General features: G+C 33.4%; 4 protein-coding genes across 4 annotated transcripts; 3 read left to right on the top strand and 1 right to left on the bottom strand.

Annotated features, from left to right (window-relative positions):
• Positions 1-5,742: 5,742 nt before the first annotated feature.
• On the top strand, positions 5,743-9,684 carry LOC114381613 (receptor-like protein EIX1). The gene is made up of 4 exons (XM_028340872.1): positions 5,743-5,818; positions 5,907-6,022; positions 6,258-8,331; positions 9,200-9,684. Exons 1-4 carry the CDS (start codon positions 5,743-5,745, stop codon positions 9,682-9,684), a joined length of 2,751 nt encoding a protein of 916 aa, XP_028196673.1.
• Positions 9,685-27,621: 17,937 nt separating this feature from the next.
• On the top strand, positions 27,622-31,515 carry LOC114381941 (transcription factor MYB83-like). The gene is made up of 2 exons (XM_028341173.1): positions 27,622-28,085; positions 29,967-31,515. Exons 1-2 carry the CDS (start codon positions 27,799-27,801, stop codon positions 30,703-30,705), a joined length of 1,026 nt encoding a protein of 341 aa, XP_028196974.1. The 5' UTR covers positions 27,622-27,798; the 3' UTR covers positions 30,706-31,515.
• Positions 31,516-55,960: 24,445 nt separating this feature from the next.
• LOC114380795 (zinc finger protein CONSTANS-LIKE 2-like) lies at positions 55,961-58,203 on the bottom strand. The gene is made up of 2 exons (XM_028339845.1): positions 57,199-58,203; positions 55,961-56,536 (listed from the first exon to the last, which is right to left on the bottom strand). The coding sequence occupies exons 1-2, from the start codon at positions 57,928-57,930 to the stop codon at positions 56,183-56,185; spliced, it is 1,086 nt and encodes a 361-aa protein (XP_028195646.1). The 5' UTR covers positions 57,931-58,203; the 3' UTR covers positions 55,961-56,182.
• A 10,157-nt stretch (positions 58,204-68,360) lies between these two features.
• LOC114381612 (E3 ubiquitin-protein ligase ATL6-like) lies at positions 68,361-68,756 on the top strand. Its single transcript, XM_028340871.1, has one exon. It carries the CDS (start codon positions 68,361-68,363, stop codon positions 68,754-68,756), a length of 396 nt encoding a protein of 131 aa, XP_028196672.1.
• The last annotated feature ends 3,333 nt before the right edge of the window (positions 68,757-72,089 follow it).

Raw genomic sequence — 72,089 nt, 5'->3', positions numbered from 1 at the left:
AATTTTGTGCTTATTATTTTTCTAATTATTTAAATATGAATGTCATTGCCTTACGATGATATACTATAAACTTTTTTGTAACTTCTTGACCGAAGACTTTTCCAAGTCTCCCCTAAAATGTCACTAGTCTGCACTTGATATATATCGTTTAGAATGCTACATTATTTTCTAAGTCTTTTTTTAATTAGTTAGATATTAAGTTGAAAAAAAAATTGTGTTGTTATGTAGCTTTTGTCCTTACTCATAAGAAAATATATATACTACATTTAGTATCTTTAAACTGAAAATTATTAAGTTGAAATGCATAACAAAATTACGGGTCAAGTAATTAGTGCAAAAAATGTTGCTCGATCATAGTGTTTGCCACCATAGATTTAGGTTGTGTTTAGGATGATTAATTAAAATATTGTTAATTGATAGTTGAAACTTTAGATAAAATTAAAAAGTTTGAAAGTTGAATAGTTATAAATGAAAGCTGAAAATAAAAAAGTTATACTACTAAAAAAACACTTTTTTACAACGCACTTTCTACGCCAGTTACAACAAAACCGTCTTAAAAAATGAATCGGTGACATTTTTGTAATTATCAAATTGAAAAAAGTCTTGTACGACACACATTCTAATATGGTTGGTGAAACCCGCCTTAGAATGTGTGTTGGTCATAAAAATTACGACAGATTTTATTAAAACATTATCGTTATCTCACGGTCTTATCCACACGTTGTGGTGTCCCTTGGCATTCACAGTCTTATCCACACGCACAACCCCATGACCTCGAACAATGAGCATAAACACCGATGAAACTGCGGTGACTGAAGAAGACCAAGGGTCGCGGGTTTCGCCAGGACACTGATGCCAACCGCAACAGTCGCCTCTCCGGCACCAACTTCGACTCTCTCACCGTCGAGGGCGGCCCTAGCCCTCAAAGATGTTAGTAATCCCTTTTCCCTCCTTCCTCTCAGGGTTACGGTTTTGCCTCTTTTTTTCCCTCCTCCTACTGCGCTTCCAAGCGCATGATCCTGGATCTCAACGATGACTGATCGTCCAAGATGGTCCTACTGGGCCCAATGCCCAGCGCAGAGTAGAGATCTTGGTGAAAGAGAGGTCGAAGTTGAGGAGGAGGGCCCTGGCCCATGAGTTGTTGCTGGTTCCATAACTCAAACCCACACCACCTCGATGGTAAGAGGAAACCTTATCATTAGCTAATGGATTCAATTTAAAGTATTTAATAGTATCAACTAATAAAAGTTGCTCCTAACTTCTCTTTTAAATATATACCGATTTTATTAGTTAGTATTAGTAAAAAATAATATCAACTAATAAAATTAGTACATATTTAAAAGAGAACTTAGGGACAAATTTTATTTTAATATTAAAATAAAAATTAACTGGCATTTGGATGAAAATTTTTGTCCAAAAGTTTCCTTTGAATTGTTTTTTAAAAATAATTGTTGTAGGAGCAAGCAGAACCACAAAAGTCATGATTATTATTTAAACGTCTATGCTCCAAATCTGTTCAGCAAATTAATACCAAGTTTTTTTTATATAAAAATACCCCTTCCTTCTCCTTTTTTATTTATTTGTACGAATTAAAAATAATATAAAAAAATTAAAATAATTCACACATTTTTTTTCCAACAAAGTGAGCCAAATCTCCTTAACTATCCAAATCTCTTTAACTTTTAAATAACAAAATAAAAATTACACGCACTTTTATATTCCATCATTACATTTTTACCATTATTCATAGTTTTAGTTACTTGTTTATATTAGAAACGTCCTAATACTTACGTCTGTTGCTTTTATATTTATAACATAAATATATAGAATATAACATGTTTAATACAAATAATATAAAAAGAGCTGATAAAAAATAAAAATAAAAATAAATAACCGGAAAGAAATAATTATAAAATCAATATAACTGATCAAACTATTTGGATCAAGAGAAATTATATGAATATATCTTACATACTTACGTAATATTTATATTAGTAAATTTAGACGTAATACAAAATTCTTTTAACTAATTTCATAAATTTTCTTGAATAGTTTGTTATATTTGATTTGTATATTACAACATTTTAAAAATTAAATATCCTAAAAATGATTTTTTTTGTCTTATTTGTAAGTATGAATATCTAAAACTTTTGATTTGACTGTTATTTATTAAAAATAAAAAAAAATAATCTTAACGTAATTATTATTATTTATTCTTGTTTCATTCTTTAAATTGACCTTTCTCTTTAATCTTAATTAATATGACCCATCTCTTCTTAGATAAATGAAACACACAATAAATTGTATTTTGAATCTTTCTTCGCACATAAAGAAAAAGAGCCCCACAAGACACTTACGAGTAGAATATGATGGCTTTTCCCAATTTTTAAAATTTTGAATATCATTACCCTTTAAGTATGAAATTATATTAACTATATTTGTTAATCATAAATTAATTTCATGACTAGTTGATTATATATTTTTATAAGTTCTTCCTCGAAAGTATCATTACATTAATTTTTTTATTATATTAAGTAGTACACATTTTGGTTAATATATGAGAAATATAAAGTTGATATTAAATATTATTATATGAATATTGAATTAAGAAATTTATTTTATATTTGATATGTGATATATTGATATATATAGGAACAATGAAATTATAGTCAATTTAAAATATTAAAAATTAAAAATGTAAGAAAAATAAAAGAATTTAATGCTATGATGTGTGTGTTTAAATTTGATAGCCCCTTCAAGCATGGTATACATTTTTAAACCCAATTTTTTATTCTTAATTAAGAATATGATCACTTTTGTCAACCAAATTCAATTTGAATGTATTTTAATGTCAATAACATATAATTTGAAGTCCTCCACTTGTTTAGGATGATTTGAAAGGAAATAAATTGAGAAAAAATGTGGTTTTGATAAGATGGAAATGAAAATGAAGTAAAATAAATTTAGCGGAGTCCAAAAAAAAAATGATTCCTCGAAAACAGTTGTAAAATGGAATGATTTTGTGTGAAGCAATGGTAATTTTATAGGAGGATTGCTAAAAAAATTCATTCAGTTTTTTATTATTTGTATTTATCCAAACAATATAAATTTTCCATCTAGTTTCTCTTTTATTTCTCTCTCTCTCTCCTCTTCTTCTTTCTTTCATTTTTCTCTATTTCATCTCTATTCCAAACAAAGTGCAAAAGTTACGGATGAGTTATACTTTTAATTTTTTTAATTCAAAGTGCAGTCTTTTGTTTTAAAAAATTGAAAATTTTGTGCTTATTACTTTTCTAATTATTTTAAATACGAATGTCATTACCCTACGAAGATATATTATAAACTTTTTTGTAACTTCTTGACTAAATACTTTTCCAAGTCTCCCCTAAAATGTCATTAGTCTGCACTTGATATATATTGTTTAGAATGCTACATTATTTTCTAAGTCTTATTTTTTATATAATTGGTTAGATCTTAAATTGAAAAAAAAAAGTTGTGTTGTTGTGCATTTTTTGTCACTTAGAATGCTACATTATTTTTTAAAGTGACAAAAAAAGTTACATTGTTGTGCTAAAAAAAAAAAGTTATTTTCTAAGTTATTTTTAGCTTATATTACTTAGTTACTTTTGTCACTTATTTTTTATATAATTGGTTAGATCTTATATTGTTTTGAATGCTACATTATTTTCTAAGTCTTATTTAAAAGTGACAAAAACTGCACAACAACACAACTTTTTTTTTTTCAATTTAAGATCTAACCAATTATATAAAAAATAAGACTTAGAAAATAATGTAGCATTCTAAACAATATATATCAAGTGCAGACTAGTGACATTTTAGGGGAGACTTGGAAAAGTATTTGGTCAAGAAGTTACAAAAAAGTTTATAATATATCTTCGTAGGGTAATGACATTCATATTTAAAATAATTAGAAAAATAATAAGCACAAAATTTTCAATTTTTTAAAACAAAAGACTGCACTTTGAATTAAAAAAATTAAAAGTGTAACTCATCCGTAACTTTTGCACTTTGTTTGGATTAGAGATGAAATAGAGAAAAATGAAAAAAAAAAAAAAGAGGAGAGAGAGAGAGAAATAAAAGAGAAACTAGATGGAAAATTTATATTGTTTGGATAAATACAAATAATAAAAAACTGAATGAATTTTTTTTTAGCAATGGTATTAGGATGAAAGTTTTCGTTCGAAATTTTCCTTTGAAATTATTTTTTTTAAAAAATAATTGTGGTAGAAGCAAGCAGAACTACAAAAGTTATAATTATCATTTAGACGTGTGGTAATACCAATGGGTGATCTGATTGGAAATTAGCTGTGTGCCGAACCCATCTCATAACTTGGCATTGTATATGCTCCAGATCTACTCAGCATATTAAATACCAAGTTTTTTTTATCCAAATCCTCCCTTCCTTCTCCCTTTTATTAGTACGATAATATCAAAAAAAAAATTAATAATCTATATATTTTTTAACTAACTGAACCAAATCCTTTGATTATCCAAATCCCTTAACTAATTTCATAAATTTTCTTGAATAGTTTTTTATATTTGATTCTTATATTAAAACATTTTAAAAATTAAATATCTTAAAAATGATTTTTTTGTCTAATTTAAGTATGAATATCTAAAACTTTTATTTTGACTGTTATTTATTAAAAGTAAAAAATATATTTTTAATCTTAATGCAATACTTATTATTATTTGTTTTCATTTCAGCCTTCAAATTGACCTTTCTCTTGCTGTCTTAATAAATATGACTCATCTCCCCCTTAGATAAATGAAACGTCCAATAAATTTTATTTTGAATCTTTCTCCACACAAAAAAAGAACCCACGCAAGACAGTGTAGAATGTGATAGCTTTTTCCAATTTTTAAATTGTTTAATGTCATTATCCTTTAAGTATGAAAACTCTATTAACTATATTTGTCAATTATACATTATTTTCATGATAAGTTGATTACATATTTTTTCAAGTCCTCCCTTAAAAGTATCATTATATTAATTTTTATTATTATATTAAGAAGTACGAATTTTGGTTAATATGAGAAATATAAAATTGATATTAAACATTTATTATATGAATATTGAATTAAGAAATTTATTCTATATTTGATATGTGATATATTCATACATAGGAATAATGAAATTATAGACAATTTAAAATATCAAAAATTAAAAATGAGAGAAAATAAAAGAATTTAATGTTGCGAAGTATGTATGTTTAAATCTGATAGCCCATTCAAGCATGATATACATTTTTAAATCCAATGTTTTCTTCTTAATTAAGAGTATGGTCATTTTCTTCAACCAAATTCAATTTGAATGTCACTTAAAATACGACAGTATTTTAATGACAATAAGATATAATTTGAAGTCGTCCACTTGTTTAGGATGATTTGAAAGGAAATAGATTGGGAAAAAATGAATGAAAATGAAACAAAAACGTTTAATTTTGATGGGATGGAAATGAAAATGAAGTAAAACAAATTTAGTGGAGAAAAAAAATGATTCCTCAAAAACAGTGATTAAATGAAAGGATTTTGTGTGAAGCAATGGTAATCTTATGTAACTAGGTTAAATATAAAAATGAATGAACAAAAAGAATACAAAATAATAAAACAAATAAATATAAATGCAATTAACACAGAAAGAAATTTAATATATAATAAAATTTGATCAAAAGTAAATTCATATAAATATAAAATTTAAATGACAAATAATCATTAGAAATGGTAAAAAGTAGCTCTAGAAGACTGTTGAGACTGATGAGGTACCGAAGAAGACTTGGATCAACTGTTGAGAAATGTATTCCATTAACCATCCCGATGTTATATATATGCATGCCTATTGGCATTGCTAAAGTCATCAGTATCATTCTAATTCTCATATTCAGTGGATTCATTTCATCAATCACTTTGCCTCTTTGTGATGATAACCACCAGAATGCCAAACATGAATCCAGTTCGTTTGAAATTCATGCAAGCCATAATAATATTTATGATGTTGCAGGTAACACGTTGTCTAACAGTAAATCTCAACCAAACGTTCGAAAACTTTTGGATATTATATAAGTGGCTATTGGCACTGCTAAAGTCATGAGTATCATTCTAATTCTCATATTCAGTGGATTCATTTCATCAATCACTTTGCCTTTCTGATCATAACCACCAAAATGCCAAACATGAATCCAGTTCGTTTGAAATTCATGCATGCCATAATAACATTTATGATGATGATGTTGCAGGTTGTTGTTTCTGCTCAAGACCAAATTATGTGCATTCAGAGGGAGAGGGAAGCACTCCTCGAATTCAAGGCTGCCCTTGTGGATCACCATGGAATGCTCTCATCTTGGACCACTGCTGATTGCTGCCAATGGGAAGGGATTCGCTGCAGCAACCTCACCGGCCATGTCCTAATGCTCGACCTTCACGCTGAGTATAATTATGCCTATGGAAATAACGTTCAGTATCTCTCAGGACGCTTTATCAGCGGGGAGATCCACAAGTCGTTGATGGAGTTGCAACAATTAAACTATTTAGACCTCAATTCGAATTCTTTTCCAGATAGAGGAATCCCAGAGTTTCTTGGTTCTCTGATAAACTTGAGATACCTTGATCTGTCATATTGTGATATTGAAGGAAAAATTCCAACTCAGTTTGGCTCTCTTTCTCATTTGAAATACTTAAATCTTGCTTGGAATCGTAATCTGGAGGGTTCCATCCCACGTCAACTTGGAAATCTCTCCCAGTTGCAGCATCTTTATCTCAGTGCCAATCGATTTGAAGGAAATATACCCTCTCAAATTGGAAATCTCTCCCAGTTGCAGCATCTTGATCTAAGTGACAATTCTTTAGAAGGAAATATACCCTCTCAAATTGGAAATCTCTCCCAGTTGCAGCATCTTGATCTTAGTGGCAATTATTTTGAAGGAAATATACCCTCACAAATTGGGAAGCTTTCGAATTTGCAGAAGCTTTATCTTGGCAGATATTCTGATGGTGGTGCTCTCAAAATTGACGACGGAGATCATTGGCCGTCTAATCTCATTTCCTTAACCCATCTTTCCTTGCTCTCCATATCTAATCTCAACACTTCTCATAGCTTCCTCCAAATGATTGCCAAGTTACCAAATCTTAGAGAACTAAGCTTATATGATTGTAGCCTTTCCGATCATTTTATCCTTTCATTGAAGCCCTCTAAATTCAATTTTTCTACTTCCCTTTCCATCTTTGATCTTTCCTGGAACAGCTTCACGTCATCAATGATACTCCAGTGGCTGTCCAACGTCACTTCCAACCTTGTTGAGCTTGACCTTAGTCATAACCTCTTGGAGGGTTCCACATCATCAAATCATTTTGGCATGGTCTTCAATTCACTTGAGCACCTTGACCTCTCCTTTAACAATTTCAACGGTGAGGTTTTCAAGTCCTTCATAAATGTATGCACCTTACATTCTTTATACATGAAAAACAACAATTTGAGTGAAGACCTTCCATCAATCCTTCATAATTTCTCTAGTGGTTGCGTTAGACACTCATTACAAGAATTGGATTTGGCATATAATCAAATCACCGGCTCTTTACCTGACCTTTCAGTGTTCTCATCTCTAAAATCATTGGTTCTTGATAGTAATCAATTAAGTGGAAAGATACCTGAAGGCATCGGCTTACCATTTCATTTGGAATCTGTGTCAATCCAATCAAACTCTTTAGAAGGTGGAATTCCAAAATCATTTGGGAATTCATGTGCTTTGAGCTCACTGGATATGTCTCGTAACAATTTGAATCAAGAGCTTTCAGTGATGATTCATCACTTGTCTGGATGTGCTAGATATTCATTGGAACAATTATATCTAGGCATGAATCAAATCAATGGCACACTACCCGACCTCTCAATATTCTCATCTTTAAAATTATTAAATCTCGATGAAAACAAGCTAAATGGAGAGATTCCTAAAGATATTAAATTTCCGCCTCAACTGGAGGAACTAGTTATGCAATCAAATTCCTTACAGGGCGTGCTCACTGACTATCATTTTGCTAATATGTCTAAGTTAGATTTCTTGGAGTTATCTGACAACTCTTTGTTGGCCTTGACATTTAGCCAAAATTGGGTCCCACCATTTCAGTTGAGCCACATAGGATTGCGATCTTGCAAGCTAGGTCCAGAATTTCCCAAATGGTTGCAGACACAAAATCAATTTGGGAATATTGACATTTCCAATGCAGGAATAGCAGATATGGTTCCAAAGTGGTTTTGGGCTAATTTAGCATTTCGAGAATGGATTTCAATGAATATTTCATACAATAATCTCCATGGTATAATTCCAAATTTTCCACTAAGGAATCTTTACCATTCCCTAATTCTTGGATCAAATCAATTTGATGGCCCTATTCCATCATTTCTGCGAGGTTCCTTGTTGCTTGATTTATCCACAAATAAGTTCTCTGATTCTCTTTCATTTTTATGTGTGAATGGTACAGTTGAAACTTTATACCAATTAGACCTTTCAAATAATCATTTTTCGGGAAAAATTCCGGATTGTTGGAGTCGTTTCAAGTCATTATCTTATTTGGACTTAAGCCACAATAACTTTTCAGGAAGGATACCTACATCCATGGGATCTCTTCTTGATCTTCAAGCATTGCTATTGAGAAACAACAACTTAACATATGAGATACCTTTCTCCTTGAGGAGTTGCACAAATCTAATCATGCTAGATGTTGCAGAAAACAGACTATCAGGGCTCATCCCTGTTTGGATTGGGAGCAAATTACAAGAGTTGCAATTTTTAAGTTTGGGAAGAAATAATTTCCATGGAACTTTACCATTGCAAATTTGCTACCTAAGTGGCATTCAACTCTTGGATCTGTCAATAAACAACATGTCTGGGAAAATTCCTAAATGCATAAAAAATTTTACTTCAATGACTCAAAAAGACATCTTCAGGAGATTATCAAGGTCATTCATATTATGTCACTAGCAGTTACTCATCAGGTGATCAAACATATGACTTGAATGCATTCTTGATGTGGAAAGGTTCAGAAAAAATGTTCAAAAATAATGGGTTACTACTTCTAAAAAGCATTGATCTCTCAAGCAATCACTTTTCTGGAGAAATTCCACTGGAAATAGAGAATTTATTTGGATTGGTTTCATTGAATTTATCAAGAAATAATTTGACAGGGAAAATTCCCTCAAAAATTGGGAAGCTAGCATCACTTGAATCTCTTGATTTGTCAAGAAACCAGTTGGTTGGTTCAATTCCTCTGAGTCTTACTCAAATTTATTGGCTCAGTGTATTAGATTTGTCACATAACCATCTAACTGGAAAAATTCCAACCAGCACACAGTTACAGAGTTTCAATGCCTCCAGTTATGAAGATAATCTTGATCTTTGTGGACCGCCACTTGAGAAATTTTGTATTGATGGGAGACCAACACAAAAACCAAATGTTGAAGTTCAAGAGGGTGAATATTCACTTTTCAGTCGTGAATTTTACATAAGTATGACATTTGGATTTGTTATAAGCTTTTGGGTAGTGTTTGGCTCAATCTTACTCAAACGTTCTTGGAGACATGCCTATTTCAAGTTCTTGAACAATCTATCAGACAATATTTATGTCAAGGTTGCAGTATTTGCTAATAAAATATCAAAGGTGCATGGCTGAAGCTTAATAGGTAATAATATTGTAGCCCTTCCATATATATAGTTTCTTTTGCTTTTCATATAGTTTATATACACAAAAGATATCATATATATTATAATTTTGAATTGTGTGACAGTAAGATTTCATAATTTTAACTATTTTTAATGTAAATAATTTTGAAGGGATATGAGATAATATAATCAAGTCAATAGCTACTTAACTAATTAAGTTTATTTGAGAGATGATATGAATATATTTATTGAAATTAAAACATGTGAAACATGCATGAGGTTGTAAACTGTCTAATATTATCTTTGATTTTTTTACATATAAACAAAACATATATGTGTTGAAGGAGATATCATTTTTGTGATACATTAGTTAAGTTGCTTTCATAAATTATAAAAGAAATATGAGATTTATTATCCACGAATAACTAAATGTGTAAATGTAGCATGCTAATTAATTAGGGTCACAATTTCTTGCTTGGTTAAATGGTTGGGTGATCTAGTGTTTATATATAATACTTTATTTTAATAAAATTAATTCCTATGGAACCTTTTTAAAAATTTGGATGGAAAGTTTGATGATAATAAAATAAAATAGAGATATAATTAGAGAAAATAAGTTATGTACTAGCAGTATAGAAATATTTTATACTATCATTTATTATATATTATGTAGATGATAAGTTTGTGGAGTTTTACAAAAAGTTATATTAAGATTAATTAACAGCATAAAATTATATTGTCATTGCATAATCATTAAACTCATAATTATTGATGTTCAATACTTAATCCTAAAATATTAATGATCTCCATTATTACCATAAAAGTTTTTCTTATAAACTATTGTGATTTGAATCTATCATTAACTTGATGTTATTATTCTGATTACTTCAATTTCTAGAAATTTCTTTTTATAGGTATAATAATTTTATTTATTCTCATTTACACATTTTGGAAACTAACATTTTGTTTTTCTTTTCTTTCTTTCTTTTTATTTTTTTTTTAAAATTCAGTCCCTTGAAGACACTAGCCCTCTTGGATGACTACAATGTCTAAGCTTGTTAATGCTTGGAAAAAGGCAATAAGTTAGAAATTATGATTGTTTTACATTTCTTCACTGTCAATTGGGATGCTTATATCATGTTCTGATGGTTTCAAGAAGACTAGCTTTATTAGCATTGTGCTTGTAATGAAATATATATTATCATGTATTATATCAATAATTTATGTGCATCTTTCTCATCATCAAAATTTCGGTTTGATAAAGACATTGTTGAGTTAAATTTTTTGATAAGGGCCTCATTTTCAATTTTTTAAGAATTAAAGAAATTAGAAAAATACATCCACAGATTTTGAATGAATGAATCTATCATCATCATTTTGTCATAATTACAACAAAATAATTTGACCCCATGTGTTCAAATTATATGAAGATCACTCAAATTTCCAAACTATACATGCCTTTTATTTTAAGAAAGAAATAATAATAATAATAATAATAATAATAATAATAATAATAATAATAATAATAATAATAATAATAATCTATGTTATTAATTATTAATCTATACTAATAATAAAGAAAGTATCCATGTTTGGTATCCACATTTCATTAGATAATTTTACCTTTAAATTACTTCTTAAATTTTGAAAATTTTCTTATCACCTAATGTAACTTTCTACTACTTCGATCTATATTGTTATTTTTTTTATATTCTAAATCACTTTTTTTTTATTAAATGTATTTAACTTCTTTTTTTTAATTGTTTTACTTATATTATTTAAAATTTACAGAGGCACGGTCTATCCTCTAGTCATTAATAAAATAAATACCCCTTTTAATGTTCAGAATTTTTAGTGCACTATTAATAACCAAGTTAAAAACATTTTGATGCAATCCAAATATGGCCCATTCATCAGTCTAACTATGGAACTTAGCGATTAAAAAGTTGGAACTAAGTATTGTATTTGACTCCTTTTCATCAATAAAAATATAAGCCAAAGAAAATGTTGAAGTTACATAGCCTGAGGATAGAATGCAGGATTTCTAACAAACTCATGACATGACTCGTTATGATCATTTTAAAGTGTTAAGAGCGGGGAGATGTCTGAACAAGTATAATTATGAAAAGCTAATATATATTCTGACTACTCATCTAATGTTAAGATAGATGTATCCATGACCTAATCATAGATGAAGGTATATCATTCAGAAACTAGGAACCTGAACTAATCTGTTAAATTATATAGGATGGGGAAATTTGAATTGACCAAACAGAAATTCTGAATATTATTAATTATGGATCTGTAAACTAGGTCATTTCATGCAACTTTATTCCTGACAGAATAACATATTCAATTAAAAATTTGAATCAGTGTTTAATGAAACTTAAAAATATGCATATGAAACTTTAGTTTGCCGAGGATGCTTTTCGTTAATTCAAATTCAATCAACCTTTACCATACGTTTTGTTAACAAAATATATATATATATATATATATATATATATATATATATATATATATATATATATATATATATATATATATATATATATATATATATATATATGAGAAAGAGATTAAATTACAGTATAATTCTAAGAGAGTTACATAAATCCTTATGTGTTGATCTAATTTTAATCTAATAATTCTAATTAAAATATTTTACTCATTCACGTGCCTCTGATTTCAGCCACCCTCATCCCCACCGTCCTAAAATTCTTTGTTCAAAACCTTGATTGGTTAACACGCATCTCTCTCTGTCGTTCTCAAGGTTCCAGTTCTGCATATTTTTTATTATTGGTTCTTTATAATTCATATATCTCTTTTTTTTTTATGATTCACAGTCGTCCACCTCTGTTTACCACTTATTTTGTCTTTTGGAGATTCGTCTCCTATCTTTCTTTTTTACAATTTGTGTCTGATTTGTTAAGAAAAAAGAGAGAAAGCAACAAATAATAAGTTTATTTTGTGAAAGGTATAAAGTTAGATACAGATACACACATTCACAAACCTTTTATTTATAACATAAAGTCTGTATTTTCCATATGTCTAAAACAAAAAAATAACTATCACTAATAGGAATTACTATTCTAACACTCCCCTTTAATTCCTATACAAACAACAACATTACAGTAAATATGCATCACACCTAACATATTTCTCAGCAACTTGAATCTATCAGCCTTCAACGCCTTTGTCATAATATCAACAAGTTCCAAATCTATCCCACAATGTTTCAACCTTATCCTCCCTTTGTTAACTTGATCCCTTAAGAAATGAAACTTAATTTCAATGTGCGTGCTACAGCCTTGGGACACATGATTCCTTGCTAAGTCAATAGCAGACTTATTGTCCACTTGTAGCTCCACAAAGTCATCAGTCTTCAGATTTAATTCAAAAATAAGGGATAGAATCCACAGTGGTTAACATACAACACTACAAGCTGAAATGTACTCAACTTCACAGGTAGACAAAACAACTACAGATTGCTTTTTTGAACTCCAGGAAATTGGGGTACCACAGTAGAAACACATAACCAGAAGTAGACCTTCTCTCCACTTTATCCCTAAAAGGGATAGAATCCACAGTGGTTAACATACAACACTACAAGCTGAAATGTACTCAACTTCACAGGTAGACAAAACAACTACAAATTGCTTTTTTGAACTCCAGGAAATTGGGGCACCACAAAGTAGAAACACATAACCAGAAGTAGACCCTCTCTCCACTTTATCCCTACACCAGTCTGAGTTAGAGTAAGCTATGAGGTATAACTCATCTTTTTCTTTCTGATGAGGAAACATTATGCCATAATTAAGTGTTCCTTCGAGATATCGCAAGATTCTTTTTGCTGTTGCCAAATGAGATTCTTTTGGATTACTCATAAATCTGCTGACAAGACCAACTCCATATGAGATTTATGGTCTACTGTGGCAGATGAATCTCAAGCATCCCACTAGCTGTCTAAGCAATGTGGCATCTACTGAAGCTTCATGATCGCCTGTATCTAGTTTCAGATTTCCTTCCACTAGAATATCTACCTTATTACATTGATCCATGTTGAACCTCTTCAATACTTCTTTAATGTACTTCTTCTAGTGCATCACTATTCCATCCTTAGTTTCGAAAAACTCAATACCAAGGAAGTATAATAGCAAGCCTAAATCCGACACCTCGAATTCAGATTTGAGATTGTCCTTCAACTTTTCTATCTCAGTTGGATTACTCCCTGTAATCAGCAAATAATCCACATAGAGGCATATTAGTAGGACTCCACCATCCTTAGTTGCCTTCACATATATACCATGCTCTACAGTACATTTCTTAAAGTCTTCACCATGTAGAAAGGAGTCTATTCTTCTATTCCAGACCCTTGGATCGCCTGTTTCAGTCCATACATAGTCTTTCTAAGTCTATACATCTTGTCTTCACTGCCTATGACTTCATATCCAGGGGGTTGTTAAATATAAACTTCTTCATCTAAAGGGCCATTAAGAAATGCAGATTTGACATCTAATTGCCAAATTTTCCAATTCTTCCAATTGGCCAAGCTTACTAGTAACCTTATAGTTTCAAATCTAGCCATTGGTGCAAATATTTATGAGTAATCCTCTCCTTCCTTTTGCATGAACCCTTTAACTACTAGCCTAGATTTGTGCTTGGCTATACTGCCATTAGGCTTCAGTTTGGTTTTATAAACCCACTTGACGGCTATATGAGTCTTCCCAATTGGTAAAGTGACTAAATCCCAGGTTTTATTCCTTTTTATGGCTCTTATTTCTTCATTCATGGCATCTAACCACACTTTCTCTTTAACGACATCCTGAAATTTTACTGGTTCTGTAGCAGCTATAAGGCTACATTCACAAACTCACCCTCATCTGTGATTGCACTGTCAGGGAACATGTGGTAATCTTTGAGTCTTGCAGGCATTCTCCTCATTCTTTTTGATCTTATTTGTTCTGTGATTTGTTCAGCATTACCTTCTCCATGTGGTATAGTTTCATCTTGATGTCTAACTAAATTCTCCATAGGCACATGCATGCTGACAGTTGCTTGCTTCTTCTGGTTGTGTTTATCCTCCCAATATTTTAATTCATCAAATTTTACATCTCTATTGTAGATTACTTTCTTTTTCTTGGGATTGTAGAGTTTGTATGAGCCTGTAGGGTGATAGCTGTTAGTCGTCATTTACGACTAACTTTTGTATTGAAAAGCTTTATAAATTTATGTCTTTTCCCCAATTTATGGTTTTTTTTTGAAGGTTTGTACATATTTTTATGTTAGTTTAATTAGTTTTTATTCAGTAGATATTCCCTTCATTGTGAATTAATGTGGTTCAACTTCAGTTTCAAGTGAAAAGATGAAGAATAAGAAGGTTGGACAGCTGGTGTCTCGCTAAGCGAGGCCTATGCGCTTAGCGAGCAATATCCGCTAAGCGAGGCACTCAGCTTGCTTAGCGAGTTAGGAGAATTTGGAAGAGAATTTGTCAAGCATGCACGCGCTCAGCGCGCCATTAGCTCACCCAGCGATAAGCGCGCCTGGCTCACTAAGCCAAAAGTCACTAACTCTCGCTTAGCGCGAAAATGGCGCTAAGCGAGCCTTCGAGAATAGAAAACCCTTAAAAGCTTAAGTTGGCAAAAAATAAGAGAGCTTTTGGAGAGTTCTGATAGTTTTTGTGAAGAGAGACACACTAGAGGAAAACAGGGCAAGGGAGAACCAAAAGCCTCAGCTTTCAAGAGTATTTTAGGTTTTTGAGTGATTTCTAGGTTCCTAGAGGTGGAGGAGACATCCCCACCACTGTGTAATCTAAATTTTGCTTCCAAAACCTCCTATTGTAACGAAAAGGTGATAACTTTCCATGAAAGGCTAAAGCTATTGTTGGGAATTTCTGCTGAGCTTTGATGTAAAACTCTTTACTATCTATTGGAAGGCTAATAATTTATCTTTCATATTAATTCAATATGTAAAATTAAATATTACAAATAATTTAAATTATTATTAACATGAGATTTTTTTTTAAATATATCAACAACTACTCATGAATGATTCTGAATTAATATAGTGATACAAAGTATAGAATATTCTCCTTCCTCAGTAATTTTGCTAACATGACAATGTGATGTTGAGAAACTCTAGTTCCTCCAAATGACTAATTTTACTGTGGTGACACAGCGTGATATTGGAAAACTCAACTTTTATTGTTTAAGGACAATGGAAGTATCAGCTTTGATATATCAAAGTGAACAGTGAATAAGCATCAACAAAGAACAAATAATATCGAAAGCAATTAAAAGAAGGCATAGGGGACGGTCCACACAAATCAATGTAAACAAGTTTTAAAGGTTTAGAATATGTACTGGTAGACAAAGGAGCATGTAATCTATGAGATTTTCCAATAGCACAAGCAAAACAAAATAAAGTAGTCTCTTTATTTGATATTGGTATATAACAATGATTCAATACACGTTTGAGTGTATTATCATATGGGTGTTCTAAGTGGACATGCCACATAAACCTAGAACTAGGAGAAACAACACTAGATACAGATTTTGTTTGTGAATCAGCATTGGAGTCACAACAATTTGCTGGAAAATGCAGCTTGGACTGAGGCTGAAAGTGGAGGTTTCGAAACTGGTACAAGCCATTAGGACCCACTGTGCCTCGAAGTAGAATTTCATTAGTTGACTAAGATTTCACAAGGCAATAGTCAACATGAAACTCAAAGAAAACTAAATTATCTTTAGCAAAGCAACTGACACTTATCGGATTTTTGGTGATTGAGGGAACATGAAGCAAATTATGCTACGGCGAAGAGACATTAGATTTGATAAGTGACTGAAAATAAGAGGATCCAGAGGAAGAAATGTGCAAACCTTGTCCATTACTAATGAATATTTGACGATGATCCTTCAAAAGAGCTGAGTTGGCAGATGTTATTATGATTTGCAGTGACATGATAGGAAGCTTCTGAGTCTGGGAACCAAGTGCTACTAGCTGTAGGACATGCACTAATATAAGTATTCCAGCATTAGTGATCATAACACTACGATTGTTGAGGCTGAGATTGCTGATTCTGCTGAGGAAATTGCAACTGCCTAGGCATGATTACCCATGGAGTGGAAAAATTAGGGAAACTGTTAGGTTGATAAACACCACAATTTTGTTGTGCTGCCATGAATTGAGTCCAAGGATTCGGCGAAGTCTGAAATCATTGAAAATTAGCAGGATTTTCAGGTTGATAATTCTGATCATAGTGATGATAACAATCCAAGGCTGGGTGACCATACTTGAAACAAACTTGACATTGCACATTAGCAAACTAGCCACCAGGACCACGACCATGACCACGACCAGCATCACGGTTGTTCTGGTCACCGCAACCTCGTCAAGAGCCGCAAAAACCAAAGTTCATGTTGTTGTGAATTTGAGGAAGAGGCTTCATTGAGGTTTAATGAAGTGGTTTTAGAGGCGAGCTTCTTCTGCGAATTTTCTAGTCGCATCTCATAGCTAGAAGGAGAGCTTCAACTTCTTCAATTTGCATCGGTTCAAATTTGCTTTCCTTAATCGAAATCACCTGAGTTGTAATCATAAGGTAGTCCTTTGTGAATAATATCAACATGTTGCTCCTATGTGATTTCATCTTCGACAGAAGCTAGCACATCATCAACCAAAGCTTTGATACGCAGAAGAAATTTTGAGACGGATTTGTTATTAAGAGTAGTACATCGCAACTCTGTGCGAAGTTGACGAGTTTTTGCTTTAGTTAACTTTTGAAAATGATCGTGAATTTTCTCCCACACTTGAAACGCATGAGCAGACTCTAGTAAGCGTGATAAAATTGATCTACAAAGAGATGATTGAAGCCATGTGAGGAGCATTTAATCCTGTATCTCCCTCGTAGTGTATGCAGGATTCACGGTGCCTGAATCCTGAACAGCTTCATTCGCATAGCTTAGGAATGTTCAGACACACTAGTTATCTGTGTAATTGATGCACTTTGATCACTGGTTCTACTTGATGCCTCTACAACAAGAAGTTTGAATCAGTGAGCTTCTCAGTGATTGAATGCGCAAAAGCAGAAGATGAAGAAAAGGAAGGAGGAGCAGAAGGATGAGGATTAGATTCAGCCATTGTAGGATCTTCAAGCTCCGTATACCATAATAGCAACAGAGAGAAAGAGAAAAAGAGAGAGAAACTAAAATTTGTGAAATTGTAAACTCTAATTTCATTCCCCAAAAATTTTTTGTTACATTGTAGCTTTTATACTAACTCGCAGAGTAAGTTTGTAAGACTTGCAGAGCAAGCTTCTACCAGTTAGTTGCTAGTTGTCACATGACAACTGGACTACTAACTTCCACACTCTAAACTCACTTAACCGAGTAAAATACTCATACACATATAGTTTTTTTTTCTTAAACATCTTTGAACCTAAAAAACATAGAAATTAACTGCAACAAATTTAAATTAAATTTCATGAAAATAGAGTTTCATTATATGAATATAAATATTAAAAAAATTGACAAAACAATTAGATATGTTAGCCAAGTATAAATAAAAAGCCAACTTCTTTTGCTCCACCCCCACTCAGACAGAAAACCAATCCCTGCCTCGGCTGTGCTACCGGAGGCTTTAGGGAAGTCGGAATAGGAGAGCATTCATCTTAGGATTGGTTTACTACTTAGATGCTTTCAACGGTTATCCACTCTGCACTTGGCTACCCAGCGTTTACCATGATGGGTATGATAACTGGCACCCCAGAGGAGCGTCCTTCCCGGCAAAAGGTGATTTAAAGAATAAAAGGCAACACGGTGATTTTTACGGTGCCCATTCGGATACAAACCAATGTTTGTGTAGGAAGCCCAAGGCCACTCTAGTGGCATATGGGTGTTCTCTTTTGTCCAGAACATTACCTTTGACTTAGTGGAGCAGAATAATCAAGCTCTCACGTTCACGCCTCAGATATAATTGAAGTGGACTTGTTCCGCAATCTATGCTTCTCCCAATCTTGCCAATAGGCTCCTTCCATGGGATAATTTGATGGCCATTCATCATAGAATTGTGGGTCCATGGTTGATGCTCGGTGATTTTAACGATATTCTAGCTTCTAATGAAGTTAGAGGGGGCTCTTTTTCCTTATCCAAAGCATCTCTCTTTGCAAATATGGTAGACTCTTGTAATATGATAGATATATATGGAGATGAAGAGGGGAATTTTACATAGAGAAAGAATATTCAGAATGGGATTCATGTTCGAAAGAAGTTAGACAGATGTTTGTCTAACTCGGATTGGCGCCTCTCCTTTCCTTATGCTCTAGTCGAGATTCTTCCTACTTACAACTCTAACTATAATCCTATTCTCATGAGCTATTTGAAGGCAAAATCTAAGAAGAATTTATTTCACTTCCAGAAAGCTTGGATCTCTCTTCCAGAATATAGTAACCTGGTGGATTCTACTTGGAAAGGTTCGGCTGGTAATATTTATCATAAACTTGATAAGATAAAATCAAACTCCAAGGATTTTAATGAGAAGGTTTTTGGTAACATTTTTTGTAAAAAAAGGCAACTTGAAGCGCGTTTGAAGGGGGCTCATAGGGAGCTGGATTTTGCTTATGATAGACAATTAGAGAATTTTGAGAAAGAGCATTAGATTCAGTATAATCAAGTTCTCGCCAAATTAAGAAGAAATGTTGTGGTACCAAAAGTCTGGGGAGAGCTGGGTTAGGTATGGAAACAAAAACACAACTTTCTCCATACTCAAACCATCATCATTTATTTTCGGAGGAATAAAGTTACTGGTCTTTCTATTGATGGGATTCGGTGCGTTGATGAAACAAGTTTTAACAAAAGAGGCTTTTGCTTTCTTTAAAAGGCTTTTTCAAACAAATGACCAATGCCTTCCTCATACTTTCTCTTTGACAAATATCCCTCAGATTAGTGGTGATTTACATGAAGGTTTATTATGGAAGATGTTAAACAAACTCTTTTCTCCATGAACCCTTACAAAGCTCCTAGATCAGGCGGCTTCTAACCCATCTTCAATTGCACTTATTGGGATATTATATCTTCTGATATTTGGGAATTAGTGGCGAATGCTTTTGCTTTAGGCTCCATCAATCCAAGTTTGGTTGAAACTCTTATTGTAACTATCCCCAAAGTGGATTGCCCTTCTTCCTTAAAAGAGTTTAGGCCCATCAGTTATGCAATGTCGATCTCAAAATTATCTCTGAAGTGCTTGTTAATCGCATTCGACCTCATTTTGATAGTCTTATTGGCCCTTTGCAAAGCATTTATATTCCTAATAGAGATCCATCTGATAATGCTATAATAGCTCAGGAGATTGCCCATCACATGCATAATAAAAAAGGGAATCTTAGGCTAAAAATTGACTTTGCAGAAAGTCTATGATAAAGTTGATTGGGGCTTCTTGAAATTGACGCTAAATGAATTTGTTTTTTCTCAAAAAAAATTTATTGATTTGATTATGAGTTGTACTATGCAAGCTTCTCTAGCTCTCAAATGGAATAGAGATTTTAGAGCACTTTAAAACTTTAAGGGGTCTTCGTTAAGGCAACCCTATGTCTCCTTACCTCTTTCTTTTGAGTATGGAGAAGCTAGCTCTGCTTATTCACCAAAAGGTTGATTTGAATTTATGGGAACTTGTATCTATTTTTTCTTCAAGGCCAAAAATTTCTCATATTTTCTTTGCTGATGACGACCTTCTATTCATAAAGGCAACATTCTCCCAAACTCAATTACCAAAAGAAATTCTCGATGCTTTTTTTTCTTCTTCTAGTTGTGGCTTCAAGATAAACATTCATAAATCAAAGTTTCTCTCGTCCATAAATGTTTCGAGGGAAAAAATTGATACACCAGAAGCTATTTTGGGTTTCTTTCATAGTTTAAATATTGGGAAGTACCTTGGTTTTCCCATTCTTACAGCTAGAATTCAAAAATCTAACTTTGCCTTCATCCTAAACAATATCTGGGGAGACTAGCAGGTTGGAAACAAAAGTTGCTACATAGAGTAGGGCGTACAACCTTAGTTAAATCGATCTCGAAAATCCTTACTTATGCGATGCAAAACTGTTGGTTGCCTGAGAGGGTATGTGATAATACTAATTAGCTGGTTAGAGGCTTCATTTGGGGAAAGCCTACTTCCCACTAGGTGAATTGGGAAACTTTCACTAAGCCAAGAAAGTTTGGGGGCTAGGGGTTCTTTCAGCTAGAGAAACTAATACATCTCTAATTGGAAAACACATTTGGAAATGTGATTCAAGAACCTGTCAAATTATTGGTCAAGATCATTAAGGGAAAATATTTGCATGCAAGAAAAAAAAATGTATTTCCGACGATCAAAATCCGTGGGAAACCCCAAAAAAAATGGTCATCATAGAAAGATATAACCTGTGACTTTTTTTCATGGTACATTTTTAGCTATTATGCATCATGTATATCAATAGAAATCCCAAATTCCAGCAGTGAAATAACTGTTCAATTTATCCTTCATTCTTGGAATGTCAAGATTTCAAGATCGGGGAATGATGACACCGAAAGTAACTACATCAAGATAGGAACGAACAAGCAAATTCTGAATAGTTGGTAGAGCTAGCAGTCCTCATTCACTGCCAGAAACGAATTACCAACATAGAATTATATCATTTTTAAATTTGACTAAAGCTTTGTTAGAACTTAGAATTCAATGTGTTTTTTCTTGTCCTTTCTATCTATTAATACTTACATCCATTCAATGCTTGAAACACCAAACTTTGTCAAAATACAGTTCTATTGCAACTTTCTAGATCAATCTAAGCAGAATCTCCTATAAATTCATACGAAGCTATAACTTCAGCTTTGTTCAACACAATCATGATAAGTGTAATGTTAACAAACTGATAAGTGTACCAATTTTATCTCAAGTAGTAAAGATTAAAACGGAGAATCGAGTATCAAGTCCATAGGGACTTTGTTTGTACTTGTGTTGGTAAATACCCAATTTGTAAGAAAGAGAAGAAGGAGTAAAATAGAAATAAGAAGAAAAAAAAAGAAATTAAATTTAAAAAGGAAAAAATAATAAAATAAATAAGAGAACAAAAGATGATTTCATAATGCAATTATGTTGGGGCCTAGCATGTCTAACTACCCTTGATGCAATATTAATGTTTTTCTCTATTAACTGCTTTCTCAATTTTCACCCACATCTACTAATATGCTCAACCCTGATCCCTCATGATGAAGAGCCTAATTTATGTATTCTCTCTCCCAAATCCCTTTGCAAAGATTGAATCATAAACAACATTAAGTATAAAGAAGTATGTAGAGGCACAACAATGTCACTCTATCCCTAGTAATGTAATATTGAGATGTCATTTCCCAGTTCTTTAGACATTATCATTTCCCAATGAATAACCCCTAAAAATAGATGCATGAATGGTCAAACCACATAATAAAAATGAAAAGCAAAAAAGAATAATAGAAATTGAAATTGCATTAATAGATAAGAAGAACAACTACATTACAAGGGTTTTGGCTGCTAGGCTCCAACAGAGGGGGTTTAGCCTCTCATAGCCATGAGAGACTTTACACTTTAGAGACTAATAGAAGAAAGGGACGGATGACTATTAGCAAGAAAAAAAGGGAATGACTAAGAAAAAGGGTTTCCCCTAAGGGATAGACTCAAGCTTTGGATAGCTCTGAGACTCAGTGTATTTTTCCCTTTTGCTTCCTCCTTCTTATATAGGCACTAGGTAGCGTAATTTTCATGCTAACTTCACGCTTAGCACGGACTTTCGCACTAAGCACGCTTTTGGGCTTTGTTGTGGGCTTTTCTGCGCGCTAAGCCTGGGTGGCGCGCTAAGCGAGCTGTGCACTTCTTCAATTTTTCTTCAAGGATTTTTCTTCCACTTTTTGACTGAAAACTTATTCAGTCGCTATATTTGACTCCAATTCGGTCGCTATGATACTTTTGTATGTAGATACATAGCGATCGAAATAGAGACCAAACGTTTCAAGGACCCTTCACGTTGGTCGCTAATTTGGTCGCTGACACAAGTTAGCGACCACAGTAAAATTCAGTCGCAATTAGAGACAAAAGCTACTCGGTCTCTATTTCGGTCTCTAATAGCGACCTAAGCTTTTGTTCTCTAGTTTCGGTTGCTAAATTGGATTTTTCTAGTAGTGAAACATAACTATGAATGATTTACGACATCGGTTTTCAAATAACCAATGTTAAAATGTATACATGACATTGGTTTTAAAATCAATATTGAATTTCAGTGTTCATAGATACAACATCAGTTCAAAACCAATGTTAACAGGCTTTTGCAATCGATGTTGAATGTCTTTTTTTTAGTAGTGACAACTTCAACCTTGTCTATAAGGTTGCAATCATTGTTGTTTTTTTAGATCTTAGAATGGATGGGTGATTGTAGTTATTTCAGATCTAAGAAAGGATTGTTGAAAATTTTGAAATCTTTGAAAACATTGCTATTTTTTGCATATCTGAGATAGGGAGGGGAGGTGGATTCCAATTGTTAGACCTACAACAAGAATGAACTGATAAAGAATCAAAAGAATTATCATTTTGATGATTTTCCCTCCCACTGAAATTCTCTACGTTGAGGGCTTCTGTGAGTTCTCGACAGAGATAAGAATCCTAAGCACATGCCCTAATACAAAGATTGCAAATGTATTTTTTAAATTTTTATTTCAATTTAATTTTTATATAATTCAATTTATTTGATGGTGATGTTTGTAATTTAATTTGGGATCTAGTGAAAAAAATTGGTTTATTCAAGATGGATGAAATGAAGGAAACATATAGTACCAGTGGGAATAGAAGCAAAGCAACACATGAAAAAAGAGAGGAACACTTTTTAACACACCGATCTCGAGAAAAACACATTCTACGGCTTATAAAACTTCGCACTGTGGGAGACATTTGAGCCTCTTCCTTGATGGATAGATACTACTTTCGTTAGTTAATGCTTCTCCAAGTGTAGATGTTTGGGCTAAATAGAACATAAAATTTAATTTAAAATACATTGATAATATATATTTTACACTACCATAAATTACTTTATATATTAGTGAAATTGTTGATTTTATATAATTATTTAAAACCTTCTGTTACCTATCTTTGATTTTTGTGAATTTTTATTTATTTATAAAACTATTTTAATTTTTTTTATTTAAGGTAATTTCTAATTAATTAATACTCCAGAAATCTTTACATTATAATGCAAGAAAATTAATTTGTAGAACATATCAATACCTAGAATGGCAGTAAAAAAAGCTTAAATATAATTTTGTCCCCTTTATTTTAAAATAGAGACATCTAGTCCTCATTTTTTTTAAAACTATAATTTTAGTCCCCTTTTTAAAAATAGAGACATTTAATCCTCAAATTATATAAAATATATAATTTTGATCATTCCATCAAATCCAAAAGCATTGTTAGATAATAAATTAACTTGATATCACCAAAATTTAGTGAAAAAATTATTTATTTAATCTCCATTATAATCAACATTAATCCCTTAACTATCAAGGCTTTCAGTTTAACATAAAGATTAAAATCGCAAATTTTATAAAAGTGGGGAACCAAATGTCTCTATTAAAAAATAAGATGATTAAAATTATAGATTTTGAAAATTAGGAGGATTAAATGTTTCTATTTTAAAATAAGAGTACAAAAAATTCCAAATTTTAAAAAATAGAAAGATTAAAATTGCATTTAAGAAAAAAAATCAATACCTAAAATATAAATTTTGGACTGTGTAGTGCTTCGATTTCAATAAAGCAATGAGAACAAGACAAAAAAAGGGGGTCAACGAAAAAATAATTTTTAGCTAATAGCGTTACGTTTCAACAAGAAAGTACATTAACAGGGGAAAAAAACAAACGTTGCAGAACTTGTGTTTATAGAAAAAGGAAACAGCCAAAAACCCTTTAGGTGCACTTAAGCCAGGGAAAATGGAACAAGAGAATAAGGATTTAGGAATTTAGAAACATTTTATTATCGTAAAAATATGGAGATTGTAAAAACAAAAAAAAAAACAAAATCAGAGCCTGCCACAGCTTTTTGGAACTTAACGACTTTAAACCTTGAGGATTGAACTATAAAAATTAATTAAAAGCCTTTTAACTATAAAGGTTTAGTTTAAAAATTGATGAAATTATATATATATATATATATATATATATATATATATATATATATATATAAAAGATCTTACAGATCGATTAATTTAGTCACGAATCACTTTCTTCATGAGCATTTGTTTTATAAAAGAGAAAAATATTTTTAGTCCTTAAAATATCTTGAAACTCAGTTTTAATCTTTATAAAAATTTATTTAGTTTTAAATAATCCTTATATTTATAAAACAAAATGATATGATATTAGTTTCCAAACTTAAAACATGTATTTCTACTTCAATATAAGGACAAAAAATATTAAATTCATATAGCAAATTAGCAATTGAATTTCAAGGTATTTTATCCAGGTATAAAATAGGGCATTTAAATTTTGTATCTTGGCTTTCTTTTGGCATTAAAAGTGGTGACCTTCGACCTTGTACTTCAATATTTATTTCATATTATTCTCACTTTTTAGCTGATGATTTTTCGTTTTGAAGTTCGACTACTTTTCGGCCTCAACATATTCTAGTAACAGATTCTTATTATGTAGTACAAGGTGTAATAGAAAATCTCCACATGAGTTGTATTTTCTTGTCTTCGTAACAAAGTAGAATGTTGCTTGGGACACCCTCATAACACAAGCATTAAGAGGATTTTAGTTTATATATTGGTTTTTCTCTCTCTTCAATTCCCTAGACAGCTGTAGATAGATATGATGCTTTTGAAACATTTGAGTAGATTGAGAGAGGTTTCAGCTTCACTTTTTCTCATAAGATGTGCAAGTCTATCAGAAGATTTGGGAGAGTCAATAACCATATTGCCCTTGCAATATGTAGGAATTGACAAAGACTCCCCCATGTGTATATATCTTTGAATTGGACAGTGACTCATTATATTTTAGCTAGGTTCATGCAATTTTTTTTTTAAATAATTGGCTTGTCTCAAAGGTAATTAGGTAATGGAAAGGGAATCTCACTCAGGGAAATGTAATTTGAAAGCCAGGGAGAAAAGGATGGATCATAGAATGTATCCATATTTTTATCCACATAGTTGAAAAAATCTTGTGACATGGATCTTGCTAATTATTATGATTTTTAGCTTAAGCTTCAGGTTATTAGATTAGAATTTTCATTTGTTAAAAACAAGGTCCATTTTCTTGAAAGCTGTACGAGATATACTTTCTTAGAAGAGAGGTCCTAGCATGTTGTACCATATGCCAAAACGTTCTCACTGTTTTATAAGGCATATTAAGTATACTAACACAAATCTATTTAAACTTAATTACTAGAAAAAGAAATCAAATTAATTTGAAATAAAATAAGAGTTTTTATTTTATTTTATGCAATGTCAGTATAAAGATTCTTCCACTATCAATCAAATAAAAAATCATGTCTAGTATATGTATGTTCAAGACAGTAATATAAAAATGAACATAACACATATAGCAATTAATGTTATCAATATTTTTAAATTAAATTCACAAAATATTGGATAGAAAAAAGAGATGTAGTAAGGTAGTTACTATGGATAAGAAATACACGTATAGTTCTTGAATGAGAAGCCGAAGTCCTTGTCAAAGATGGAACATGAAGTAAAACAATCAAAAATTTTCCATACAATTAAGTTATCTTAACATTGCATAGGAACTCTGGACCCATCTTTTACCTTTTCGTGTTCTTCTAACTGATGTAATTAATCCTCAGTCAGTCATAGTATCTTTAAAGCTGCAACCAACTTTTAACAAGAACTACTGATTAATAACAGTCTTCAAAGTACTGCAACTTAATAGCAATTATCATCATTGAGCACTAACTTCCGCGGGTTGAAAGTGAATTAAAGAAGATTAAAAAGTTAATGTTTTTGTACATAGCATCTCAAAGTCATTAAATCAAGTATTTAAAGTTGAAAAGAATGTATGAACTATTATAAATTTTTAATATGATTCTTATGGATAAAAAAATTAAATATCATTTTATTAATACATAATCTGAAATTAATTATTTTTTTGAGATACCAATATTTATTTAAAGAACTAATATCTTTTAACAAATATTATTATATACACTTGAATCGTGAGAATAACTTCTTATCATATATATGTTTAAGAGACATAATTGTGTGCCAACCATGTCATACCACACCATTTGTTATGTTTGACAGAATGAGTTGTAATCTCCAATGTAATGCCATGAAAAGAAAAGAAAATTTTAAAAAGGCCATTGCTTTGTTGGGAGGTGTACAATGTTTGCTTCAGAAGTATGCCAATAAGTGGTTAGGCTCCCTAATGAAACTCATGCAAAGAATGTAAGTTACACACTATTATCAAAAACAATTTGAAAATTAACAAACATTTTTGTCAAGCGTGCCACCCTTTTGCCATTACATTAAAATCACTGTATAGGTAGCATAGTTTCTCTCTCTCTCTCTAGTCTCAACACACGTGAATTTGAAGTTTAAAAACCAATAGAGAAAGAGAGAGAGTATTATGTGAAGTGGAAGCAAAATTGTTTCTATTCCATACAATAAAAGACTATGATTACCTTGTGAGTGAAGTAAAATGTATCGAAAAAGACAAGAATTGAGTCAAAGAAAAGAAGGCCAACCATCTTTTCTCTCCCTCTCTCTTATCACTCTCTCTTTCTCTAGGAGGTCCCCCTCCAATCCCTTTTCCACTCTACCTATCAACCAACAAATAAACACAATCCCAAAATATATTTCTTTCTCTCTCTCTCCTCCCTCTCTCTCTCTATACCCTCATATTCATATTTTAAGCAAACCCCACAAACCATCATCATCATTATTTACGATTCCCACCCCATGAAGCCTTCTCTTTGTCCCTCAAAACCATCATTCACCTATATAGCTTTCTCATAGATCTCTATCACATTCACAACCCACTTCATAAGATAAGAAACTCAAGGCCTCAAGGGCTTCATATTTCATATAGCTCTCACTCCCCATTACCACCTGGCTTTGTGGCAAATGAGGAAACCTTATATGATGGGAAAAGACAAAATGAACAACAACATTAAGAGCAAGCTAAGGAAGGGATTGTGGTCACCTGAGGAAGATGAAAAACTCCTAAGGTACATGATCACTAAGGGACAAGGGTGTTGGAGTGACATTGCTAGGAATGCTGGCCTTCAAAGGTACGGCAAGAGTTGCCGGCTTCGTTGGATTAACTACTTGAGACCTGATCTCAAACGTGGTGCATTTTCACCCCAAGAGGAAGAACTCATCATTCATTTGCACTCTATTCTTGGCAACAGGTACCTTCTCGATCTTAATTAATATTCATTTCCTTCCTTGCATTTGCTAGTTTCTTATATACATCAAAGTTCATTCCCTTCCTCGCATTTCTATATATACTTTCTTACCTTAAAGTTCTTTAATTTCCTTCCTTGCATTGCTTTACTTTCTTAACTCAAAGTTCATTTCCTTATATGCTTGCTTTGCTATAGTTCATACAACATCAAGGCCAACCTACTACTGACTACTAACATATATAAGACCTACTATAATAATCAATAAGAGCGCCTTAAAGATTGTATAATAATGTGAAATGGGATTTAAAAACTTCAACATATTATTTCTTCAACTATACAATATTTAAGAATTTAAAATGACAATTCTTATATATAAAAACCGTTAAGCAACCATTCTTAACGATTCTTGAGATTGTGAAACAAATTAAACAATTATAAAAATCATTTTAAATTCTTAAATATCATATCATAAAACTTTTTAAAAGTTTTGAATTTTACGTGACACTATATATAAAATTTACTAAAAATGAGTAGCAACTCTTATCACGATTCACAAATGTTATTAAACTTTCCTATCAAAATAAAAAATGGATATACAAAAATGTCTTTGATAAAGAAGACAAACAAAATTGATGGAATGTCATTGAAGATTAATTTAACTTGTAAAGGCTATAGGGAAACTCCCAATCATGTCATGAGGTTTTTTTTAAAAAAAAAATTAAAAAAGAAAAAAATGATCACTGAATATAGGGTTTAGAAAAGCTTGGAGCATATATAACTACATATATATATAAAAAAAATGACGTATCCTTAAAGCATGTCAGGGGTTTTGCCTTAACTATCATGGTCTAGCTTTCTGATTAAGGATGAGCCTGACCCATAATACATTTGACTATTCACTAGCTAGTAATCTTTTAAAATCTTTGCTAAATCATCAATTATTAAATATTAGAGCCCTGTCTTCCATCAAGTTGGTCTGTTATCACATATAAATTGTTAACAATTAATACTTTTTCAACACAACTTTTATTTACTAAAATTTATTGAAGCTCCTGAGATGACGTAGATATTACTCTTTATTTAATAAGTCTTATGCACTCTGAAGCACGAATACATCATTTTGTGACTAGTACTGTAATGGATTTATTTAGGTACCTATAAAAATAGGCATTTATTTTTTAAAAAAGTAACTAATAAGATTTCAATTAAACTTAGTGTAACGTGAGCTATGATTAGGTTCACCATATTTACTAGTTAAATATTTTGTTTTCCAAAAGAATGATAGTTTTTTTTAGTTGAAAATAGATAATTTTTCCCTTTTCGTTTTTCTCATTTTTGTTTCCTTACTTAATCAAACTTATTCATATTCTTACATGTGAGATGTGATACGTGAGTTTATTAATTTCTTTTACAAGTTTAATTTTTATATACTATTTACGTAAAGATTTTTACAATGTCAATTAATTAAAATTCACTTTAGATATTATTTTTAAATTATTAATTAAAAAAATTAATAATCTTACCCTATATGATAATTGTGATGGAATAATAATATTGTTTTTACATTATCCGTATGTTTAAATTAAAATTTTCTTCTACAGTAAATATTTTTTCAAATTAAACTTATGTGCTTTAAAAATTATATTAACGTACTAGGGTCTTTAATTTTTAAAATTCGGCATATTCTGTAGCCGTATTTGTATCTGACATTGATGTCATACCTGTATCCGTGTAACGTATATAAGTTACACATAATTTTTTCATGAATATTGATAGATTTCAACTAATTAATAAAGAACCATGATACAAGGTATATGTATTGAAATATGTGTTGTTTCCATTTGTTTTCTCTTCTTTTAACCATTTCCAAGTTGTAAATCTCAGATGGTCTCAGATTGCGGCACGTCTCCCTGGTCGCACAGACAATGAGATCAAGAATTTCTGGAACTCCACTCTGAAGAAAAGGTTGAAAATGAACAACAATATTAACGCCACTTCATCACCAAACAACAGCTACTCATCATCAGAGCCTAGAGATGTCAATGTCATGGGTGGGATCATGCCCATGAACGAGCATGACCTCATGACCATGTGCATGGACTCCTCCTCATCAACATCATCATCATGCATGCAATCCATGCATACAACCAACATGGTACTAACTGACCAATTTGATCCCTTTCCCTTGTTGTCCAACAACCGTTACGACATGACCGGCGCAACCGATTTCCTTGACAACATGGCTGCATGCTTAACCCAAGTTGGCATGGTAGATCATGATCATGGGGTTTTTCATGATGGTTATGGGACATTGGAGCCTAACAAAACGGGTTTAGAAAGTGACTTTTCCCTTCCTCCACTAGAAAGTAGAAGCATTGACGACAATAGTAGTACCCCAATTGATCATGTGAAAAGCCATAACAACAACAACCACTTCAAGAATAGTTGCTTCAATAACACTGATCATCACCATCATATCCAATGCTCCAACAACGTAGTTGTAGAGGATTTGTTTGGGTTTGGAAATCATGGACATGGAGAAAGCTTTAGAATGGAAGAATGGGACTTTGAGGGTTTGATTCAAGATATTCCCTATTTTTCTTCCCTTGATTTCCAAGTTTAAGTATGTGTTTGGATCACGTTATCGCAATCGATAAACGCTACAATTTGTAGCTTCTGCATTGACATGACGCGTTGATACAGTTTCAAACACACTTTAAATGTTGGCCATTCTTTTGAATCCTTATTCTTTCACCTCTCTTCGCTCTCTTCGCTCTCTCTCCCTCCTTTCAATTTTCAATTCCTTCAAAAGAATTGTGCAAACGAGTGCATCAAGGATACTGGTTAAAGAATCAACAAATAAAAATTTTCATTTAAAATTATGATATAAACGCATTAAAAATTATGTAAAAGTGGACTGATAACAATTTGTTTTTCACAAATATTTCTAATGTAATTTTTTAAACAGTACCTTAGAAATACTTGTTTGCAGTCTCCCTCCAAAATATAAGCAAACACAAAGTCAATACCTCTTGTTTCTTTATCTTCTTGTTACTCATTGTTTCGTCTTTTCTTGCTTTACAAAAATTGTAACCTAATTGTCAATTGTGCAACTAAAATTGCAGTGTTCACGTGTATAGGGTGGGCATGGGATATTTCTTGCGTTGTTTGTGCCCTGCCTGTTTCCTTGTGAAGTATTTCATGTCATTTTTTCGGGAATATAGGTTGGTGTAATAATGTCAAAGAGAAATGTGAATAGTCATCATTTAGAATGTCGAGCAAAATAAAGCTCAGTTGAAATATTATGTAGCATTGTGTATAACACACAAGGAATAAATGTGGAGTTGCAAGTTGTTATTTAGTGCTAGATATTATAGATCTAGCATACAAGATGTAAAACACACTAATAAGTATCGACTTTGAAATTCATTCACCTCTCTCTCTCTCACAGACACATCATGTGTGGTTATTATTCTTGTCTTTTCTAGATAAATTAAGGGTAATGTCAATTAAGAAAAATCAACTGTTGACAATATATTAAATTTAAAATGTGACTTAACTATAGTGTTGATATACCTAAGTTATTGTGTCATCATACTTTGTGTCATATATATCACCCAGTTTTACCTATATGTCACCTTAAGGTGTTAATTATCTTATCAATTTTCCAAATTTTAGTCTTTTTTATTATGGATGAAACACATTCATGCAAATTGGATATAAGACTAAAATTTGTTCAAAATAGTTGAATGTTGAAAATTATTTTTCTTTGAGCGATATGCAATGTTAGTCAGTATTTGTTGAAATATCAAAAGAATTTAAATTAATTTTAATATAAAAGTATTAAAATAATATATAAAAAAGCAGTTTTTTTCCACAAAGGATCCCCTACTAATTGATAATCAGAGACTAGATATATACCGGTGTGTTGTGCAGATGTTAATCTTCTTTTTTTTTTAGTTAGTAAATTATATTAAGAATGATAAAGAAACATGTAAAAAATAGTGTTAATTACAAGTAACATGGGAGATGACTTTTGCGAATGAAATGCATGTTTTGTTGAAAATTATGTGGTTTAGCTTTAATACAGGACTAAAGTAAGAATTTGATTCTGTGGGAGCCTGGTGTTGTCAATGCTAGCTTTGGCTATATAAATCATTTTGAGCATATGTATTTTCAATTTATTACCTTTACCCTTAATTTTGGTAACATTTTAAGCATATTATAGCTATTGAATGTATTTTTACTGTTTTCAGCATCAATGTGAACCATGACTAAAGAATACAAATTTCAAAGAGCTAGATAAACAATATATAACATCAAATGTGAGCAACAAATGCTTGAATTTAGAGTATATGTAACAAAGCAACGAATGTTGGAGTATTGATGAAGGCCTATTCATATTTTCTACGGAAATTAAAGAAACCACTCTCCAAAAACTCAATTGTTCCTAAATTTTCAACTTAGAATCTACTAAAAGGAAACTTGTGAGAATAAAAGATAGTTAAAGGGAAGTTAAGATTTCAGACATGATATAATACCTTCAAAAGTGCACAATTTTGAAGATTTAAACATAACATTATAGGACAAAAAAAAAACAAATATAAAAAGAAGTAAATAAAGAATAATTGTGATGCATGTTTTTTTATTACAAAAACAAAGTAGATGTACATCTACCTAGATTCTTGAAACATATTAGTTAAATAAAACACAAAACATGTTAAAATGATGAAGTTCGTGGGATGGAACCAAATTAATGGACACCCCTAATGCTAACTTGATGTGTCTTTCCATTAAAAGATTCTAAAATATGTATACAATATGAACTGTCCTTCATTTGTTCAAATACATAATAAAAAAGCACACTTCATCTTGTACATATATTGGTAGACATTTGTTATTTTGTTTCTTAATGCACACTGCAGTTGGGGACGAGCTTCTCGATTAAATTTAAAGGATAAGTCACCATATAACCTATTATTAAGCAATTATGTTATAAGGCCTATGGATATATAAGAAATGAGACATACAAACGTTTTTTACCTTTATACTGTATACAGACACAAGAATTATACTCCACTGTGCTCAATTACCCAATGCATGTGCAGAACTTGATTATACACGCATAGCTACAGCAGCGGAAAATTAATAATTATTATTCACTAAATATTCACTTATTTATAAGTAGCCAGAAAATAGGGAAGTGATATTAGTATAAACGTGCACCACTAGGAATCCAAATTCACCCAAAGGTGAAAATGATTATCATTTAAATCTCCGGTTTAAAAGTAAAAAATAAAATAAAAAATCTTCATTGATGTACACAAAGATAATTTTGCACCTGCCTTAACATATTTATTCAACGTACTATCAAATGGACAAATATGTAAAAAAAATTTAATTATCACACAGTTTTCACATCTATTGATGATAATTAAGTAATCACCCCTAACTTCAGGGGTAGAATTGTCTCAGAGTGAATGAATTTCTGAAGCTAAACAACTTTTGTTGACATCTATAGATACTGTATACTACCGTGGTTTAATTTGTACCATCCATCAAACAGCTGATTGACTCAACAAATAAAACACATAATGACTAACATGACTATGTGTTTGAACGGTTTGATTTCCCATCTCAGTGGTCCATACCTGCATAATGCATGTTGAAATTAGAAGCTATCATTTCAAGCTTCTACATTAAATCTGATTTTGGTTCAACACGACATAGCACAAAACACGCTATAAAACGCGTATTAATGATTGAAAAATGTTTGATAAATATCTTCTGTTATTTTACACCTAGAGAGAAACAAATAAAAAGTAAAATATATGTATAATAATATTTATGATCTGATAGAATGAGAAGTATAAAAAGTATTGAGGTATTGGTGAGGCGTTTAAAATGAAAAATAATTAATGCATCATTACTCTTAATGATTGAGTTATATATAAATGATTTTGATAAATAATTTGAAACTTTGTAATACAAAAATTACTGTTAGTGATGAAGTATGAACCTCTCTCTATCTGACGATCCATGCTAACGTGTTGGAGACTAAAAAGAATCTTCACCTCACATTATTGCCAAATTGAGTTTCCTTTTTTGTCATTTTTATATCCTTCATATGACTTATAAACACACAAATTATGTGCTTTGTTCAAAGGAGAAAATGGGAATTAGACAATACACTTCAACTGGGGAGACTTTGCATGAGAAAAGGAAGACCATCACGATCATGAGTAAAATATATAATAAATCAAATTACTAAAACCGTGATAAAATTAAACAGCTGACATAAGTAAACATTTTTTACGGAGTTGTGTAATGTTGTTAATTAGCTTTTTTAATTGCTCTCTATATATAAATGGTCATGGCCTTAACTAGATGTACTTCACTTCAGAATTCAGTATACACATCCTAGCTTGCATTCTTCAATTATAATATCCAAAATCATTTGCATACAAGTTAGTGTGGATCACCATGTTTAACTAAGTTCTGTTTGTTTTGTGTGGTGACCGTTTTATGCTTCTATTCATGCGTTGGAAATTACCATACAAAGAACAAGTTCTTCTCAAGTTAAAAGACGGTTTCATTCACGGAAGGCACATTCTATCTGCATGGAACCGTGAAGATTAATTGTTGTAAATGGAAAGGAATTTCATGCAATAATTTAACTGGTCATGTAACCAAATTGAATCTCCAATTTTCAGATTTTTCACCAGTAATAGGAGCTAAAGATTTAAATGATTATGCATTCGGGAACTACTGGGTATTTTTCAATACTTCTGCACCATTAAGAGGTAAGTTAGATTCTTCAATATGTGGACTTCAACATTTCACTTTCTTAGATCTCCGTGTTAATTACTTAGAAAGAGTGATTGATAATGACTGTCGAATCGTTCAAAACAAATAAAATTAGGAAATTCTATAACACATGATTAACTTAGGCTGAACTTAGAAATATGATTTAATTTAATTTCTACGTTCATTCACTTATAAACAGAAAGGGGAGAATTTTATTGAACAGTTTGTAAGTGACGATAAAGGAATGCAAAAAAATACAAAAACAGAGATGAAGAAACAAAACAGAACGAGAACAGAATACAAGTCAAGTTTAAACGCATCAATCCAATTCACCAAACCAATACAAATTGAATTATCATAGTTACTACAAATGATGTTCAGTGTGAAAATTCAATCAAATGCATTGAAAAAATTCAATCGAATCAATCTCGAAATTGTTTGAGATGACAAATTAGATTGGAAAATCATCTAAACAATCTGTGATTAAATTTCAAAATTAGGAAATGAATCCATAACCTAATTCGTTTTTAATCCTAAGCATAATCATAATCATGAAAATCGAAAATAGGATTAAAGAGAAAAATGAACATTCACAAAGATTAGGAATGCTAAATCATAACTCAAATTCAACCTTGCTTGGAGTGGATTCTTGGATTAATTATTTGTTTAGCCCTCCTTGATCATCACCAATGAAAAAAAACACGAAATTTACTGCAAGAAAATGGAAGAACAAAAGTGAAAAGAGGAAGAAGAATGAAAAACAATTGAGAGAAAAAGAGAAAAAAGAAAAGGCTTATACAACAAGTAACTAATTCTGTTTTTATACAAAATAAAGTAACTAACTAACTAACTTCCTCTAATATATAAAGTGACTATTCCATAGGAAGTGATGGTCCTTGATTAGACTCATCTAATCTACCTAATTAAACTAATTACACAAAACAAAGCCCAAACTCGCAGCCCAGTTATTCAATTTCAGAGGTTCTGACTTCCAAACTCAATTTGACCCTCGAAATAGCAGAATTGACCAAAGCTTATTTGTGACAAAATTGAAGGTATTTTTCTTAGCTTTTTAGGGACTACTCACATGTTCCATTTGGAGTTCTGTAATTTCCTTTAGGCCCTGCACAAGACAAATAAGTCAAGTAAACATAAAATCTAAAAATCAGCTACAATTCTCAATTAAGCTCAATCATTTGCCTTAGACCAAAACTGAGTTAAGGTAAGAAAATAAGGGTCAAAGAGATGTCAATTGAGCTAATAAAAATTTAAAAATATTAAACTACAAATATTCAATTAAATTCCCCCATACTTTATCTTTTGCACTCCTAAGAAAAACTAAAAGAAAGACTAAGAAAAAGAAATCAAACTAAAAATAACTACAACTAAAAGAAAAGGTATGAACAAGGCACACATATTGTTTAATGGATCCTAACAATGCACAAAAATGAGAGACATGGAAAATGGAAGAATGGTCTCAAGGTAACAAGCAATCCATGAACACATGATCACAAAATGCAAAGTGGACAAGTAGTCAAGTCAAAATTAAGAATGTACCATGGTGATTGAAATCTCTCAAGGAACAACACTCAACCTGTAACGACCTGCCTCGTCGTTACGATATCACCACTTTAGTATGCGATAATTTCAATTTTTAAATGAAAACTTCCCTTAATTTGCTTATGAAAATAAAAGTAAATTTTTTTTTATCTCAACAAACATTCACCAAACAACACGCATATATATATAGGAATAGAAACTCCATACACATCATACACATAATGGAAATTAAAATCTGTTCATACATATAATTAAAATCTGAAATTTACATCTTTAGTTCAACAAAAGGAATCATGAACCAACTATGGAGGAGTTGATTAACAAAACACAACTCTTTCCCAAAATAATCCCAACGTCATCACGTCAGCTTGGCGGCTCCTCAATAGAATCTCATTCCTGCACCCTATTGTTGTCATTCTGCTCCCACGAACAAGGTTTGCGATCATCACAGGTATCAACTGCACGATACAAAATTGCAAGGGTGAGTTCATTATAAAAAGAACCAATGCTAAATCCAAATAATCACAATTAGCAAGAAAACATAGGCAAACATCATGAGCTTACACAACATTCATTATTCAACACCCATATTCAACAATTATTCATCATCCATCCATGGATCCAATCAAAACTTCTTAGAATGATGCATGCACCTGACCTCAACTCTCAGATGCAATGTGGTACGTATCGTATCCAATATCAAGGAAATAGCTTAAGCGTGTCCACACAACACCTCACTTAGGAAACCATGCAGTATTTGTCGAGGCCACTCAGTCGTGCACCGTAACTCCCCCCCCCCTCGGTGATGACCACAAGGGAGTTCCCTACCAGGTGACACACCCCCTAGTATAAAGTACATACTACCACAGTTTATGCTATTTCCCGTGTCATATGAGGCATGAACCATGGGCGTCGTCAAGTACCTGACCATGGATGAATTAAAGTGCATAAGCATCCCCTCAGAAATGCTTAAATCCTTTAACCACTCTATTTTCCCCCACAAGGGACATCCGACAAGGTCAGCGCACCCCCCATGAACATACACAGCATATGACGTATGAACGTGGGCATCGTCAAGTACATGACCATGGATGAATTAAAGTGCCTAAGCATCCCCTAAGAAATGTTTAAATTCTATGACCACTCTAGTTTCCTATACAAGGGACATCCGACAAGGTCACTGCATCCCCCCGCGAACATACACAACATCCAACGTATGAAACATGGGCATCGTCAAGTACATGACTATGGATGAATTAAAGCGCCTAAGCATCCCCTCAGAAATGCTTAAATTCTTTAACCACTCTAGTTTCCCACACAAGGGACATCCGACAAGGTCACTGCACCCCCCCATGAACATACACAACATGCACATCTCAATGCATTTCCAACATCATCAACATTCTATTTCAATATAAACACCATCTCATCTCAATGACGTTATCAACAACAACAACAACCTCATTTCATATTCACATAATCATCAATAATAACATCAATTCATGTTGACATGATCTTCATTAGCAACGTCATCTCAAATTAATATCATCATAAATATCAACATCACCACATATCAATTAAAGTCATCAATAGCAACATCAATAGCAAGTCGCATTCCGCATGTACATATATCTTTCATGCCTGAGATTCACACTCCTTTGGACTCGTTAATCGTTGCATAATCGTGAAATTTGAACATCGGCTTTGAAGTTTTGTTTCTTAAATCTTCATCATTGGGATTTGCAAAATAATGTCTGTGAAGGGAAAAATGTTCATCAGACACAGACAATGCAATGAAGACTCTAATCTCTTTTCCTTCTCTCTAATGTTTGAAAATCCTAGCAGAGCAACCAGAGGAAAATGTTATGGAATTTTAGGAAACCACTAGAGATGCCACTATCACTACCGGACTACACATGTGAACCCGTTGAGAGGTAAGGGATGACTTTATCGCAATTAGGGTTAGAATAAACATGTGTAGGGATCCTTAGAGGATCAAATTGGAGTTTATTTTGAGATGTTTATTATATTGTAATTATTCCTATATTATTATGTGAAATTATTTGAGGGGTTTTACTCCCTATGTTTTGAGAAATATTTTCATATAACTAGCTTGTTTGTATTTTAGACAAGATTTACTTGATTAGTGTGATAAATTGTTATATTGAGATCATGAAATTGTGATTGAAATTGTGTGTAATGAATAAATTGAATATGTGTTGATTTGTGAGATACAAGTAAACGTGTGATGGTGAATTGTGACATTGTGATATGTTAAAATTGTGGACATGAAATTTGGTTGTAAATAAGTGTGTGGTTAATACTTGAGGTGATATTACTTCTGTTGTGAATTGTGAATTATACAATAACCTGACTGGTGTTTACCTTGAGAAAAATGTTTATGCGTGAGGTGTTAAAAGGAATGTGTAGGATTCCAAGTTAGGAACCCGAGGTGTTAAATTATAGCACAATGTGCAAGGTGTTAAAAAAAATGTAGGGTTCTAAGTTAAAAATCTGAGGTGTTAAATTGTAGCGCATTGTATTAAATGTGTTTGAAAATAAGTGTGAGGTCGTGGGTATTGTATAATTCATGAGCAATGCCTGCGTGCAAATGTTGTTTTAGGGATTGGACCTGAATCAGGAAGGTGAGGTCCTAACGAATTCTTCAGAATCTAGGCCTTGGGGGTAAATACACTTGGTTTGAGTGCTCCTTTAAGCCTATGTTGATCCCATATGGTTGAAGCATTCTTGCAAAATAGAATAACCCTGACTGGTCACCTTATATTTTACTTAGTGAGAGTGAACTGACATACCCATTGTGTGTCATGTCTTGTTATGTACTACTAAGCACCTTGATGTTATTTTTCACTGACATGGTACCACAATGCATTTAGGCTTGAGTCTTAGTATAATTGTTGCATAACATCTATGAATTGTTTATTATGAAATTGATGAGAGTTGTTACGTCTTGAATCGATTGTGTGATTCATGTGTAATATGATTGGTGATTGAAAAATGAGTTTTAAATGATAAAGTGGTGAAATGACGTGAATTGTAGTAAGTTGAGCTATGTGATGAATATTTTTATAATGTATTTTAATTTGCTTATGTATTTGTTTATTTGTATTTTAGTTAGGAATGCGATAGTTCACTCCCTGTGTGTTGTTTGTGTTTAGATCCTGTGGTGATCTCGAACTTTGTGTTCGTGGGAGTAGATGATTAAGTGAATAACTATGGAGAACCTCATGCTAGAGGATGTTGGAACACGATGCTCTGATAGGATGTGACATTGGAACATGAGTTTCTATATTATTTGCAAAATATTTTGAACATGTTACTTTATGTTATTTTTCTGCTTAACTTGTTTCCTTTTGTAAGAAAATTGGATGACCTTGTTTTGGGCCAAAGATGTTTTCATACCCTTATTTGATAAGTTTTTAATTTGGTGATTAGTGTAAATGTATGAATACAGGTTTTTGATGATGCCAAAAGTATAATCAAACAAGATTGCTTCAAGAAACATTCAAGGTTAAACAATCAGAGACTGCTTCAATATTAATTCAAGGTCAAGAAAAAGATAAGGCCTTAGTTCATTTGTTAAAAGAATCTCACTGGTTGATCAGCTTTGGCCTCAAACAGTTATTTGCCAACAAATCAAGGAACTGGTAATCGATTACCAGAATATAAGATTTCAAATGAGCTTTTCAAAAGGATTTTGAAATTTGAATTTTAAATCTTGTAATCGATTACCAAATGTTTGCGATCGATTACTAGTAACGACACTTCAGAAAACGCATTGAAAAGTCATGACCCTTGAAAATATAATTGTGTAATCGATTACCAAAAACTTGTAATCGATTACCAGTGAGAAAACTTTAGAAAAACTTTTTGAAAAGGCACATTTCTTCAAACCATTTTAAAAAGGCACGATGGGCCTATATATATGTGTGTCTGACTTCAAAAAGAAAGAGAGAGATGTTCTAAGAGAACTTAATTGTCAAATGCTCTCTAAACAACTCTTGGCCCAACACTTACAAATCTATTGAGAATTCATCTAGAATCTTCAATTTGTATCATCTACTCTATAAAAGAGAAATCTTTCTATTCATCTCTTGAACTCAGTTGTAATCAAGAGATTGTGTGTCTCTTGGAGTGTGAGAATCTTGAACACAAGGGTGAGGGATCCTAAGGTGTGTTCAAAGTCTGTAAAGGATTTACAGAAATAGTGGAAAATCTCAAGTGGGTTGCTTGAGGACTAGATGTAGGCACGAGAAGTGGCTGAACCAGTATAAATCGAGTTTACAATTCTCTCTTCCCTTATCTTATTTATTTTATGGCAATCAATTTTGTCTTGCACGTTTAAAAAACATTATTAAATTGATTGTTGTTTCTTCTCCTGCATTATGAGCATATCATTTAAAATGAGATTAAAAGTTTGTTAGTGGAAAATTTTGTAAGACTTAATTTACCCCTTCCCCCTCTTAAGTTATTGAAATCACTTGTCCAACAATTAGTGCGAACGTGAATCTTTTATCCATGTGAGTTCCTTGATGTTTATTGAATAAAATCATTCTAATTAATTCCGCATTTTCATGATATTATATAAATATGTATGTCGGGATAGAGAGTGTTACAGTTGTAATTATTATTTTTATGATATTAGGTTTTTTCCTATTTTATTAACACTCTTAATTTTTTTTAACAATCTCTACCTACCGGCCCCTCTCCCTATATACACACACACTTGTCTGCTACTAAATATAAAATAGAGAATTTATGTTTAACTTATTTTTGTGAAAAACCTACCAGACAAATTGTGTTACTTTATTCAAAACAAAATTTGTATGAGAATTTGCATAAAATAAAAAAAAATTCAATGAACTTTTAAACAAATTTTAAAAAATAATCATATTTTTGTCAGAATAATAGTAGAATTTGAAGAAAAGTTTGTAAAAAAAATAAAAAAGAATTTGCATAAAAAACCCTTTAAGAATAATTCACAAGCAAGAAAATTTTGCAAGTTTTTGTTGTATTGTATAAATTTTCCAATAAGAAATGAGAATATAAAAATCATAAAAATAAGTTTAAAAAATGAAAAAAGAATTATTTTATAAAAAGATAATTGACTAAAGGAATAGTTCATGTATGACAAAAAGAATTATACAATACTTAACGGGTCCAGAGAATACTTGAATGTGGAGACAACACATAAAAATATGAGATGGAAGGTTGAAGCACTCAGTTTGTCTCTCAAATACTTCGTTTGGAATTAAATCCAACTCAAAATATTCATTTCAATAACAAAAATCACTTCAGTTAGAAAACAAATTTTCATATTCAGCCTTTTGGAAACAAGTAAGCAAAGGGAAGATCAGGTCAAATAAGAGGCACTTAAACAAGACTCGCTGCATTAGAACAAGGAAAGATAATTCATGGCTACACCCTTATTTAACCTTTGATGGGGCAAAGTGTTTGATATGTATATTTCACTTTTACAAAGAAGACCAAATATTATAAAACAAGTTTACCCACTGTAAGAACACAGCTATAAATTACGGATCTATTAGATTTCTATCTCATGGTTGTCGACTATGCAGCTAAATATAAATCTGACAAAGGGGAAAAAAATTGATTGGAACTATTGGAAAATTCTTCATAAGCTATATATTTTGGCAATCAAGGTATTTTCAGGGATATCATAAGGTATGACAAATTTTATGAACACTGGATCAGGATGTGAATAAGCTATATAAACCAACCAGCTACAGGCAAAGATCAGTATATATCACTACTTGATTTTGTTACAACTCTTTCATCTTATTCCCTTGTATTAGCTCCCAGGACATTTAGATCAACAACATTACAACATCTCCAAAAATTAAAGTCACAAAGTGCAATATCACATTAACTTTTAAAAAAACCAGTAACTGTTTTTACCAAAACTAAAAAGGTCACCTATGAAACAATTAAACATGGTTTGAATCAGAAAACTATGTAAAAGAGCTAAGAGAAACGATAAACTACAAAACATAACAACATTAAGTAGAATAAAGATGAAGACACTAAGAATATGTTTGGATAGAGAATTTTAACTGAGGAAAGTAATTTATCAGAGAATTTGAATTTCTGTAATCTAGAATTAATTCATTATTTGGATGTTTTTTTGTGAAGAATTTAAAATTTTAAAATTTTAAAACAAAATTTTAAACAACTAAAAATCTGGAATTTCAATTTTCTTCTAAAAGGTGAGAAATTAAAATTCTCTTCTTACAGTCTTCTTCAAGAAACACCGTATGAGATTGTGGAACATCGATCGGATCTGAGCGTATAGGAACACGTATAACTAGCACATCAATCATATCTTTTCTTTTTTTTTCATTCATTTTTTTTCACCCTCATAATTTTAACTTTTTTTTATCCAAACACAAAATTTTGAAAATAAAATAATTTCAATTGAAGTATTTGAAATTCTTAGAATTTAAAATTTCTCAAAATTTTAAATTCCTCCATCTAAACACACTCTAAATGTAAAAAAAGAAAATCAGGATTTGTCAAGTCCCACTCTGAAACAGTTAAATTATAAAGTTTCGTTCATACTCCAACTTTACCAAAATAACCATTAAAACAAACACTAGTTATATACTAACAATAGATAACTTAAATGTCATATAGGGATACCCTGATTACTGTTGATAATCTTCGCTTGTTTCCGGCAATAACACGAGGTGACAGTAGACTCTCTGTATACATAACAGATTGTAGATTCTCACTGTAGAATCCATGACCTTCACTATCACCCATGAGTTGCTCAAACGGCTCTCCATTGAGATTACGTTTCTCTAATGTTTCACTGCTATTTGATCCAAAAAATACATCATCATTGGAGATGCATATTGGAGAAAAGCTATTAGAAGTAGGGATAACACTGCCACCAACATGTTCTATTACCTTGCATCGCTGTGACACTGGGGGACTTTTTCATTTTTAAAAATCAATGTTAATTACTTGATATTAACATCGGTTATTTAAATAATCGACGTTAACTATTTGATGTTAACATCGGTTATTTAAATAACCGATGTTAACCAGTTGATATTAACATCGGTTTTTAAAAAAACGATGTTAACTAACTCGACTTATTTATAAAAATGTCACCGTATTTTTCTTAACATCGGTTTTTTGAAAAATCGATGTTAATCGTGTGATGTTAAATCCATATTTTGTAGTAATGTATGTTTTGGAATCGGTTTCTATTATGGAATGATCATCCCATAAGACAGGTGTCTGACAGTAGGTGTATTTATGTCTGTTAGAGGCTTTTTGGAGGTGCAGGAAGAAAAAGAAGAGGTACATGAAGTATAAGTCCAAAAGGAAACGTAAGGGGATACAAACTTAGAATGCAAATGTCCAAAAGTTTTAGCAATATTAGACAAATGAACAACTCTAAGAAGGGGTTATTTCAAGATAGTTAGTGCAATGTTTTAATTGCACCAATCATTTACCGTGTATGAACGAGGTTGTTTAATTCTGTTTTTTTAAATCAGCAAAAGGAATACTAATATATATTATAGGACACAAAGGGTGCCCAAAAACCATTTACATAAATGTAAAAAAAAAAAAAAAAAAAACATATGAAGGTTGTTAGTCTCCCACGGTTACTCTATATTAACAAATATATGTAAATATAGTATAACCACAAGTGAGAACCTTCTGACTCAACCAAGCTTCCCAAAAGAATTACAACAATTGTATTTTTACTTGAGTAAGTAACTTTAGAAAATCCCAAATAATAATCCTACGAAACGAATATCGACCCACTTCCATAATTGGAGACGTACTTAAAACAAACTTGATGTATAGTTTCTTTTAAGTCGTGTGGTAAATAAACCTGTTTTACATAGATACTTCACACTTCTCATTGAATGATATTTTATCTATCTTTATCGTTTAAGGAAAAAAGGAATAGGCGGTAATATAAAGTGAATCAGTATACTTTTTTGTCGTTAGAATAAATTTTGGGTGTGTGCAAGTAACTGTCTGATGAAGGTCATGCATGACGAAGTTAGGGAAGCTTTCAGCGATATGCAAAGAAAGGTATCAATCCGACACTACTCCGCTACAAGTTCCCATATTAGTTCTTCTTCTTTATTATGCTTTGTTCCTTTCATTAAAGTAAAAAGTGCATTTGGTTCGGTCCACTACATGAATCATTACGTACACTTTGATCAATTATAGTACTTACTTGAACTAGTAAAGTATATCATATATATGTATGGAGAAAACACAAAAATTGAAATATGGTCAATGTCTAATATATATATGAGTTACATTAGTGATTTGTCTTTCAAAGTTTGAGAAATATTAGTCATTTGTCTTAATTCACCAGACATCAGAGAGTGTTATACATACTTTTAAAATCACTTATTATATATTGAACTATATGTTTATGCAATTTCTAATATAAGGACCTTGATGAAGAATATTCCAACCTCTGAACTATTTTCTGTGCATTTGCAGCCATAAAATGTGAATCACCTCTCTGTGTAGAGAATTGTGGCTCCTAATTAACAGTAGCATGTAACAAATGGCATTGCAGATATTGATAATTCTAATATTCGTAGATCGTGACACCCTGAAACTTAAAGTGAAAAAGTGCATGTAAATTTCTCTTTTTTTTTTTTTTATAATTCTTTTTGTATAGATAAAAGTAAGAACGAACAAGCATTTTTTTTACTTTTAAGGACCACTATGTTACTCAGTACGCTCCCTGATAAGAACGGACCTAGGCCCAGAAGAATATCCAGAAGACCCTCAGGATGGGAGGAGTTCATCCATTAGAGCCCTTCAAAAAGTTTCACAAAAACAGAATCACGAAAGGGAAGAAGGCTCACCACAGCAGGATTTCCCCCTCTTTAGAGTTTTCCTATTTTGTAATTTCGGCCGTTAGTGCCACGTAGCAGGGCCATGTGCCTTAGATCCTTCTCGAATATTGCTTGCATTCTCCGAATCTGTCTAGCGGATCTTCATTCCTGAGCTGGCAAGACCGTTAACATTTGTCATTATGTATGCAAGTTCTATATAAATACTACTATGAATAAAAGAGAGGGGCACCAGAAAATTCACCAAATTTCCTCTTCTTCTAAGTTCTAGGAGGCATTCCTGACCTCGAATTCAGGAGCATCATTTCCCTTCCCATCATTTGGTGCTTTCATTGCACCCTCCCATGGCCGACGGCACCCGTTCCCACTCCTTGACCCATTTGGAGGAAGCCATCGCCCTCCTTACGGCAACACAGAGCTCCCTTCATTCCCGTCTTGACGACATAGCCTCTCGCCTCCAAAACCTCGAATCCCCTTCTCCCTCTTTGTCCCCTCGCCCTTCCACACCCCGCATGCACCTTGACGTTCCCCGTTTTGATGGTTCCAATGCACCTGCGTGGGTATTTAAAATCAATCAATTTTTTTATTATCATCGCACCCCTGAGGATGAACGACTTTAGGTAGCTTCATTTTACCTGGATGGCGAGGCCCTGTGCTGGTTCCAATGGCTCTACCGGAATGACCAGCTTCCCTCCTGGTCGTCCTTCCTCCAAGCTTTGGAGATGCGATTTGCTCCTTCGATGTATGATGACCCCCGCGGCGCCCTTTGCAAGTTAACCCAGACCGGCACGGTTAACTCTTATCTTGCGGAGTTTGAGGCTTTAGCTAATAGGATCGTGGGTCTCCCTACCCCGTTCCTGCGTAGCTGCTTTATATCAGGACTCACTCCTGATATTTGCCGTGACATCCTCGCCCTCCAACCCCTTTCTCTGGTCCAAGCCGCGGCCCTTGCACGACTGCAAGAGGACAAACTGACGGATTCTCGCCGTCCCAACCGCACTCGACCCCCACCTCTTCCCCCACCAACAACCACCCACCCACCACCACTCCCTTCACCCCCTTTACCTCCCCTTCTTCCCGCACCACCCCGTACCACCTACAAGCGCCTTTCTCCAGCCGAAATGGCTAACCGCCGCGAGCGTGGCCTGTGCTATAACTGTGATGAACGTTATAGCCCCACTCATCGCTGCCGTGCAAAGTTCTTCCTCCTGGTTGCCACCGAGGACGACGACCCCGGCTTTTCACCTACCCTTCCTTCAACCCCAGACTCCCAAACACTTTCCACCACCACCCCAAGCCCTGACCCAACTCCCCTCGACCTCCCTACAGCACAGCTCAGCCTCCACGCCCTCTCCGGCCACCCCATCCCCTCCACACTCCGCGTTCGGGGTTCCATCCACAACCACGAGTTAGTGGTTCTTGTGGACGGGGGGAGCACTCATAATTTCATCCACCACCGCCTCCTCCACTTCCTCCGACTCACCCCCGAACCCATCCCCCGCCTCGCCGTCATGGTGGGCGACGGTACCGACATCGACTGCACTAGGGTTTGCCGCAATGTCACCCTCACAATCCAGGAGCACCAATTTATCGTGGACCTCCACGTCAAGGGGTTAGGTGGCGCTGATTTGATTCTCGGTGTGGCCTGGCTTACCCATCTAGGCCCAATTACCACCGACTATTCACACCTTACCATGCGGTTCTCTCACCAGGGCAAGCCCATTACCATTTACGGGGACGCTTCCCTTGGCCCATCTGAGATTAGCCACGGCCAAGTTAAACGCCTGGTCTCAACCTACCAAATAGCAGGCCTTTTTCATCTCCAGCTCCAGGCCACACACCCCATCACTGCCGACAACCATACCCCTCATTCCCCGATATGCACCCTCCTCTCTAAATACCCTCGTCTCTTCCAACCTCTCCATCACCTTCCCCCTTCACGATCCACAGACCACATTATTCACCTCGAACCTCATTCCAAGCCCGTTAATGTCCGTCCCTACAGATACCCATATTTCCAAAAAATCGAAATCGAGAAACAGGTTCAGGACATGTTACATCGCCAGTTGATCAGACCCAGTCGGAGTCCCTACTCATCGCCGGTGCTCCTTGTCAAAAAGAAAGACGGCACATGGAGGTTCTGTGTCGACTACAGAGCATTAAATTCCATCACCATTAAAGACCGGTTTCCCCTCCCCACCATTGATGAACTCCTTGATGACCTGGGCAATTCCTCCTGGTTCTCTAAGATGGATTTAGCTCAAGGCTTCCACCAAATTCGTATGTCTGATGCTGACATTTTCAAAACTGCCTTCCGTACTCACGAAGGACATTATGAATATGTTGTGATGCCTTTTGGGCTCTGCAACGCGCCGTCGACTTTCCAGGCTACTATGAACTCCCTCTTCCGGCCTTTCATTCGCAAGTTTGTTTTGGTCTTCTTCGATGACATTTTAGTATATAGCAGTGACCTCCAATCCCACCTCAACCATTTGGATTGCGTCCTGCGTACTCTGCAACAAGCTGATTTCCGTTTGAAAGCTTCCAAGTGTATCTTTGGTCAACGAAGGATTGAATACTTGGGCCATTTTGTTTCACGTCGAGGTGTCGAGCCCGATTCTTCTAAGATACAAGCTATGCTCCATTGGCCGCCTCCGACAACAACTAAGGCCCTACGCGGTTTCTTGGGCCTAACCGGGTTCTACCGCCGTTTCGTCAAAAATTATGCTCAGATAGCCGCTCCGTTGACTCATCTTTTAAAAAAGGACCAATTTGTGTGGACCCCTGAGACCCAACAAGCTTTTGAAGCCTTGAAGTCAGCTATGACCACTACCCCGGTCCTTGCCCTGCAGGACTTCAATATCCCATTTACCGTCGAGACCGACGCCTCTGGCTCCGGCATGGGTGCAGTCCTCATGCAGAGGGGACATCCCCTGGCTTTCTTCAGCAAGCAATTTTGCCCAAAATTGCTCCGTTCATCCACGTACATTCGAGAATTACATGCCATCACCACTGCCGTCAAGAAGTGGAGGCAATACCTCCTGGGTCACACCTTCATTATTCTGACGGACCACAAGAGTCTCAGGGAATTGATGACTCAGCCGGTGCAGACCCAAGAGCAACACGTGTATCTAGCCAAGCTCCTCGGCTACGATTACACTATACAATACAAAGCCGGCCACAATAACGCCGTGGCGGATGCCCTATCTCGTGTCCAGGAATCTCCTCTTCCGGCGGCAGAAGCTTTTTATATTTTGTCCATTCCCCATTTCAAGTTCCTCGAGGAACTAAAAAGGGAATTATCAGCATCTCTTGAATTTCAGACACTAGTGGCCGGAATCCGCAATGACCCCCAACAATATTCCGATTTTTCCTTCAGAGACAGCCTTCTCCTCCATAAGGAGCGCCTCTGGCTCAATCGCGGCAACTCGCTCATTCCATCCTTACTGGAAGAGTTCCACAAATCTCCGTTAGGCGGTCACATGGGACTATCCAAGACCCTTAGTCGTCTTCAACAGAACTTCTCTTGGGAAGGCATGCGCAAGGATACCCAGACCTTTATCCGACAATGCACTGATTGCATGCAAACCAAGTACATTACCCAGAAGCCGGCCGGACTCCTTCAACCCATTCCACCACCGACACGCCCCTGGGAAGACTTAGCAATCGATTTCATCATCGGACTACCCAATTTTAAGGGCCACACAGTAATCATGACCGTCGTGGACCGTTTTTCTAAGGGAGCCCATTTTGGTACCCTCCCTACGCAATTCACAGCTCACATGGCAGCCCAATTGTTCCTCGAGCTCGTCTGCAAGCTCCACGGCTTCCCCCGGAGTCTTATCTCGGACAGAGATCCCATTTTTATCAGCAAGTTTTGGCGCGAGCTGTTTAAACTCAGTGGCACCCAGCTAAGAATGAGTACCTCCTACCATCCTCAGAGCGATGGCCAGACGGAGGTCCTTAACCGCGTCCTTGAGCAGTACCTGCGAAGCTTCGTTCATGGCAAGCCTTCCCAATGGGGAAAATTTCTCAGCCTCGCAGAGTGGTGTTATAACACCACTTGTCACTCTTCTATGAACCTTTCCCCATTTGAGATTACTTACGGAAAACCCCCACCAGCGATTCTAGATTACCTCCCCGAAGCTTCTTCAGTGGAGGCCGTCGATTTCCTCCTATCCTCACGACAGGAGATGTTCGAAACTTTGCGCGGCAAATTAGAACGTGCCCAATGTAAGATGAAGAGGTATGCTGATTCCCATCGCCGCGACGTATCCTTCGAAGTTGGAGATTGGGTGTATGTCAGATTGCGTCCTCACCGTCAAACCTCCATTGCCGACAAATATCAGAAGCTCGGAAAGCGCTATTACGGACCATACCAAATCACAGAAGTCATCGGCAAGGTTGCGTATCGTTTGGCCCTTCCTCCTACCGCGAAGATTCACCCAGTATTCCATTGCTCCAAGCTCAAGCCCCACCATGGCCCTTTAACCACAGACCAGTCACTACCGCCCACTTCGTGGGACAACAATCCCTTGATTGAGCCGTTGACTATACTAGATCACAAGTGGGACGATCAAACTCCGCTGCGCCTATCGGTTTTGGTCCAGTGGACCGGGTTACCACCCGAAGACTCCACGTGGGAAGATTGGACACAACTTCAAAGCATTTACCACCTTGAGGACAAGGTGTTTTCCGATGTTGCAGGGGATGATAAGAACGGACCTAGGCCCAGAAGAATATCCAGAAGACCCTCAGGATGGGAGGAGTTCATCCATTAGAGCCCTTCAAACAAGTTTCACAAAAACAGAATCACGAAAGGGAAGAAGGCTCACCACAGCAGGATTTCCCCCTCTTTAGAGTTTTCCTATTTTGTAATTTCGGCCGTTAGTGCCACGTAGCAGGGCCATGTGCCTTAGATCCTTCTCGAATATTGCTTGCATTCTCCGAATCTGTCTAGCGAATCTTCATTCCTGAGCTGGCAAGACCGTTAACATTTGTCATTATGTATGCAAGTTCTATATAAATACTACTATGAATAAAAGAGAGGGGCACCAGAAAATTCACCAAATTTCCTCTTCTTCTAAGTTCTAGGAGGCATTCCTGACCTCGAATTCAGGAGCATCATTTCCCTTCCCATCACTCCCCCCACTCAGTAGTGTAGTTGAATAAAGATGTTTATGGAGAAAACATTGTTCGTTTATACAAGCTTATTTCTATTATATTTTCAAACTATAATATTTCATCTGATGACAGTGTATATACGTAGCCTGCTAATGTTTGACAGAAAAGCCCAATGATAACAAATTAATATTTCAAAAATTAACAAATAACTATTTGATTTTTATAAAGTGAAAATGTAAAAACGCATCTACTTTTTATTTGAAAAAATTATGTTTATAAAGTTTTTTATTTTAAATAAAGGAATAACATACCATTATAATTTAAATAAAGATCTTTAATTCATCACCATACAGTATATGGATCAACTGATATGAGATTAATCTAATTTAATTAGAAGTTTTGAATTCGAATCTTGAGTATACAATTACGTTAACTCGAACATGTGTATATATATATCACATTACACTATTTTTTATTTTGGAAGGGTGAAATAAAACAAATAATTACCAAAGTAATTAACCATATTCGTTTACATATATGTTGCATTAACACATGAGATTATGATTCATGGTTGATTACACAAGAAACTAGAGTCAAATCTTGTCATCTGCCTATGCCTACAGTGTGAACTGAGAAACGGGTGAAATATTGTATACATGGTCAAACACATGTTAGATACGCATTAACCATTTTCATTAACGTTAACAAAAAATTTGAAGGCCAATTTTATTTATTAATTGAGGGTACACACTCCAACCCGTAATACTCACAAATTAAGTGTGTTTAGTTTTCTGTTACTGCATATATCAATGAACGTGTTGAGGTCAATCCATGAGTTTTGTGTCGTTTGAGTGCAACTGAAATTAATGTGAGGCTTTAAATCAAACATGCCCTAATAAGTTTGATACATAAAAAAAAAAAAAAAAAAAGTAGGCTTGAAACCAAAATGCATTGATCCTTGGACCAGCCTCGACCAGGGAATTCTTAGCTTGGCTTCAACCATGACATCCTTGACCTGACCTCAATTAGGGTATTCTTGACCTATGTATCTTTGGTTAAGGTATCTTCGACTCAGCCTTAACTAGGGAATCCTTGACCCAATAAACCTTGGGTAGCTACAACAATCTTGCCCTGAGCATCTTTATCTTGGTCTAGACTAGGGCATCCTCAACCCAAACATTTTTGACCCAAAAATATTTGGCTCGATTCAACTAAGACATTTTTTATCCAACATGTCTACAAGGACTCTTTGACTCGGCGTTGACAAGAAAATACTTATATATAGTTTATCAAGAAAAGCTTGCATATGATTACTTAAAAAATAAAAAAAAGTATGTCAAATTGTTAAACTTTAAGAGGTCTATGGGCTAACTCTACTTCAAAGCCAAAGGGTTACATGGGCTTTTTACTTTTAACCCTACTAATTTTCTAACACGAACTTTTTTATTTTGTGGGTATTTTAAAGCTTAGCCTAAGTTAATTAAGATTAAATGGCTAGGAACATGTCATTTTGATTATTCTAATTTATGGCTATTGCATCTTGTATTCTCACTATTGTATATTATATCTCGTATTACATTTTGAAAAGTCCATTTCAAAATGTAAATTTATATTACAAAATATATTTTCCGGAATACAATGAGAAGTACGGGATATAATAGTGAAAGTACGGGGTGTAATAGTGAAAGTATCATAAACAAATGTTCTAATTTATATATGATTTGTTATTTATTAAAAGTAACAAAAGGATAAAGTGAGATCTTACACATTCTCATCTCTCAACCCTTTTGTCGGGCGTTTGCAATTCTTGACTTCTTGTGCAATTTCTTTTTAGCCAAGAACTTTGAATCTTCCTATGAGTGGGGGAAGAATTGTGACTTCTAGCTAGCACTACCAATTTAACAAATGTGGTTGCAGATATAGATCATTCCAATATTCCTAACCATAACAGCCTTAAATTTAAAGTAGAAAAGTGCAAGTAAACTTCTCGTTTTTCTTTCGCTCTTTCAGATTTCAGAATATTAGTAGTACCTTATCACATAATGGGAATAAAGCAATCTCGAAGTTGTTTGTTTTAATTGTATCTCGTGCCTTCCCTAAAGTTAAAAAGTGCAGACACTTTTCGAACCACAGCCAGCTGACTCAATGATTTTTTAACAAATAGTAGTGCCAATAGTTATTGTTATTGTTATTTTTGTTTTACATAGAAGTGCCAATAGTCTCAATATGACTAGATCATTTGCTACTTTGGGACATTTTTCTAAAACCTAAGTTGTTTTGTTAATGGTTATATAATTAATGCTCCATATACAAACTAGTTGTAAACCTGAATATATATATATATAATCAATGTGAAAGATATAATTATTATTGGAATACAAGAACACGTTTAGATATCATTATATTAATCATATTGAGACTCCTATTAATTAATGGAATGCAAAAACATGTATAAACTACTTGAATTTATAAGACGACTGTTTATAAAAGACACAAGTTAATTGGAATGATGATATGACTCTTCGTGAAAGACATAAATTTACTTTGAATAATCTAACTATTCATAGAATATATACCAATTGCTAGGATGACATGACTCTTTCATAGAATGTATTAACTGAAATGACATAGTTCTTACACAAGTTTTTATATATATGGACATCCTATTCACCAAGACAAAAAAACGGGGACATTCTCCATAAATAAAACTCACCGAATGTATTCAATATACTCGCGATATATTCATAATTTCATGTGTTTATCTATTAGTACATAAAATTAAATTTTAAAAACTATTATATTGCCTTCAGATTTTGGTAGTTCATGCAATACTCAATTTAAGTTCTTCATTATATCCTAAAGATAATTCATTACTAACTCTCAAATACACCTGAGGTTTAAAAATAGGCAGGGGAAAATTAAACCTACAGCAACATGAAAATGTTTCTCCATGTATTAAAGACATTATACACAACTTTCCTTTTATCTCTTTTTCTTCTATCTTCTACGATCCACTCTCCATTCTCTGAACACGAGAGTTGAATTTACAACAAAATAGTTACAATATGACACAATACGGACATCTTCTAATAACATTGAACTAAGGGCCTGTTTCTATTGTAAGTTGTTCGCTGCAATGGGGAAAATGCTCAAATATATTTTTTGTCCTTCAAAATATTATGTATTTAAGTTATATTACTCATTTCAATTTTATTTATTTTTATTCTTTATATTTTTTAAAAATAATGTGTTAATTTGTAGTCTCTTAATAAAGAGTAAATCCAAATAGTAATTTTTAAAGAATATAAATAATTAAAATTAAAATAGTTTAATTTTAAAAATGTCATTTTTTTAAGCAAACAAAAAAAAAATATTTAAATAAACACAACCCTAAATCAAAGATCATTTGACACTACAATAGGGTTACATTTCGTGAGGAGAAGAGAGAGATGGGAAGAAGAGAAAAAGAGAGTGACAAAACAATAACTGTAATGGCAAAAGGAAGAAAAATAGAGAAAGAAATCATTGCGAGAGGAATTTAAACTCGTGACTTTTTCTTATTCTTTCATCCTTAATTAAGTTCGATCTATTTTCCGACCATCGGATCAATCCTATATATCCTAGATAAAGAGTCAGCGTAAAAATGGGGATATGGAAATGCCATTTGCACTTTAATATAAAAGAGGGTCTAAGTATATTCTAACCACTGACTCAAACCCTTTCCAGTGCATCAGTACCTCTTAGTGTCACTGCTTTGCTTGCAGCCATTAAATGTGAATCTTCCTCTGTGTGGAGGAGAATGGCGAGTATACTAAAGGGAAAATGTAACCAATAGCATTGAAGATATAGATTATTCTAATATTCGCAGACCATGACAACCCAAAATTTATGCTTGTAAGTTTCTCTTTCAGATAACATTCTCATCAACACAATGGATATAAAGCATTATTGCCCTGGCAGACTTTTCCCATATTTCCATTTAACTCTTCTGCGTGTCTTGTTCTTTATGTGAAATATTCAGTTCCACGATGGCTAAAAGTGCAGCTAAACTTTTTCTTTTTGGCACTTTCATTCACACTATGTGGCATATACCATTTAGAAAGAGCGCAAAAGATTAACCATTATATGCGAGGGTCATATTGATACCCCTAGGCATCACATCATGTTGAAGCATTATTATTATTATTATTATTATTATTATTATTATTATTATTATTATTATTATTATATGTGTGTGATATTATTTGTGTTCAATTATATTTAATTTATATTTACTTTTCAACCTAGAAATTGATATGGGAATTGAAGCAGTAGTGTATCGTATTCATGTTTATATATTTTCTTCAAATCCAATTGTGTTGTTTTTTATCAACAGATATTATATTAGTTAAGTTGTTAGGTTTTTTTTTTTTTTTTTTGTTATTTGGAAAGGTTCCAATATTGTGCGTCTACCATAATACTTAAAATTAGGAATTTGACTACATTTGAAGATTTTAAAGTTTGTTTATACATTTTTTATGTAGATCCCATTAGGCCATTACGAATGAGAGACATTTATTTGGTAGAAAATGTCAATAAGCTTTTAGATCCATTCACAGTTAATATTCCAAATTGAACGGTGACGAATCTCAATGCATTCATGTCAGCATGCATGAAAGAAAATCATGAAAATAAAAAGAAAGTCAACCTAAGCATCGGAACAACATGTTTTGACTTATTTCGAAGAGTAAAGGAGCAAATGTTTACTATTTAATTATAACTTGTGTACTGCGTTCAAATGATCATAAAGCAAAAGATATATAGTGCATGCGAAGTTCTCCTTACAAAGAGTATTTATGCACATCTATGAAGATGCATAATTAAATATAATTAGCAACATCTTGGAATTTGCTTGGATTTAAAATAACATTGAAGACAGTCGATGAAAAATGAAGTGAACCTTGTTCATGTTGTACTTTAAATTTTATATAATTTTTTTCTAGGGAACTAATTTTTGAACATGAATTTTGTACACACAATTATATGGAATTATCGATCATTATCATTTATATTGCATGGTAGATAAAGAAATTAAGAAGAGAGAGAGAGAGAAAGATAAAGGAAACAATATGGTAATGGTTTGATTTAAGTAAAATTTATTTTTGTTATGTGCAACAAGTGAAGAAACATGGAAAATTGAACTACCGGTGCAAAATTGAACTCCTGAATTTCACTTTTCGTTTGGATTCTTTAAGACTTCAACTATAGTCTAATTGATTAGTTAATACAGTTTAAAGCATCAATAAATGAATTGAAGTTATAGCTTTCATTTTGAGGTGGAAGCGAAATATATTTTTGCCTATACAAGTGAAAATTTTAAGTGTGATCTAGTCGTACTCATTGGTTTAATTTAATCTTGCCGCTGAATGTTACTTCAGTAGTTAATTAGATGAATGTCAATTGTACCTAGACGAGATGATTAAACAAAAATTTGTTGAAAAATATATAGATCGACACAGACAATAGAAATTGATCAGAAATTAAATTATTATAAGGCAAAATTTTGAGAAGGAAGGTGTATGTAGACAATATATTTAACGACATAAAACTATACTATATATTTATAAAGCATAGTATAGAAATAAATATAAGACCAAACTAATTAGACTACGTAAAAATGACATGAAGTGCTTCCAATGATGTGGTTCTCAACCTTCTCTTTTATGGCCTGGCCATTACTTTCTTTCCATTCTAGAAAGTGGGAAAAATGCTACCTCCAACTTCAGTGAATAGTGTTGTGGAGAACATCTGGTCCACTTCAGCTTCTACATCGGTTCTCTTTGCAAAACGACCCTTTATGCGGGGTCTAGTCTCTGCATAGGCCTTCCTTGAGGCATACCTTATTTTCTTCTCAAATTTTCTTGTCTTCTTTTTCTCCCTGTATCTTAGGACTCTTGCCTCTCTGTCCATTGGTGTGAGATGTGAAGGCATGGGAAGGGGAGGAAATAGGTCAGTTGTCCCTATTGGCGACTTTGAGTGGGACATTGAGATGTCACTTATTGTTGATTCGAGTACAACACCAACATCCATCGATGAAACCGAAACCTAAATTAAAAATGAAATATAAAAGATTAACACAAAAACGTGTATGAAGTTTGAGAGATTACAGGTAAGGCAATAAACTATTAGTAGCTAACCAATTTTGTGAAACAATAATGTTTGTCCCCAAAGTAAGAAGAAAAAGGTGAAAATATATCAAAGATGATGTAATAGAAAAAAGAAAAGATATATTAGAAAACAGAGGAAATGTAAAAGAAATATAGAAGAAAGTTTTTAAAATATTAAACCCCCCATTTTTTGGCTTTAATAAAGAAACTACTTATGAAACCCACTTTGGTTTCAATCAAGATTTTTATAGAAGGTATGCGATTGAGATTTTTTAAACTTTTTTTTAACTTTTTCACGACGACAATTACAGTACAATTGTATTACAATGCTAATGTTTTTGAATAAACTATAATCTTGACTATGACTATGACTGCAGTTTAAAACCTTGGTTTCATACGAATGGAGAAAAAGAAACTGTCAATTAGAAGGAAGAGTTAGCACAGGTTTCAAGGCAAAATCTAATAAAGTAGTATAATCCAATGGATGAATGATCCAAAGAGTTTGCAAAAAGAAAAAAAAAAAAAAAAGAAGGGAAAACCCCATTGATATAAACAACAAACCAAAAAGAAACACATAGAAGTAAAAAGAAGGTAACTTACACTTTGACTAAGAGAACCATCGTAACTGAACCCAGCTTTTGATGAGTCAAAGTCCAAACCCGGTTGAAAATGCTGCGGCACCTGAACTGGAACCACTGCATAGTTCTGAGGGACAGTGTTGCTGTAATTCTGCTGGTGCTGATCATAAACGTTGCTAAACTGGTTGTTATTGTGACCACATGAGTTACAATCAACAAGGTTGTCGAAATACTCATCACCAAACAAAAAACCCTCATCACCACCATTCTCGTCAATTTTATCATTTTTCATAGGATGTGGCAACAACCACGAAGCTGCTTCAACCTCATCATACTCATCAAAAACCTCTTCCTCTTCCTCCTCCGCTTCCACTTCATTCACGAACGCGTACACGCGTTCATGCTCTGGTTCCCCGAAGAGGGAACCAGAGATCGGGAGAATGGGCACGCGGTGGTGGCGGCTAGCGAGAGGGTTTGCTGAGTGAATGTCAGCATCACAGGAAGAACAAAGAGAAGCTGCGTCGGCTTTGCATAGAAACGCTGCGGGAGCACGTTCACACGCTTCGCACACCCACACACGCTCGTGTCTTGAGGCCACACGGTTAGCCGCATGGACACGAGCATCGCAGGATGAGCAAAGGTATGCTGAGTCTGCATGGCAGTACAGTACGCATGGCGCTGACCGGCACGTGTCGCAGACATGTGACCAGGTGCCAGTGCTGCCACCAACGTTGTTGGTGCCTTCCTTCAACATGTTGTGTCTGAAAATATTGTATGAGTAGTGAAGTGTTTGTAGAGTCTTTCTTTGCTTGGTTTATGTATGTGTGTGTGTTTGTGTTTGTGTTGGAACTAATTTGGAGGAAGAGAAGTGAGTGTGAGTGAGAAGTTGAGTTCAGTGAGGAGAACCAAGTAGTGTTGGGGGAGAATCAAGGGTGCCATCGTGGCAGCAAGTTAGTGGCGTGCACAAGTTCTTGCTTATCTTGTGGTTGGTTGTGTTTTGGGGTTGAATAGGAGAGAGTTTTTTTTTTTTTGTTTTTGTTGGACCTGTGCATGTTGCTTCCTTTGCCTTTTGGAATCATTAAAGAGATGTTGAGGCTTTGTTCGTATTGCTATGGAGGCACAACTTGGAGACACGTGTAATTTTGGGTCCATGTAGATTCTATATACATGCACCAGTCAAAATCTCATGTTATCCCTTAATATATATGCTTTCCTTTCATGTAATCTTATTGGCTGTACGTAAAAGGATTAAAGCACGTGTTTAGATAATTACTGATTTTGCAGATAGAATGTGGAGTCTTTGTGATTATGAAAATAAATAGTAATTTTTTGTTGGAGTTAGAAGAACTGTCAAGGTGGAATGTTTCAAATAACATGGTGTTCAAATATTATTGTTCATAATAAATTTTGTTTGGTGTAGTTAGGAATAACATAGTAGCACCATGGTGGTTATAAAGGAGGGGTTTGATGGTCGCCACTTGTAAAGGCATCAACGTTCAAGTTAGCTTTTGTAAGAAATAGGCAAGAAATGAAAGATTAGATATGAACTTGAAGTTATAAGAATGCCTTATATGTATGTAGAATGCATAGGAAAAGTTGTTGATGGTTGTTGTAAATCGCAAGCCATGTGACATACAAGCAATTAATGTTATCAAACTCAGATAAGGTCGAGCTTCTTCTTGGATCGGATTTGCACTTTGAACCAGAATAAGCTATATTGACTAGGACGATCCTTAACAAAATTGGCGACTCAATCGAACGAGTTGTTTTCTTTTCGTTTTTTTTTCTTCAAAAATGCAAGCATGCCCACTCACAATCGTATCTAAGAGTTTCACACATGTCCCAAGGGAAGTTCTAACTATTGCTATCTTCTGCTCAAAGTCGTCTATTAGTGTACTAACATTTGTTGAAGTTTTAAAAAGAAAAATGTAAAACAAATTACCTACCAACAAAGAGTCAAACTTGTGTTCAAGAAAACCTTTTCAATGTACTTACCACTAGACCATCTAAACATTTTATTTAATACATGACACAAGTAATATATATATATATATATATAGATATATATATATATATATATAACATATTATCATTATATCATATCCACCAATTTATGTGGTTTAACCAATTACTCGCTCAACTGCTATCCCATTAATCAGGGACCAATTTAGTTACGATAAAGTACATGAAAGTTAGGGTATACGAAAGATGTGTGACTAGGTCGAATTCGATTTGGGATCCTTTGCGGGGCACATGTTGGTCTTCAAAAAGGTCAGCCACCAAAAAAAACCTCTAAAGCCTTCAAGACTAATCTCATAAGTAGGTATGCCCTTGATAACTTAACAGGCTTGAATCCAAGTGAGGAATATTCCATTATTAATTGGATACTCGACAAAGTTTTGTCTAGAGTTAAGAGGACCCTGCATTATTTGTTAGTTGATTTTATTCTTTATTCATTTTATTAATAAATGAATTGGTTTTATATGTTTGTCAATTTCTGGATTTATATTTTTTTACAATATAAAATAAGAAAAAAGAAAAATAATTTCAAGCAAATAAGTTATACATACACAAATTATCTCATTAGGGTTGAGTTGCTTGAAGAACAAATTATTAAAGAAAAAGGGAACCAACAACAAGACTTTACCTAATCTAACTCATTTGTTGATGTTGTTCCTTTACCTCAGCTTGCTTGTCATGAAAAACAGAATAGAGAATGTCAAAGATAGTCTATGGGTACATAACTATGATGGTAAATTATGTTATTAATTTAGAAGATTATAAATAAAATAGGATTAATTATAAATAATTTTTTATCTATTTGCAACATTAATGCATGCTAATCATGACTGTAGCTACTTGTATGTTAATATGATTATCTTTAAGATTAATGCTCCGAGGGAAGCTTCACTCAATCTAGCCATAATCATATAATGTCTCCCATTGTTGTTGCTAAAAAGCCTAGGTTGTATGTTGAAAACTTCTTGGTTCTTGGATTAGATTTGTCTCAAAAAATGATGATTAGATGAGCATGGAAATATGACGGATTGTGTAGAACCTTCTCGACGAATGTACTAGTCAACAAGTAATAAAAGTGATAAGTAAAGTATTGGCTCAAAAAGACTTGATTGAGTGTCGTATATTAATTAGGGGAATTAGGAAAGAGAATATAATAATTGGAGCATTTTAATTTCTCATAAATCCATTTCAAATTGGACATCTAGTGTTTGTGCATATCTAGTGTTTCCAATGTTTGTAAATTTCACTACTACAAAATATAGATTTAAGATCGGGCATGTAACGTCAGTTTTAGGAAAATTAATGTTGACAACAAGGTTAAAATTGGTTTTAGGAAAATGGATGTTGTTAGAGGCAGTTTGACATCGGTTTTTCTAAAATTGATGTCACTAGAGGCATTTTGATATTGATTTTAGAAAAACCGATGTGGCTATAGGCAGTTTGACATTGGTTTTGCTAAAATAGATGTTGTTAGAGGCAGTTTAACATTGATTTTAGGAAAATCGATGTTGTTTTGAGACAGTTTGACATCATTTTTTGTAAAGTATATGTTGACAATTTTATATTTTTAAACTTTAAGTACATTTTCACTCTCTCGTTCTCTCAATTCGTTCCACTCAAACTCCTCGCTCTCTCAATCCGCTCCACCCAAAAACATTGAACCTTTCTCCTCTATCGTCGCCACCGCTTGACCCATCCTGTTTATCGTTGTCACCGCTTGACCCATCCTGTTTATTGTCGTCACCGCCACTTGAGCTAAGAGCACATAAACTTTCGCACACTCCCATGCGTCCAAACCACCCTTCTCCTTTGTTGCAAAACTGAAGTCTGTCATCGAAGCTTTTTTCTTCTTCACATCTTTGGTCCCATGTTTGCATCTTTCACAAAATTGAAGTATTTTTTTTCATTTTTTGTTTATTATAATAGTAGTTTTACATTTTGTTGACCCTTAAAGAGGTTTGTTTCCTTTTCTGTGGGGTGATGTGTAAAAGAAATTGTAACTTTAAGGGGTTAGATTGAAAAATGTTATATTGTTGTGGATGTGTAGAATAAATAGTAATGGGTGCTAAAGTTATGTTTGGTGAAAAAAAAAGGTAAAATATGAGTGTGGATGTTTTATTACCCAAATTATTAAAATCATAGACGACCATTGCAATTTCAAAATTTGGTCTAAAGAATTAGGCATATAAATGAGTTTATTTTAATGCAATTAGGTAATGTACTTCAAAAATTAGATCTTATCTGTTGAATGTTTTGGAGGCAAGATTATAAGTCAAACGTTTTGGAAAAGTTGATCTTCAAGTTGCTTGTTAGTATTTTAACTTCAAGTGATGAATCTGTGTAGCCATCAATGAATACTTGGAACCTCAAGATGCATATTACTTGCTCATCAGTATGGTCTCAATATGTCCACATTTTTTTTTATCAATTATTATAGTTATAGTTTCTAAAGATATATCAATTAATTGTTGAAGTACATGCCACAACCTCATGGGTGCTTATTTTTCCTTGAGTTATTCAATTTAGGCCATTGCATCAAGTTTGAGCCATATACATACATACATACATATATATATATATATATATATATATATATATATATATATATATATATATATTGTTTTGTGTTTCACTACAAAACAAGTCTATCTTTAAAACCTTCTCTCTATTCAAATCCCTCTTGTAATGCCCCTTTTTTAAAAATAAATAAATAAAAAGAGTTTTATTTAAAAATAATGGTGTTTTTTAATTAAACAAGTGGGTGGTAAAATGCACTAAATGTGACACTCTCTACCTCGATATACATATCTATATAATAAAATATATGGAAATGTGGAATTACATGAAAGAGATTTTATTTCTAAGTATAAAAGAGTTCATGTGGGTAAAAGATTCACATCCACGTTAATAATCAAATTAAAAACTTATCAAATAAGGGTATGAAAGCATCTCTGGCTCAAAACAAGGTCATCCAATTAATTTTTACAAAAGGAAAACAAGTTAAGCAACAAAACAACATAAGTAACATGTTCAGAACATTATGCAAATAATATAGAAACCCATGTCCCAATGTCACATCCAATCAGAAACATTTTGTCCCAACGTCCTCTAGCATGAGATTCTTTAAAGTCATCCACCTAACCATTTGCTCCCACGAATACAAGATTCAAGATCATCATAGGATCCAAACATAAACAACACACAAGGAGTGAGTTATCACATTCCTAAAAAATACACATCCTTCTAAGACGGTTCTTAGCAAAGCACTGTCTTAGAAGGGTATGATGACGTCGGGTACTAGGCACAGTTCCGCCATGTCAGTAAAAGGGTTTTAGTTGCGGTTGTAGGCGATACTAAGGGCCCCCCAAGGTGTTTGGCTGGGGTATGCCACCAAATGCTTGCCCCTCAACGACATATTCAGGGTAAGGCTCGAAGTCGGCCAGAGTGTGGTCTCGGGGTACTTCATGTGTCTCCCCCATGGGTTGAGCGACCTGTGCATGCCCAAACTGAGGTTGTTGGCTCTCAAGGGGTATAGGAGCGGAGTGGTTGACGTTCTCATCAGGCACATGTACAGCATTGGATGGTGCCTAGTTGGGAGGCAGGCCATATGGGGGGGAAGGATGCTTGCTCTGGACCTACGCAAAATGGGGGCTGCCCATACTTCCCAATACTTCGCCTCCCTAACCTACCATATCCAGGACTAAGCAACTTACTTGATTCATACCAGATGGGTGAGTTGGGTCTACCTCAGTGGCAGTACTTGTAGTGGCGACTGCAGCTGCGTTGACCTCCATCATTTTCCTCATGCTCATCATGGCCTCCATCATGGTGGTTATTTGGTCTTTCATGACCTCCATGTCGGCCTTCATCTGTTCCTGCAGTTCCTTTATCTTGCTCATGATTCTAGCCTTGTCACGTGTTTGGTAAGGGTGTCGTAAAGCGCATTCGTTCTTTTTAGTTACTATGATTACTTTTTGATGACGACAATGACTGTTAAAAATAGAATGCAATGAGTAATGCAACAACTAAATAAACATGAATGCTTGACGATGATAAGTTGCTAAAGTATTGAATTCACACAGGACATTCAGTAGAACATAGGGTCGAATCAAATCCCATTTTCATCAAAAACAACATTCTTTATCTTTTCAAAGCCAAAGTATAAAACACAACGCAGATGCATCAATGATTCCTAATTATGTGGGTCATTAGTTTGACCATGTGTTGGCAGTAATCGAAAAGATCGTGAACTTCATCTAGAGCAGAATACGTGTCAGTCATTGCCTTGGCTCTGGCTAACAACCTTGGAAGCTCTTGACTTTCATTCAAAGTGAGAGCGAATCTATTCATCCATTTCATGGCTTCCTTGTGCAATAACTTTATCACCCCTTCTCTTTCTTCCCTTTCAATCTACAGAGCTGATACCTTTGCATGTTCATCTTCCAGCATCTGCCCGTGACTAGTAGCCAGGTTCACCTTCTCCTTATATTGATCAATGATTATCAACATATTCTCTTATGTTTTTCTCAACTGCTCTGTCAAACTTTCCTTTGCCTGTTCATCTTCCAGCATCTGCCCATGACTAGTAGTTAGGTTCACCTTCTCCTTATATTGATCAATGATTATCAACATATTCTCTTCTGTTTTTCTCAACTGCTCTGTCAAACTTCTCTTTGACCTCTGACAACTCTTTAACTTATCCTCTAACACCATGTTTTCCATCCTTGATTTGTCCATCTCGGCCTTTCTAAGTTTGAGCTCATTACTGTTGCCCCACAAAGTCCCTCGGAACTTGTTCCTACTCCATTCTTCCTTTCAAGCATTTTTCGTTTCCCACTCTTACGCTTCAACCGTGGTCATGTTGATATCTTTCAATTCATCACATTCTTTCCTGACCCTAGTGACTGCCACCTTCAGCTTCTCCTTCACCACTCTTGTCCTTTCGAGCTCCGCTTTCAAAGCTTTCACTTCTTCGCTCTCCTTAGGAATTCCAGCCTCTTTTCCACTCAGGCCTTTTAGCTTTGGAAGCCAAGTTATCCCTTGCTTTCTAGGCTTCAATCATTTGTGATAGCCGCCTATGACGCCATTGCTACTTCTCCTAAGCTCCTTATCTTTTCTTTCCACTCTATTCCATGCTTTACGAATTCTTTAAAGTATCTTCGCATTAGCTTCATTGAAACCTCGCGCGATGAAAGGCGTGATGATTTCCTTCGTCAGTGCACCTCTCATAAGGTAGCCTAACTGTCTTATGACCAACACAGGATTATAATTAATACACCCCTCGTCCCTATCAAGAAGACATTTGAGAATCCTTCACATGAGCATAACACTCTTACCCCTCTTCCACCGTGGGAACCAACTAATGGACGTCCTCGTCATGCCTGCCAAGGAATCCAATAGTTAAATTTTAATCTCTCTTAAATAAATATAAAAAAATAATGAATTATTTAATAATAAAACTAAACTTACATATTTTTAAAATTTGAAAACCAAATTTATCCATATAATAGTTGGTGGTGGAAATTAGCTTACTGCGAGAGGGTCATGGCCCTTCCAGAAATTTTACAAATTTTACATAATTTATTGGTTGGTATGTGAAGATAATAAATTATATCTATTGGCTGGTTCACTTTGTATATAAAGGTAAAGCATTTTTGGCTTTTTGCCATCATGTGCATGAATAAGAATTGGCTTTTTGTTGCATTTTTCAAAAGCGGAAGAAAGAGAAAGAAGATAAGTTAAATAAAACATCACGGTGAGCAATTAATTATATGGAAATTACTTAATAAAAATCAAAGGTAAAAATGTCCAATAAAAATGTGTCAAAATGAGATATCTCTATTGTATTCTAATAATTTTAGACAACATATTATTATCTTAAATTCTTAACTATGTTAGTCCTAAGAATTCAAATTTGAAAATATAAATAAAGTATAAAAAATATTAATGAAATTAACTTTATAATCCTAAATATAGTAATTAATTATAGAGACAAATTTAAGTGCAAATTTATTAATTTAATTAATCATCAAGAGGGACCCACAAAAAATGGGGCCGTGCAAATTTAAATGCCAACATTTTTTACTTCTTGAATTGTCTAATAATAATAACAACCCCATAGAAAAACACTCAGCACTTAAATTCACTTACAGGAAAGGATAAATTCTCCGGGGTTATGATTTATGAATTTAAACTCTTCACCTTTCATCACCCCGTCTCATGCTTCTTTTTCATCACTAATAATTATTTTCCTTTTTCTTTTTGTTAAGATAACTTCGTTATATAGGGATGGTGATTCAAAATAAATAAAATAATTTTGAACTATAATTTGTTAATAATCTTTGAACTATTCTAAGAACAATCCAATTTTCAATCTATTATAAAACAACAACAATAGTAGAATATTTGTTAATAAAATAAGCAACAAAAATACAGAAAAAAACTAAGTAATTAATTTAAAACTATACCTCATTTATTCTTTTTTTAAACTTGCTCTTTATTTGTCTTTATGACGTCCATTTTCCTTTAACTCCTATTCTAGAGCTTGATGATAAATACTAGACAAACTTCAAAAGGACTTGCTCAACAACAACAATTATAATATATTATGACAAGAAAACAATTATAATACATTCTTTGGGTCTCATATGACTTCTTTATTCAAACATTAACAAAAGAAAAAAACACATTTTTTAAAATCTAATATCATGTTAATAATTATGTATTGAGTTTGCCAGTGAAATTTTGAACATCTATCCATGTAGATCTATAAATTAATCTACTCAAATTAACTAAGCAAAAAAAAAGAGTAGAATTTAGATCATATCAGTCTATAAATTATAAGAACTTAGGCATAAAACCCAAAACCCAAAAACCCAAAAATCAACAAGAACAACTTCTCTAATTTCTCCATAAAACCCAAAAATCTATTTTAGTTCATCATTCAGAAAGGGAGAAATGAATTATGCATATATGAGAAGTTATTAAGATGATACCTTTGGAATTCAAAATATCAAAAATGATGCCAGGTGATGCCGCCATTTCAGTCTTCCCTGAAAATTCAAATATAGAAATTACTTTATCTAGAAATTAGTTACATATTCAGCAGATGAACTGCTTATTAATGGAATACAAGTAAAGAAACATAAATATGGATACATAGAGATGTTACTGCATTCAAAATTAGCATGATTAAAATAAACAGCAAATTCTTAATAATATTTATACCAAAATCATGCATAAGCTCCAGTCCAACAAAGTACAGCATCTAAATTCATGAAATCACCATTAATTCCGCAAGCAAACAAAACATTTATAAAAAATTGGAAAAAAAATGAGAGAAATATTACTTTGAAATATACAACCATATTTCATCTGAGACCTGAGATAAGTAACTAAAACGAATTTAATACTAATAAAAAATACTAGGCAATGAGACTTTGATGAATAGTGTGTGAATATCATCCCTAAAACTAATTCATGTGAACTGCATAAAAATATAACTAGGCAATGAGGTGAAAAGGTACCTTATAATAAACGCATTCATGCTGCTGCAGGGAGAATGGATGATGGCACAATAGAGAGTCACTGCAAAATGCTAATCTTTTGGTGGATATATAGAGTGTTCCAATTAAAAGTCCAGAGTTTGTTGATATGTAGCAAGCACATGGCTGTAAGAGCTTCTCTCCTGGAAAACCCCCAAATGTTTGTTGAAATAGCTTATCAGGACCTCCTGGTGTAAGCACCTTTGTTCCTTGAATAAGTCTAGCAATTGCAGCATCAGCTGGCCTAGAACTAACTCTTACTTAATACAAAAAATAGATTTCCATTAGAATTGAATCAGGATGTCAAGCACTTAAATGGATTCCATATAAGTAAATAACTATTGTCCAACTTGGATTAGCTTCTAGCTTATGTAAGCTTTTAGTCAAGTATTTTATTCTTAACTATGAGAAAAGTTATAGGAGTACAAGTTTTCGAGAAAGTTAGAGAGTATAAGTTAATTTTAACCTAGTGACATTTTTTTGAGAATCTTGGAAAAAAGTATTTTCTTTCTTGTAAAGTGTTTTTATCTTTGGGATTTGATACTACACCATATGTTTAAAATATTTGGGGATCTACTTTATTACATAAGTGGATTCCTGACTTTTCTATCATGAGATAAGTAGATAATTTTTATTGTATAGAGTCAACCTTAAGCACACACACAACTTTACATGTTGGCTAGTTAGATTAAAATTTGGAATGTAGTTGGACATGGCAAGCATCATCATCTTTCGCGGACTCACTGTAACCCTTTTTGAACTAAATGAACTCAGTTCTACGCATGCATACAGAACATTCCATTAATGGTTTGAAACGTAAAACACAAATTGATTCGCAAACACAGAAACATACTCAGGCCCTGTTTGGATAACTTTCAAAAAGCACTTTTAGGAGGAAAAAAACAAGAAACTGAGGACTAAAGCCCTGCATATTAGTTCCAATCATTTCGAAAGAAGTCATAACATAGTAGTATTTTTTAACACTATTACTTATTTTTTATGAAAAGGTTTAAATGGAATAATTCAATTCTTTATTAGTTGATACTTGATGGTATAAATTTATATCCACCTGTTAACAACTATAAGAAAAATATTGTGATATTTTAAGGTTTTCCATGGACTTGGTGCTGAAATCACCATTCATTTCAAGTTCTCAAAATGGAAATAATTCAAACAATAATCTGAAAAAGTAAAATACAATATAGGCTCTATGTTATGTTACCTGTAGTTTGAGTGAGCTCCAGCTCCATTCCAATCTCCCTAATAGCAACAATGTAACCAATAAAATAAAAAATAGTGAAATAAAAGAATAATAAGAGCACACAATACTTCAAAACATTAGCTCGTCAAAATAAAAGAATAATATGAAAACATGTTTTGCATGTTATCTACTCTAATTTCTATCCATCATAAAAATCATCACGACACATCCAAAACCACTTCTTATCCTAACAAGTTAAACAAACAAAACATTCCCATGTTTCTTTCTCTTCTTACCAAACTAACTATGACAACACATAAGCACATACACTTATTTAAACACAACAAAAACCACTCTCACTCAAAATATCATTAAAACCCAACAACCTTAATTTTTCACACACACTAATTAAGAATCCAAATGAAATTCATTGTACTCTTCTTCCTCCTAGCATCATCATCATCATATTCATATGCTCAATCCCCTGTAGCACTAGTAGTGGCTCATGTCCCTTCCACCAGAGCAATGCTCCCCATGTTACTCGTGATCTTCCTCTTCGCCCTCCTCTTCACCGCATTTTGCTCCATCTTCATTCGCTACTGCTCCCACGAAGAACAACCCCAGGCGCTTCCACAAGCCACGCGCGTGCTCGCCACGTGTCCCGTCACGTCCTACTCCGCAGTCAAAATGAGGACACCGCAAAACCCTGTGTTTCAGTGTGCGATGTGTTTGGCGGAGTTCAACGACGCCGACGACGCGCTCCACTTGCTACCCAAGTGCGGTCACGTGTTCCACGCGCACTGCATCGACGCGTAGCTCCATAGCGTTTTATCGAAGAAAATCGAACAGAAAAAAAAAAGAAAGAAAATTGTGGAACGAATCGATGGCAGTAATTGTTGTGGTTTCATTAATTTCTCCGAAGGAGTTTCGATTCGAAAGAAACAAAAAGAAAAACCTAAAGAATTGAAGAGAGAGAGAGAGGTTATCTCTGACAACACCACAACGGAGGGGTTGTGAATTAATGAAAGTGAAAATGAATAAAATAATTAAAAATGACTTCGATCAAAGACGGTTTTTATAAAACCACATTTGTAACGTTAACATCAAAGGTGGTTTATAAAAAATTGTCATTAACAGCATAATATAGTTGGCATTTATTACAAAAATGTCACCGCACCATGTATTACATCAGTTTTTTATAATCGATGTAGATACCGCGACGTCGAAAGCAGTTTTTCTAGTAGTATATATATAAAAATGATCATGTAATAATATTCAACAAAATTTAACGAAATTAAATTTTAAGAAATTGATCATATTCTTTAAAATAGTGTCAATTTAATTGAAAAATTAAATTATAAGGAGCTAAAACAATCGTAAATGAAAGAAATGTTAATCCAATTAAAGGTATAGAGTTCGTTTCTTGTCTTCAGAATCAATTTCGGGGGTGCAAGTAACTATCTGAAGCTCATAAGATAGTTGGTGAATATTTAGTGAGATATCCAGCAGAAAAGCATACAGAAGAGTATGAATCCGTACAGATATGTAACAATAACATCCACATTCTTTGTCCAAACTTCATTCCACGTGTACTTCATGGCTTTTAAAAGTGAAAAAGTGCATTCACTTTTGAGGACCGCCAAGTGACTCAGGCTACACTTTATTTCTTTAATATGGCATTTGAACTAACAAATTTATAGAGAAAGCAAGGTTAAACATATTTTGAATATTCAAATAAAAGGTCCTACATTTTGTACAAAAAATTATATTAGCAATGATCTCATTTTTTAGACGATGAGTATCTATTTATGCAATTAAATGTGAAGGATCACTTTAATTTGCATTAGGGATTATCTAGTTTATGAAAACTTAATCTAAAGAAGATATATATATATATATATATATATATATATATATATATATATATATATATATCGCCCTTCACGTGGGAGTATTTATATATGATTGTCTGGAGCTAAACTAAGAATGTTCTAACCACACAATACTTAGCTGTGCAACCGTACAAATCTGGTTTGGTTTCTTCATTGCTTTGCAATTGCAACCGTGAAGTGTGAATCTTCCACCGTTTTGGAGAAGAAAAGTGAGTGCCAACAGCAACATGTAACAAATGACATTGTAGTTTTAGATTATTCTAATATTCCTAGACCATGACAACCTGAAATTTAAAGTGAAAAAGTGCAACTAAACTTCTCTTTTTCTTCCGCCCTTTATGATTTCAGATTACCAACAGACTCTCACAATGGGTATAAAGCAATCACATGGCCGAATTAATCTCCCATGACATTGAAAGATATATACTATAATTTCAATCTTAGTTTTCATTTTTCTATTTTCGCCAAATATTCATGTCGACGAGAAGACCAAAAGTGCAAGCAAAATTTTCATTCGCACATTCAATCGTACAATATAATTGGCATGTCCCATTTAGGAAGAGGGAAAAACAATTTCCTTTATTGAAAGTTTGATTCCCCGTAGAAGAGCTCACTTTATCTAGTGAGTGTTATATTCATCTTTGTGTTATTTTTGTCTTTTATCTGGAGAAGCAGTTGTATAGTATTACTTCTCCTAAGTTGCATATAACGAGATTATTCTCTAAATAGTAACAACTCAGGTAGTAATTAAAATTGTTACGGATTGAACTTATTGCCCAACCTATATATAAGACAAACCATATTGATCTAAATCATTTTAGGTATCTTAAGAACAGAGTTGTAGAAAGAAACAACAGGCCTGTTTGGATTCAAGTCACAAGTGCTTTTAAGATCTTTTCTATTGAAAATATAGAATTTTTTTCAATAAAGAAGCTCTTAAAAGAGCTTCTAGCCTTAAGATATCTTCGTAAACAATTGATGATGCTTGGTCTAGAATAAAATTATCCATATGTTGGTTGGGTTTGGGTGGGTTCGGGCCCAAACCTGTCAATCTAGATGAAATCAAACTCAACAATTTTTGGCCCACATCCGACCATTTGCATGTTCGGGTATTGTGGATGACGGTTTGGGTCATATGGATACATTCGAATTGAATCCAATTTGGGTTTGAATAATTTTTTTTTACCAAAAAAATCCTTTTTTTAGCTTTTTAAGGATTTTGCTTATTTTTTTTAAAGGAGGAAAAACATTGGCCATTTTCTAATATACTATTTGGCCCTGGGCCAAAATAGATTTTTAACACCAAAACACATTTTTTTTAAGGATGTTGCCTTCTTTTTTAAAAATAACAAGAAAGAAAGAAATATACCATTTTCTAATTGTACTGGCCCATAGACTAAAATTTTGTATATAATAACAACAATACTTATCAATTTTAATGAAAATAAATATATTGAAGGAAAAAATGATGAAAATAATCAGAATTACATATATTAAGAGACTAAACCTGCGAAGAAAGTATACAATATAAGTTAACATTGCAAATATTTGATCCACAATACATCCATAATGATCATACATTTGAACACACTAATTAACCACATAATATGCTTTTTGTAAGTCCTCTAAGTCAGCCTTGAAGGACCAGCCTGGAATTCATTACACTGGTTAACACTGCAAAAAAAAACATAATATCAGTATAAACTAATAAATCTCTAGCAAGAGTAAATGATATGAAGACACCAGAAAAAAAAAAAGTACATAAATCCTCACCTTTACATGCTTGGCTAGTACATTCATTTCAAGTAGCATGGAGGAAGGGCAGTCTGCCAACCATTGGCAATAGAAATCAGACTTCACCTATCTAGAGGTAGAAAAATCTTGTTAACTAGGTTTATAGTTTGTTACCAACACAAATCAAGGAAAAACAAGAGAGACATCCATTTTGGTCCTAAAAAAAATACTTGTATGTTTATGTTCAAAACCCTTACATCTTCAAGTGCAGCTTGAAAATAAAATGTAGAATAATTCTCAGCTATCAATTAGCCTCAAGCATAAAAAAGAAGGATAAACAGAAATGTAGTAAAACTTGTTAAACTGGAGATCAATAAATGCCTAAATTCCTTAGAGCGTTTCTTTATATATTCTTCCAACTTTTCATTTCAGACTAACTGGTTAAAAGGAAAAAAAAATCCACTAAATAAAAATATTCCAAAAACAAAAGAAAAATTATTGAAACCATTAACCCAATAAAATC

Source organism: Glycine soja, chromosome 13 (assembly GCF_004193775.1).
Source record: "Glycine soja cultivar W05 chromosome 13, ASM419377v2, whole genome shotgun sequence".
Lineage (NCBI taxonomy): Eukaryota > Viridiplantae > Streptophyta > Magnoliopsida > Fabales > Fabaceae > Glycine > Glycine soja.
The sequence above is the reverse complement of the archived record's forward strand: the minus strand, read 5'-3'. Positions and strand labels throughout refer to the sequence as shown.

What these genes read in the sequence shown, in the direction of transcription:
- LOC114381613 (XM_028340872.1), top strand. Translation starts at nt 5,743, where the DNA reads ATGGTAAAAAGTAGCTCTAGAAGACTGTTGAGACTGATGAGGTACCGA. An exon ending in TGGATCAACTGTTGAGAAAT is followed by an intron (nt 5,819 to 5,906) that starts GTATTCCATTAA and finishes TCTCATATTCAG; the next exon opens with TGGATTCATTTCATCAATCA. An exon ending in TAATATTTATGATGTTGCAG is followed by an intron (nt 6,023 to 6,257) that starts GTAACACGTTGT and finishes ATGATGTTGCAG; the next exon opens with GTTGTTGTTTCTGCTCAAGA.
- LOC114381941 (XM_028341173.1), top strand. Translation starts at nt 27,799, where the DNA reads ATGAGGAAACCTTATATGATGGGAAAAGACAAAATGAACAACAACATT. An exon ending in CACTCTATTCTTGGCAACAG is followed by an intron (nt 28,086 to 29,966) that starts GTACCTTCTCGA and finishes TGTAAATCTCAG; the next exon opens with ATGGTCTCAGATTGCGGCAC.
- LOC114380795 (XM_028339845.1), bottom strand. Translation starts at nt 57,930, where the DNA reads ATGTTGAAGGAAGGCACCAACAACGTTGGTGGCAGCACTGGCACCTGG. An exon ending in ATGGTTCTCTTAGTCAAAGT is followed by an intron (nt 56,537 to 57,198) that starts GTAAGTTACCTT and finishes TTTTTAATTTAG; the next exon opens with GTTTCGGTTTCATCGATGGA.
- LOC114381612 (XM_028340871.1), top strand. Translation starts at nt 68,361, where the DNA reads ATGAAATTCATTGTACTCTTCTTCCTCCTAGCATCATCATCATCATAT.